This window comes from Sceloporus occidentalis, unplaced genomic scaffold (assembly GCF_023333645.1).
Source record: "Sceloporus occidentalis isolate IW3139 unplaced genomic scaffold, rSceOcc1.0.p SCAF_2, whole genome shotgun sequence".
Classification (NCBI taxonomy): Eukaryota; Metazoa; Chordata; class Lepidosauria; order Squamata; family Phrynosomatidae; genus Sceloporus; species Sceloporus occidentalis.
Window position 1 is genome coordinate 224,073,577 of NW_028316982.1, and position 72,089 is coordinate 224,145,665.

Below are 72,089 nucleotides of genomic sequence, written 5' to 3' on the forward strand. Positions count from 1 at the left end.
GAGGTTAAGAACAATAAAAAGGGCTTTTTTGGATATGTCCGCAGCAAGAGGAAGAAGAAGGAAACGGTAGGGCCACTGCATGGAGAAGATGGCAAAATGCTAACAGGAGATAGAGAAAAGGCAGAATTACTCAACACCTTCTTTGCCTCAGTCTTCTCAGAAAAGGCAAAGGGTGCTCAACCTGAGGATAATGGAGCAGAGGACAGAATAGGGGAATTTCAGCACAGAATAAGTTAAGAGATAGTAGAGGAACACCTTGTTAATCTAAATGAATTTAAGTCTCCGGGACCAGATGAACACCATCCAAGGGTATTAAAAGAACTGGCAAAAGTAATATCGGAGCCATTGGCAATCATATTTGAAAACTCCTGGAGAACAGGAGAGATCCCAGCAGACTGGAGGAGGGCAAACGTTGTCCCCATCTTCAAAAAGGGGAAAAAAGAGGATCCCAACAATTATCGTCCAGTTAGTCTGACATCAGTTCTAGGAAACATTCTGGAGCAGATCATTAAACAGAGAGTTTGTGAACATCTAGAAGGCAATGCCATAATCACAAAAAGTCAACATGGGTTTCAGAGAAACAAGTCATGCCAGACAAATCTAATCTCTTTCTTTGACAAAATTACCAGCTTGGTAGATGAAGGGAATGCTGTGGATATAGTATATCTTGATTTGAGTAAGGCCTTTGACAAGGTTTCCCATGACATTCTTGCAAACAAGCTTGTAAAATGTGGGCTAGACAAAGGAACTGTTAAATGGATCTGTAATTGGTTGACCGGCCGAAGCCAAAGGGTGCTCAACAATGGCTCCTTTTCATCCTGGAGAGAAGTGACCAGTGGGGTCCCACAGGGCTCTGTCCTGGGCCCAGTGCTATTCAACATCTTTATCAATGACCTGGATGACAGAATTGGGAGCATACTTATCAAATTTGCAGATGACACCAAATTAGGGGGAATAGCTAATACCCCAGAGGACAGGATCAAGATTCAAAATGACCTGAATAGACTAGAAAGCTGGGCCAAAGCTAACAAAATGAAATTCAACACAGAGAAATGTAAGGTATTGCACTTAGGGCGGAAAAATAAAATGCACAGATATAGGATGGGTGACACCTGGCTGAATGAAACTACGTGTGAAAGGGATCTAGGAGTCCAAGTAGACCACAAGTTGAACATGAGTGAACAGTGTGATGCGGCAGCTAAAAAGGCCAATGCTATTTTACGCTGCATCAATAGAAGTATAGTGTCTAGATCAAGAGAAGTAATAGTGCCACTGTATTCTGCTTTGGTCAGGCCCCACCTAGAATATTGTGTCCAGTTCTGGGCCCCACAATTCAAAAAGGACATTGAGAAACTGGAGCGTGTCCAAAGGAGGGCGACAAAAATGGTGAAGGGTCTGGAGACCATGCCCTATGAGGAACGACTTAGGGAGCTGGGGATGTTTAGCCTGGAGAAAAGAAGATTAAGAGGTGATATGATAGCCCTGTTTAAATATTTGAAAGGATGTCATATTGAGGAGGGAGGAAGCTTGTTTTCTGCTGCTCCAGAGAACAGGACCCGGAACAATGGATGCAAGCTACAGGAAAAGAGATTCCACCTGAACATTAGGAGGAACTTCCTGACAGTAAGGGCTGTTCGGCAGTGGAATGCACTTCCTTGGAAGGTGATAGAGTCTCCTTCCTTGGAGGTCTTTAAACAGAGGCTGGATGGCCATCTGTCAGGGATGCTTTGATTTGGATTTCCTGCATGGCAGGGGGTTGGACTGGATGGCCCTAGTGGTCTCTTCCAACTCTACAATTCTATGATTCTATGATTCTATGATTCTAAGTTGAAATTGACATGATGGCAAATAACAAGAAAATCTTTAAGTTCCCACAATGCCTTGGGCTGACATTAGGTTGATAGCATTGTGGGGGATATAAAAGGAATTCCTGAACTGAAAGCTCCCCACCCACAATATAATCCAAAACAAAACACAAGGGTAGACCCTTGGCTGTTAGCAGATGCTCAAAGTGCTGTCCGATTGGCTATGAAGAAAGGGAAGGTAAAGTTGGGGAAGTGGACAGTATTTCATGTGTTATAACAAGCCATAGAAATTTGCAAATGTAAACTACAACAGAGCATGGTCTTTAAACAGAGGTTGGATGGGCATCTTTCAGGAATGCTGTAATTATTTATTCCTGAATGACAGATGTTGGACTAGATCACCGTAGTGTGCCTTCTAACACTAAGATTCTACCATTCAAGGAGATGCACAAGAGTGTTGCATATGTAGTGAATGTTGATATATTTTGTATATTGAAATCAATGGCGGACAAACATATGCTTCCAAAAGCTACAGAAAGGTTGTAGTGTTAAACAATTATTTCATTTTTACCAATTGGATGTCAGTTTCCCATAAATCTGAGATCTCAATAAAATTGCAAATTCTTGCTCAGGCAAGCTATATGAGTCAATGGGAAATATACCATTTATACAAAGGCTGGCTTTTCCAAATCTATGCTTCATGACACCATGTGTCACAATGTATTTATTTTCTTATTGGCTGTTTTCATGTGTGATGTACTTGATTACTATAGTTCAGTGACCTAGCCAACATGTAAAGGAAAGAGAAGTGCTGAATAGGGCATAGCTTGTCTGTTGGAGGATGGCATCCCAATGGGAGAAAACCAGTTTTTTGCCCCAAAATTGTCCCTAATTCCTTCATGTGCTACACAGTGTAATATTACTATTGGCCATCTCTAGAACATTTCCCATGAGAAGTGACTCAGCAGTCACTTCTGAACATGCTTACCCAGAAGTAACAATTCACTGTTGAAACATTGTCATACAAATTTCCAGCACATGTATGTCTACTGACAATTAAAAAAATGCTGGATTACCCAAGGGTAAGCATGGGCTTTACATTCTGAGTGTCCAAAACATAGTTTTCTTTACATACTGTAAGCACCTGTCTCCTTATGTCCTCAGATGGAACAGTGACAAGTGACACAGTGGTTTCCGTAATTAAACTACCAAAACCACTATACTATTCCCTATACATTTTATGGTATCAGACACATTAATTTTCAAGAGACAAGTTGTGTATTGTAGCAAAAATAACTAACATAATATGAAGTCACTTTATGTGCAAAAGTAGGGATTGAACAGAGCTTCTTTTGGACAAAGAAGAAAAAAAAACATATTTGGGAAAGTTTTGATTAAACCAGCTGAAACTTTTTTAAAAATGCTTCATAGGAAAGACTTCAGAGAGGACTAATATTTTACTTTATTTGAAGTAAATGGGATTGTGTGGGGAGTTTTTCATGTAATCATAGCTTCATTTGGACTACCGCTTTTAGATAAATTATTTTTAGCCATTCTCAGCTGCAGTCCAAATAAAGGTTTGCTTTCATTTGTGAATAAATTAAAAAGAGAGTGATTCATTTTCAGCTAATAAAAAGCCAACAAGTGACTTACATTTTAAACTCTAAAATTGTCATGAATAATTGAACTGATTTCTTAATCAAAATATATATCCAGTTTGCCCTGATTGTTCAGTTGTATTTTTTTAAAGGAGAGCCAAGAAAAGGCTAGTATCAATTTGGTTTAGCACATACAATGGTTAGATGGATATAAGTCTTCACATACAATTTAATCCATTACGTCAATAGCTGAGAACATCCGATAGATCAGTCTTTGACTAGAATTCCAATTAGCCCAAACACATACAAGAAGAGCTTGATAGGGTCAAGATCTAGTACCACCTTGAGGCATTTTGTTATCTGGTGGCAAGTTGCATCTGAGCATTTATGGGCAGCTTACCATATACAATGTGAAACCTAGAGCTGACCTTCATATTTACAGTACATTAGACAAAAATAAGATACAGTAAACCTTTCACATCTGCAAAGGTTTGGTTCCAGGACCCCACATGAATGCGAGAAAGTATGGATGCTCAAGCCCCATATTATTCAACAGGCAGTGACACACACACACACACTGTAGTAAAGGAAGCTATACAATGAAGCAATTCTGTTACTGCATAGTAAGGGCCTACATTGTAGACATTCAAAACTTGTGATCCATAATTGTCTTAACACAATATTATTTTTCTGTATGCTTTGAACTTCAAAATAGGGAAAAGCCATTGGCATGTATCTGGTAAAGCTGTGATGCATTGTGGGGAGTTGTGTTTTGCTTGGAGGATCCTACATTGGGACCCTACACAAGGTATGCCTGCATTACAGACCAATGAAAACATTCATTGTACACTTTCTGTTTAAGCTTCTCTTAACAATTTTTACTCAGCCGGCTTTGGACCACTTACTGTTTGCTTTATTTATCCAGTTTGCCCTATTAAAAATCAAAGGCATTCTTCAAGTACTGCTGTCAAACATGAGTCAGCAAGTGGCATATGCCATATTCAGAGAAATGGAACAGCGGCAGAATACTTATGATGTACAACTGTGTCTAGCAGCTATTCAGCTGTTTTGCTCAATACCTAGCTAGTAGCAGTCTGATTTAGAGATCATTACACTTAATTAGCTAATGTTAGAAACATGCTTAGAAGACAGTATACTAGAAAAGTGATATATTTAATATGCCATTATAAAAGCATTTAATGCCTCATAATGATTTCCTCAGGGCTTAGAAAGGGGTAGCCCGTTTTCTAGTTTTCCCAAGAAATTGTCCAAAGGAAATAACAATTTAATTGTGTTACGAGAGTTCCCTTGGTCTACAGTAAGAAACAAGCATATTTCTAGATACTTACTGTTAAAGAGAGGAATGTCTTTATTGGAAATAAAGCTGATGGTAACAAGCATATCATTATTGGCTTTTAGATTTTAAACAAAGAGTTTGCATTCTTTCTCCATGATGAAGTGTGATCAGATGATCATATCTTGACCATCTTATTTGGCTTGAGTGGGATTATCTGGTATGACTCTCGTTATTCCCAGAATCTTCTAATAGGAGTGACATTGACATTTGACAGTACTGCCAAAATCCGACCATATCTCTCTGCCTCTACTGCCAAGATTTTGGTCCATGCCCTAGTGGTCTCACGACTTGATTACTGTAACATCCTCCTGCCTGGGCTTCCTCTGTCTCACCTCCGCCCTTTAATTTCTGTCCAGCATTCAGCTGCACACATTATCACATCCGCCCACCGCTCTGACCACATCTCTACTTTGTTGGCATCCCTTCCCTTTCCCTGTTGGTTCCCCCTCCCTTTCCGTATTCAGTACAAGCTCCTGCTGTTGATGTTTAAAGCCCTCCATGGGCTGTCCCCCTTATTTATCAGACCTTCTTTCTCCTCACCTTCCCACTAGGGCCCTCCGTTCTGGTAGTCAAGGTCTGCTGTCCCAGCCCAGGATTTCCTCTGCCCCATCTCGGATTCACCCCTTTTCACTCTCTGCCCCTCACTCCTGGAACCTTCTTCCCCTGCGAGCAAGGGCCATCACTTCATTAACCACCTTCAAAACGGAGTTGAAGACCATCCTGTTCAGAGAAGTGTTCCCAGACATTGCATGATTGTCACTTGCTATCTGATGTTCTTTTTGTTGCCTGTTTTATTGAACCATTTCCTGTATTGCTATGTGTTTTATTTGTATTATCCTATCATTTCTTAGATTGTACGCCATAGGCAGGTTTACTCTCTTATATTTGTTGTTTTTATGTATAGCGCTGCGTAAATCTACAGCGCTATATAAATAATAATAATAATAATAATAATAACAACATGGTACTGGATGAACAAAGGGAAGTCAGTCTATTACACACATACTCCAGTTGTTGAATATGTTGGAAAATCAGCCAATACTTACTTTGCTAAAGCCTGCTGTAGTTTAGCAGAGGCTCTCCTCCTCTCTCTATGTTCTCTTTCTGGGACAGATGTTGAGTCATTTCTCTCTTTCCCTGGGCAGACCTATTTCACTGTTCTTTTGTGGCTGATCAGCTTTGCATTACTCCTCTCTTTTCAAGCTAATCTGTTAGCTGTTCTGTTTACAGGTGGAAAGAATATCTCAATATATATATATATATATATATATATATATATATATATAATGTTAAAAACATGTTTTTTGAGTGTCCAGAAACTCTGATGAGATGAATCCTGGACTGGTGAAAATCTTTACAATTTGGGAATAATTCTGTGTAAATTTTGCATGTGACAGTTTTGTGCAGAAAACAGCATTTTCTGCATGTGGAATGATATTTCTGTGCAGAGCTATTATTTCACACCTTAACAACAGCACTTAAACTATTGTCTTCTGTGGAGAAAAGGCTGTAATTGAGGACTTATTCTGCGAAAAATGTAGAGAAAACAGCATTTCTGCATAGAAAACATCTTTTGTGTGAAGCAAATAACATTTCTGCATAGAAACATCATTTTCTATGAAGAAAATACTATTTTCTGAGCAAAATAACCATGTGTGAAATTTGAGCAGAATTAGTTCTAAAATTATAGAGGAATATAAATTATGATGTTGGTGTTAATCATATAATAATAATTAGTTTTTCCAATGTAAAGTTAGAAAAGATGGATAAGATGGTAACTACCAAAGAGAAAGGGGCAAAGGGAAGGGATAAATTGAGTAAAGGGGTAAACTGCTTTTTTAAAAAGTTTGTTTGCTTATTCTTTGTTCTACGTAATTTGGTCTTGGTTGTTTATTTTTGTGAAGTTTGCCTTTTTGTTGTTGTATGTATTCTTTTTGTTTCATTAATAACAATTATTTAAAAACAAATTGCAAATAATCTTTCAAAACTCTCTTGCAGCAAGAAGAAAATTTACAAAATTAGGCATGTATTGCTTCAAGAAGAAATTTAAGGGCAAAACAGGCAATGAGTATGGGAGCCCCTTGCCACTGCTCTTTGCTCGCTGAGTTGGGGCCACAGCAACCACACACCATGCCCCCAACCTGGCCTTTTCCCAGCACAAAAAAGAATGGCAGAAAGCCACTCCTTTTTGAGCCAGGGAAAGGGCACCTTTGCCACTGTGGCAGTGTTTTTTCAGCGTTTCTTCGACAAAGATATGAGGAGAATGCCAATGGCAGAAGTTGTGTGTAGCTAACTTTCTTGCACATATGCTGATTGTAAGGCTTCTTGAGTGCCTGAACAGGGCAAAGGTGAGCATCCAAACTGGGTCAGTTTAGCAATTTGATCAGGCAGGTTCATGATTTTTTTGGCAGAACATACACATGAAAAATACACTTGGTTAAAAGGCCTGGCCCAGATTTGATCATGATCAGCACACAGGATTAAAAAAACAGGAAACAGATATTATTATTATTATTATTATTATTATTATTATTATCTTTATTTGAGATATATATCTCAAAACATAATATGTGATTCAAAGCTTAGTTATTTCAGAATAGTGACATATGTTTAAACATTTCCTTCCTTCCTTCCTTCCTTCTTTGGGTTTTTCTGGTATCTGAAAATCCAATTGGTCTCCAGAAATTTTATATTATATGAAGTTATCTGCAAAGTGCAAAAAATCATTATTTTATATATAAAATTACCTATTTTTAAATTTAACAATGAACATACTTCTTAAAGAAGTATTTATATTTTGTTACATGATCATTGAGCCCATATTTTTCTTTTAAGTTCATATGTTTTCAAATCATTTCTTATCTTTTCAATTACTCCAATCCAATAATAGCATTGTTTCTCCACTTTATCTTCAAGAATTCTATCAGAGGATTCCATTCTTTTTTTAATTTGGTCAGAGGTTTCTTTTTTATGAGATATGTCAGTTTATCAGTTTCTATAATGTCATATAGTTTTATCAACCAATCATTTACATTTGGTATAATTTTTTCTTTCCATTTTTGGGCATATATCATTCTTCCAGCTATGACCATACTGAATATTTCCCCATATTTCTGTTCCAGTTGTTCATCTATCACTATATTTAATAACTATTCATCTGCATACTTTTGCAATAAAATGGTGAAATGAAAAACTGTTCCTGCCCTAGATTTCTGTGTTCATTCATTATTAGCCAAATGTGTGCCTTTCAGGGATAATTAAGGTGATACCTCCGAATGATAGAACGTATCCATCTCCCCTCAGGGGAAGATACACAAGTTTTCATTTAGAAATTAATGTTTGCTATGAATGGTTTCTTTATTATTAGCATCTTATTAACACTTGCAACAGTGAGTAAAGAAAATTCATGCTATATTAAGACACATAACTCGAATTTGGTATCAGCACAAATCTTAGGCTGAATAAACCATAACAGATAAACATTTCTCTGAAGATGCTAGCCACAGATGCTGGCGAAATGTCAGGAAGAAACTTTTCTGGAACATGGCCACATAACCCGAAAAACCCACAAAAAAACTATGAATGCCGGCCATGAAAGCCTTCGACTTTACATAACAGATACATTCCGTAAGACCATCATTAATCTAATGGATTGCTAATATGTTTGAATATGTACTATCTGAAGAACCTCACACGGACAATGCTAAAGAATATGTAAATGCCTGAATCTGAAATAACTGGGGAATGATTCAAACAGTTAATTATCTTTCTTTTTCCAAGAAGCTAGGGCCATGCATTTGACTCATGTCAGAAAACCTCTACATGACTTGACTACACTTTCCATTAAAGAAATTGGCTGGAAAAAGAAACTGTCTTGAATTCTGGTGGTAGTCCCTATGAGGGTAAACCTCTTGAATCAATTGCTCAATAAGGAGTTAATCTCATTGATTCAATGGGCCTTCTCTGATAGTGATTAAAGAGGATTCAGAGCATTGTTTCCACCTGAAATTGTGTAAAACCTCATTCTTAGATACATCTTTATTAGTATGCCCTAAAGTGCTTACCTATTTGTTTGTTTATGAGATTTTTTTACTGCTCTCTAAACAAAGATCCCAGTGCAATTCACCAAAACAACAACAACAAACAAACAAAAACCCATGGAAGCATAAAATGCATTAAGCACAAAATACCCCCTCCCCAGATATGAATTAATATAAAATAGTGCTTGTCTAATGCCTAATGAAGCAGATGTCTGGTGGGCTTCTTTGGGAAGGGAAGACCACAAGGCCAAATGTAACAAGTGGTCCATGGGCTTAGTGAAAGCAATCTCTTCAGACCATGAACCAACAGAGGTAAAATCTGGAGTTCATACAGTCACCTCCCTAGCTACTATCCATCTAACATCTGATGGTGTGAGGACATAATGAAGAAGAATGACAAATGACCTTAATGTTCAGGGCAGTTGAAACACAGATAGATAGATGTTATTTGTTACTAACTTGTAATTTGTTAATGCCAAGCTTTGTTCAGAACAGGTTTGTCTCCCTAAGGCCAGGAACCATTGTATATAAGCAAAAGTGATGATAGGAAGCCTCCCAGTAGCATGGCTAGCAATTTTCACTATGCACATTGAGTCAATATTACAGTTTCAACTCCCTGTAATGGATAACAATTGTTACATTCAATAAATTCCTTAAAAACGTTAGAACAAAATGAATGCTTCTGCTCTCACAATAATTCAATCAAACTTCCATTGCACTAATGGTTCTTAAACTGGCTCTTGTGGTTTTGATTTAAAGAACACTTACTGGCTTTTTGTATTTTGATCCAAATTCAGTGCTAAACTCTTGTTGCCCTTCATAGAATGGATGTTTTTATTCATTCATGCTACATTTCCTTAGGCCTCAAATACACTCTCTAGAACATGTTAAAATGTGTAGACATTTTATATTTGGAAAGACTAAATATATTTTCCTCACAATTTATTCCACTTGAAACGCCATTCAGCATGCTATAAATATGACTTGATTCTTCCTTGATTTTAATAGAAACACACACATATTTGCATACATACATTAAAAATATGTAGAACTAAGTAATAACTGAATTACTTCAAATCAGCACAGTTACTTGAATACGGCCCTCCTGTCATATGATCAAATGATGGTGATAATGTCACTCTCTCTCTCTTTTTTTTAAATGTTATGAATCCAGGTGGGGAAGCCACAAGGCTTCTCACCTTTGAACATTCATCTGTTTGTATAGAACCATATTTTATGCATATGCAATCTACAATTTGCTGTATTGGAGAGAGTTTACACATACGCACACACACACTCACTCGCTATATACATTAAGTAGGGGCCATACAATCAGATGAAATATGTGAGGATCAGAAGCAAGGGTCAGCCAGTTGATTCCATTCCTCCCAGATATTCATTACTGGGGTCCTCAGGACCAGTCCAAGATATTTGTCCTAAGATGATGTCTCCTCTCTCCTCCCATGAACAATGCAAAAGCCAATTAAACAGGGCTCTGAATTGTACTTCAACTGTGTGTGACCCATAACACTCTCCATTCTCTGATTCTCCTAATTTGAAATCTGAGTCAGCCTTTTCACTGTTTCACTATGACTTTGGAGACCGGGTTTCAATTTCCACCTCAGCCATGAAACCAACTGGGTGACCTTGGGCAAGTCACATGCTCTCATCCTCAAGGGAAGGCAATGGCAAACCTCCTCTGAACAAATCTTGCCAAGAAAACCTGATGAAAGCTTTGCCTTAGGTTTCCATAAGTCAGCAATGACTTGAATGTAAACAACAACAACAAAGTAGAGACAGCTCTGTGCTTCTAAAAAGAAAATTCTTGCAGATCAGATTAGCTTGTGACTTCTAGGTTCTTGTTTCCATTGTAGACTCTATTTTGGTTTACTTGGTTGAATCATTTGGGACTAATACTTCTTGTGGTATACTTGCTGTCTACATGTGGCACAGTGTTATTCCTGATTGTGAAAGGCAATTGAATGTATACTAGGGTGGACACTGCAGTCAATATCTTTTGAACAGACATTTGTTAAAGATGGTGATAAAATCCATTCCAGTTCTTCATTCTATGAATATTTGATTAATACTCCTACAGCCCTTTTATTCAAAAACAGTAATGCTATGCCATTACAGCAAAGATGGCAAGGGGCTAAATAGGGTTTCATTTTCAACTAATCAACCCATTGAAATGAATGGGATATTAACTGCCACTTACATAAACCTCCTCTAATTGAAATTAAAATTGGATTTGGCTGTGGCACTTGCACATCTAGCAGATTCAACATGAGAATGTTTATGCGCAATAAAAGAAGCTATAAAGGGTAATGTCAAGATATTTCTCCACACAGAAACATCCATGAATGCTGTGATAATGGTTGAGTTCTATTGAACTTTGTAAGGCTTTGGGTTCAAGATCAAACATTGATTTACATTTCAAATCTAATCTTAAATTCACACATAACATTTTCTGTAGACATTTTGCTTTCCATGTGAGAGGAAAATGTCATATGTGATGTCTGTATAAGCATTTATTTTGCGGTCAGTGCATATAGCGGAAAGCTGGTGTGGACATCTTGATATTATCATATGTGATCTGGTCCTTATTTAGAGAATTAACTCCTAAATTCAACCCTCCAAAATGCATCTCACAAGCAACTGAAAAACCTTGTTAGAACTATTTTCTTGACAGTTTCTGTACAATTACTGTGTGATAACACCATATGATGAATTATACTCTGCATTTTGTTTTTATGTAAATTACACATTATGTGCCTCCAGTATCTAAAGTAGTAAAAAGATATAACATGTCAGACAGTATTGGAAAACTCAGCTGGAAGGTGCTATGAAATGACAGGATATATAAGGGGAAGAAAGGGCATATTACCGTTGACTGATACAGAGTAATTAAAATTAGATTTGGTTGCAAAAATTAAGGTAGCTATAATGACTTAGGATTTGTTCAGGCAAAACAACAGATCACTGTTCCTTGCCTGAAACATTTAATTTCTTTGTTTGGCAGAATGAGAAACTGCCTGTCTTCCAAGCATTTTGTATATTGCAGTTTAATACAAGTCACTGGCATATTGTAAGACATGCGTAATCAGCACACTCCTATTCCTAATGAGCTTGCATTGATTTTCAAAAAATTACAGAGACATCCAAGAAACCTCTGTGTTCTAGTTTGTGGGGATGTGTTGCTAAAATGCACATACTTGGGCTTGCTGCAATATGTCAAACATGACTGAACTAGTTTCTTTGCATGTTGCTTTTTAAACTAGAGAGCATGCAGCAGACAATCTGAAACTTCTATTGTATGGATACTTGCAAAGGAATGTTGCTATTATAAATCTACCCTGATGCAGCTTTGAAGGAAGTTAACAATGTATTCTAGTCAGCATCATATCATGTATTTCATCTATGACTTTTAGAGGGTACAAATCAGAAGAAGGGGATCATTGGAATATGAACGACTCAGTAAAGACTGAAGCAAGTATTCTGTGTCAGTTGTATTGGCTACTTATGTGATTCTGGACTTAACTGGGTTTTTAATTTTAAAATCCCACAAAATGTGGGGATCTGGCCTGTTTAAGGGACCACCTGTATCTGTATGAACCTGCTCAGATCATGAAATCAGCCTTTCTAGCATTTGCTTTCTGCCTTGCCATTAAAAAATATGTTGATGGATACAAGGCACAGAGCCTTTATGTAGTGGCCTCTGAAATGTGGAATTCACTCACATGATTCCATCTTTGGTTTTCTTCAAACTGACATTTAAACATTGGCGGGATACATACCGCCATTTAGTACGTCTTCTATACGTACTAGGGTTAGGAAGGGGCGGTGCTTCCGCACCCCCCTAACCCTAGTACGTATAGAATACGTACAAGATGGCGGCGCCCCTTCCACATGGGCGCCGCCATCTTTACGTACTGGACGCACAGCGTCCAGACGTGTCGCGCCGCTTGTGACGTAGCGAGCGCGCCCCTGGCGCCTCGCTACGTCGCAAACGCGACGAAAAAAGAAGCTCCATTTTGGAGCTTCTTTTTCGGTCCGCGCGGGAGTCGGGCCGTGTGAAGGCTCCGGCTCCCCCGCGGACCTACTGGCGGCGGCGGCAGAGCGCCGCAAAGTGGCGGTATGTACCCCGCCATTGTATTTTTAAAATGATGTTCAGCTTTTTTATTGGCCATTTTCTTGCACAATATTTTATGTCCTACTGTGATGAAGTGGCATTAGAAGGTGCCTATTTTAGGGGTGAAGTGCAGGTTGATAGCTGGTTGCCAGGCAAGAAACAGCAGTGGAGGAGCAAAATCCAGTCCAGTTGTGTTTCATGGAAGGCACATCTTGGTAAGTGGGAAAATTTTTTAAAAAGCATACTTTATAGTGGCAGTTGGTCTAATCTGGTCTAGTTGGTGGTTTTACTAAGAGAGAAGGGGAAAGAGTTGAGATAACTGAAGGCCTGACACAGAGATGTGTGACTAGAGGCAGGGAGTTGGACAAATAGTGGCAAAAGTGTTTGATATGAATGTAACCATACTGAGTTTAAGGTTAATGGAACATGATATACTTGTTTCTCAATAAAAAGTCACCGTTTGTTTTATAATGGTTGACTCTGACTGATATATTAGATATATTAGAATACTCTGAAAATTACAATGACAAAAAAAAATGGGATTAGTTTTTATAGACCTAGAAAAAGAATTCAATTCGGTAAATTGGCAAACACTATTCAAAATACTTGATAAATTAAATTTAGGAACAAATTATACTAATAAGATAAAAGAAATTTAGAAAATTCAAATAGCTAGAGTAATTATAAATAGGGACAAAACAGAAAGAATACAGATAAACAGAGGGATGAGACAAGGATGCCCTTATTGCCCTTGTTATTCTTATTGGTGATTGAAAGATTGATAGTTAAAATAAACAGAAACAAAGAAATTCAGGACCTGAAAAAGAAAAGCTATTCTTATAAGACATTAGCCTTTGCTGATGATTTGATGGTTATTCTAAACAATCCATGTGAGAGCGGAGAAGAATTAGTAAAAACCCATCAAAGATTTTGGAGAGGCAACAGGATGCAAAATTAATAAAGACAAATCAGCTATTATTAAGAAAAATATGGAACAAAATGAAGGACAAGATTTCAGGAAAAAAATGGGCATCAAAGTCCAAAATGTGAAGTACTTAGGAATAAATATATCAAAGAACTGAATAGAATTATATGACAAAAATACAAAACAATGTGGAATGAAATAAAAAAAGATTTGATAAATTGGAACAAACTAAACTTATGATTATTAGGCAGAACATCCACTATTGAAATGACAATCTTACCCAAATTTTTATTTCTTTTTCAAATGCTACCAAACATCTCAACAGCTAAACTCTTTAAAGAATGGAATAAAGAGATTTCTAAATTCATATGAAGTGTGGAAAAACTGAGAGTAAGAGTAAAAGTATTACAAGGGCTAAAAGTGAAAGGTGGCTTGGGAGTTCCTAATTTAAGACTATACTTTGAAGCCAGCACTCTCACATGGATGAAAGATTTGATAATCCTGAAAAATCAAGGACTATTAGAATTAGAGGAAGACGATTTAAAATTTGGTTGGCACACCTATCTACAATACAGGAAAATCAAAGCAAACAAATTTTTTAATAATCATTGCCTAAGAAAACCCTTACTTTAGGTTTGGAATAAATACAAAGGAAGGATTGGATTTCGCCCCAGGAAGCCTTTTACAGAAGAGAGATGTTGGGAAACAAAAATTGGCTCACATACAAAGCAATAATTAGAAGACAAGGAGAAAACTTGTGTATAAAACCTAGGGAAAAACTCCAGGAACAGGGACACTGGTTCTCATATAGGCAAATAAAAGAACACTATAATCTAGATGCTAAATTGTATGGTTTTGAGGGAAAAGAATCAGAATTAGACAAAATAATGGGGGGGGGGAGGAGAGACAAAATGATCAGATCCATCTAGATAACAACAACAGCAAGGGCAAGTACTACATAAGAATAGAAGTATGAGATGGGACTCTGTGTGTGTCTTATTTGATTTATCCTGGGCATAGTTACTCAGAGAAAACACTCTCTGCATTCAATGGTTACTTGTACAGTAGTCAGGTGAGACAGAACAGGGCTCCTGTGCCTTTAATGTTTGTGCAGAAGAGGAAAGTTAATCAGGTGGTGTTTGCATGATCAATGAGACCTGCTGAAATTCTCTTTTCTTCACAAATCTACAGAAACGTTGTCCTATATTTCACCTGGCATCCCTAGTCACTTTTTAGTACTTAAGGCTTAAACTCTTTAAAGGCAGTTCAGGAAGAGAAAAAGATTGTGGAGTTATTAGAATTTTGCCTTGCTAAAGCAAAATTCTAATCATGGTTCTACAACAAGATGGAGAGAGAATTTATATTTACTATCTATTTGGGCTTCTTCTTCTTCTTCTTCTTCTTCTTATTATTATTATTATAGTTTATTTCTATAGCGCTGTAAATGTACATAGTGCTGCACATACAGATAATCAAATCAATAACAATATAAAACCTGCCAGTGGCATACAATCTACAAAATACATATAAACAGTAGGTAGTAATATAAAAGAGAATTAGTTTTAAAAAAACAGGCAACAATTAAAACATCGACATCCACTATCTAATTAAATATCAGATAAATATTCACACAGTGCCTGGGAACGCTTCCCTGAACAGGGTGGTCTTCAACTCAGATTTAAAAGTCGTCAATGAAGTGATGATCTGTGTTCATGGGGGAAGAAGATTCCAGGAGTGAGGGACAGCAAGTGAGAAGGGATGAATCTGGGACGGGGCAGTGGAGATCCTAGGCTGGGACAGCAGACCTTGACAACTAGAACAGAGGGTACAAGTGGGAATGTAAGGAAAAAGACGTTCAGATAAATAAAGAGGAGCCAGCCCATGCAGGGCTTTAAAGGTTATCAACAGAAGCTTATACTGGATACGGAAGGGAAAGGTGAATCAGTGAAGGGATGATAATAAAGGAGAAACATGGTCAAAGTGGCAAGCGGATGTAATGATGCATGCTGCTGAATGCTGGATGGAAATTAAAGGGCGAAGATGAGAATGAGGAAGCCCTGCTAGAAGGAGGTTACAGTAATCTAGTCAGGAGACCACCAGAGCGTGGACTAGAGTATTAGCAGTAGAGGCTGAGAGAAATGGACGGATTTTGGCAATGTTGTAAAGAAAGTATCTACAGGCTTTGGCTGTGGCCTGGATGTGGGGGGTAAAAGACAGAGAGGAATCAAAAGTGAAACCTAGGCTGCAGGCTTCCTGGACTGGCTAAATAGAGTTGTTGTTGACAGAAACAGAAAAGGAGTATTAAAGGGAGGACTTAGGTGGAAAGACATGAAGCTCTGTCTTGGACATGTTGAGCTTCAAATGCCGATGACTCATCCACTGAGAGACAGCTGTGAGACATGATGCAACTTGCTGTTCAAGCCCTGGAGAAAGATCAGGGGTGGAAAGATACATCTGAGTATCATTGGTGTACAGATGATAAGAAACACCAAAAGAACTGATAAGTTTTTGTAGGGACAATGTGCAAAGAGGGAACAGTAGGGGACTCAAAACAGAGTCCTGGGCAACTCCAACAGATAGAGGAAGAGAGGATGAACTCTGACCACCCGTGACCACTGCAAAAGATCTATCTGACAAATAAGATTTAAACCAGTCAAGAACAGAGTTTGAGAGCCCAAGGTCAGAAAGTATATCAAGTAAAAGGCAGTGATCCATGGTGTCAAAGGCTGCAGATAAATCAAGGAGAATGAGCACAGAGTAAAGGCCATTTGCCTTGATCCGTAAAAGATCGTTTAGGTTCTTGGGGAAGGCCGTCTCTGTAGAATGCCATTGGCAGAAACTGGTCTGAAAGGGATATAAAGCGAGAATAAACAACCCATTCCAAAACCTTAGAAAGAAAAGGGAGAAGAGAAATTGGACAATAGCTGGACAGAGAAGAGGGGTCAAGAGAAGATTTTTTCAGGATTCGGGAAACGAGAGCATGTTTAAAGTCCAAAGGAAAGGAGCCTGTAGAAAGAGAGAGATTAAAGATAGAGAGAAGCAAAGGGAGGAAGGAGGGGACTATAGAGATTAGGAGATGATAGGGAATTGGATCAAGAGAACAGGTTGCAGGTTTGGAAGAGTTCAGCAGCATAGAGTTCATTCAAAGAAACAAGAGGAAACACAGATAATTTTTTAGTTGAAGACACCAGAAGATTAGTGATACAAGACAAGTAAGGAAGAACTATCTCAGATCAGATAGTAGTGATCTTAGTGATGAAGTAGTTGGTGAGGTTGGTAGAGGAAAATAATGAAGAGACAGGAGAGAAGAAGGTTTTAGCAAGGTGTTGAAGCAGATCAATGGCACAGATCAATGGTTTATAGTAATTCTGTTTTATCACAGACAGAGTGCGTGAGAAGGATAAAAGAACAAATTTAAAATGAATAAAATCAGCCCACACCCGGGACTTTTTCCAAAGATGTTTGGGTCCTCGAGAGCAGGACCAGAGGAACCTAACAATGGGAGTAAGGGCTGAGTCCTCTTCATAGAGGAAGACACGTATATAGAAACAGGGGCAAAGCTGTCAAGAGTTGAAGAAAGAGTAGAGTTAAATAAAGACATCGCTGAGTCAGCAGAATCCCCAAGAGACAGAGAAGAGAGAGATGAATCCAAAGACTGACTGAGATGGTCACAGTTAACAGACTGAAGTTCATGAAAACAGTGTTGAGTGGTAAGACGAGGAGATGGGATATAAGTAAGAGTAAGAGAAATTAAATGATGATCAGACAATGGAAAATCCAATGCCAAGCACTCAGAAATGACACACTTAGCAGCAAGAACTAAGTCAAGGCAGTGACCAAGCAAATTGAAGAGTTGGAATGAGGTTGAAGACCAAAAGAAGCTAAAAGAGAGCTGAAGCGAGAGGTTAGGGGATTCTTGTTTTAAAGTCACCTAGGATCAAAGTGGGTACTGCATCCGATAGAAAAAATGTCAGCCAAAATTCAAAGTCAGAAAGTAACTGGGTAGCAGGGCCAGGGGGGTGATAGATGACTGCCAACCACAGCTGTAGAGGAAAAAAGAATCTAATAGAGTGAGATTCAAACGAAGAGAAACAATAGCTGGGGCGGGGGGGGGGGGGGGGGAGAAAGAACTTGAAACTGGCAGGAATTAGATAAGATACCGACCCCTCCTCCTCAACCCTCAGGGCAGCTTGTGTGGGTGAAAGGAAGACCACCAAAGGAAAGTGAAGCAGAGGTAGCAATGTCATGGGCCGGAAGCCAGGTTTTGGTAAGAGCAAGAAGATGAAATGATCTAGAAAGAAAAAAGATTGTGAATTATTGTCACTTTCAGAGCAATAGAGCGACAGTTCCAGACTGAACAAAAGAATAGGAGCTGAGAGATAGAGAGGGGTCAAATAGGGATCAGATTAGGAGAAATGTGTGGAGCCATGGGAAGGAAAGGTTTGAGTATCCAGTAATCAACAGGAGAAATTGTAACAATGACAAGAACAGGGGGGGAAATAGAAGCCAACAGTACTTGATAACATTGCCTGACCACCACAAGACACAAGGGATCTAGTAGATCAGGAAGGGTGACTTTGGAAGCCTCTGCCCAATGTCCCAGCTGCTGAGGATGGTGAAATGAGGGGTGGCTAAGAGGCCTCTGCTTGGTGTTCCAGGTGTTGCTCTAGCTACATCCCTCTCACTGCCATTCTGCTGGTGCTGCTGCTTCCTGAAGTGAGGGGAAAGAAGGAAAGGTCAATGTCCTGGAGGGCTTTCTCTCAGATGGCAGGCTGCCTGATGTTTACAGGCTTTTATATTTATTTTATTTTATTGTCAAAATAAAAAGATGGTTCCAGTTAACACTGATTTCCTTCTTCAAATCTGCAAATGTGAACAAATAAACAGCACAAACAACTCCACCGTCTGTGCTACAGAAATACAATTGGCTATACAATATAATATATATGCAATGCAAAAATGACCTATATATAGTAGTGTATGAATAGCATGTGTACTATGTTATCTTGTAGGTTTTTGCTAACATATGCATTGGCTATAATAATAAACAACTCCTGTTATTCAGACCAGTTATGTGCCTTCTTAATTCTGAACTGGTATGCATAGACAAATGTGTGTGTACGTGTGTGTAAAGAGAGAGAGAGAGAGAGAGAGAGAGAAAGAGGTGAGTGTAGTATAATGTCGATAACACATAAGATGTTGCACATAGTATGATGAAATAACATTCATAATATAAGTCATAGTGTAATGTAATAATTGAACATCCAGAAATAATTACTGTATTACTAATTAAAACTATATTGATGATTTTAAATGATACAATTTGAGTTAGATTCCACTACTGCAATGGGAATAAATCACATAATGTGTTCACAATTATTCTGCCTTGAAAAACAATATTAAAGCCAACATTTCCTGCACTAAAGCTCTACCTTATACTTTATTTCCCTGGTGTGTCATATCAAGGAGTTTGGGATGCCATTTTCAACACCTGTCATTTGCACAGAGTCCTTGAAGATTTCAAGTGCCAAGAAGTAGCAGAGAATGATTAATGAACTGTTCAGTGCATGAGAATAATGGTCTGCTATGGGGTGGCCACGTATCTTGACCCTAATAAAGCTAACACTACATATAGTCAAGATTCCAGAGATTTATGCTTTATATGCCTTGTGACTTTTAAAGGTTCATTCACTCTATTGTATAAGGATGTTTTGGGGATCAAAACTTTTGCTTCCCTGTGGAGGCATGGGAGCAGAAAACATAATCTGTTTTAAGATGAGATGGCTTTAGAGAAGCTCATCACCAAGCAATCTCCCCCCCCCCCCCCGTCTGTATTACAGGTGGTAGGGAAGGGTTAAGATGGCTCACTTCAGTGCACCAGCCCATTTTCGAGATGCTCAGTTTGATTTATGAAGCCCCAAAGAGCTATATTCCACCATCCTCAAAGACTGTCTGAACTCTCCCTGTCCCATCATTATCTGTAAACTCAACCAAGAAGACCTTATTAACAGTGCCATCTGCTCACTTTGTTCAAACAGCAAGGGTACATTGAGATGTTCTTGATGGCTACCCATAGCTAAGGGAAAAGCTCTCAAACATTGCCTGAAAAACTGGAAATTAACCAGGAACGCACTATTGGGGTATTTTTCAGAGGAACGGACATGCCACATAGCATACATGCATTTTAACTATTTCCTGCTTCTATTTGCTCTCCTACACAGAGACCAAACTGGCCACTTCACTCAGACCAGGGGCCCATTTACACTATACATTTATAGCATTATTATTTCATTTTAACTGTCATGGCAGTTTAAGAAGGGACATAAAGAATTCTCGGCCAGAACTCTCTAATGCTTCATCAAACTACAAACCCTAGGATCCCATAGGATGGAACCATGGTAGTTAAAGTGGGATAATAGCTCTATAATTGTCTAGTCGGGATAGGCTCCTGTGTACATTTGCAGTAGAATAAGAGAGCTGGCCCTACTATTTGAGATAGTGGGGCAGTTGCCTACACAACAGATTCTGGCTGTCATGAAAACAAAACAAAAAGTTACTTAATGTGTCATAATAGCAGTTTTAGTTGTAGTGAGGGGGAGATGTGATATTTTCTGTGGCAAAATAACTGGGCTGCTTATGTTATAATGTATCTTGGGTTTGCTGCTCTGCCTTAAAAAAAGTTTTGGGAAAAACTCTGTAGAGCAAGATGGCTTGTATGAATGCAGGGTTAGTAGAGTGTGCTGCACCATTTCAAGCTAGAGGTGATGAGGCAAGTTTTTCCATATAAAAATCCCTTGGTGTTTTTTGAGTCCTCTTTTGGGGTCCAGGGTACCGAGAACAATGCCACAGAAATGGAGCAGAAGAACTTACGGATTGAGTTTATAAACAGGATGGCTCTTTCCCATTGAAAGAGAGAACAGATTTCTCTCAGTCTGGATGCTAGAATGGAGAAAAATATGACTCATTGGTTGCTATAGTGACTAGGCCTTGCTCAGGCTATGAGACTATGGACCAGTAATACCCCAGGATAGGTAGGCAATTGTGGTGGGTGTGAGTCTCAACGTTTGTAAGTGTGATGGCTCTCTCATAAGATTCTAGGAGAGTGATGGGCAACTGTGGTAGATGTAGTGGGCTGTGCCATAAATAATAGCACCTAAAAGTGCTCAGAGGTCTTCTGCTAAGCCTTTTGAATGATTCTCAGCTCATTTTTGGAGGTTTTACACCTTAAAATATATAAATGGGGAGGGAGATCTGTAAGGTAGGCATCCTGTCCTAGGTCACTGGTATGTGGCCTAAGAAAATGGAATGCTGTTTTGGGCAGTAAAAGTAAAGTAAACTTTTTCCTTACATCAGCTAGTCAAAATATGTTTAAATTTTTAAGGGAGGAGAGAAGAAGGAAAAGTAACTAATATTCTGTTTTTTTTTCTTTTGAAAAAGTAATCCAACCATTTACACTAGAGGAGAGGACCTCTCTTGTCCATCTCCTTTCCCATTTAAAGCTTACTTTCTGCTCATCTTTGATGTTTTTATTTTTGTTCTGTGTCCTTAGGCCTTAATTTACCTTTTCACTCTCATTTTAAGAGAAAAGAGGATTCAGTTCTTCTTTAATAGACTTTTTTTATGAGACACCTTCAGTTCTCTTTCTTTTACACCCAGAAGCAAGTTAAAACACACACACACACACACACACACAACTCTGATGTTTCTGTGTTGATACTTATCTACCTTTTCTGAAAAACAGAAAGAAGGGAACATTTTCTTCAGTTTCATTACTTTTTGCTCCCAAAGATGTGGTATGGTCCACAGGAATGAAAAATAGTCTCTACCTTCTTAGCAGTTGCCTACCACGATTTAGATTTCCAAGGTACTTCTCTCTTTTTCTCCTCCTTTTATTTCTTTTGTTGTTTTGTCACCTGGTAACCCTAGTGTTCACAATATTGTTTTACAGTTTGTGTGTGTATGCCATTCAACCTCATCAGTTTAATATTCCATTTGAACTTTTACTAGATCTTATATGTCGAATTCTGGGTCAGTTTTTGTCACTGCCATTTACCTTTCAGGAACCTGACCTTTGGGAAAAGTTACTACAAGTCTTTAATCAACCAATAGTTGAGGATGTAGTAAGCTTTAACAAAAAGGCTAGTGTAAAATAAGGGTGAATTAGGGCTGACTAATTTTGCATAGGGCAAATCTAGCAGGTAAAGACAATATCTGATGCTTTAATCCAAGTTTTTCTTCATTGCATACCTGGGAATCAAACACTGATAGAAATGGGGACTGCAGTGAGGAAATCAGAAGAAGATTAAGAATGGGGAGGATGGCTATGAAAGAAACAGAAAAAGATTCTAAAATGCAAAGATATACACCTGAGTGCGGAGGATCCTATGGACAGCCAAAAGGACAAACAAATGGGTCCTAGAGCAGATCAAGCCAGAAACTTCCCTGGAAGCCAAGATGACCAAACTGAAGCTGTTGTACTTTGGACACATCATGAGAAGGAAGGACTCATTGGGAAAGACAATAATGCTGGGAAAGATGGAGGGAAGTAGGAAAATAGGAAAGCACATGCCATATAGATGGACTCTATTAAGGAGGTCATGGGTATGGGGTTTCAGTAATTAAGCAGCGCAATGGAGGACAGGGGGTCATTGAGATGTCTCTTCCATAAGGTTGCCATGACTTGAGATTGACTCGAGGGCAGTTAGCAACAACAATTTCTACATTGCACTTGCCTTTTAATTGTTTTGTTATCCTTTTCTTTGGAATTAATTTGTTTTGTTGTATCTTGTGCCTTCATCTCAAAGACCATATTCTCCTTTATCTGTTGTAATTTAAATACATCTTCCTTATTGCAACTGTGAATTGCTTGCAAGTGAAAATATTTTTAGCATGTCTGGAAGGTTCTAGCACTTGCTGTGTTACTTTTTAAAATATATTTTAACCCATGTAGGTATTTCAGAATATATTGACACTGTATTTCTGGAATTTCTCAGTTTTATCTCATTACCACCTCAGTTTACCTCATAAACATGTTTTGAAAGGGTTGAGATAACTATCTATTACTGTGACTTTGTTGCAAGTCTCAAATTAAGCTATACATACTTACTGTATGAGGAGCACCAGTTTCAAATCAGTTGGATGAACAGAATGATTTAGAATATTTGAATCACAGTTTCCAGCTCTTTTTTTAAAAAAAATCAACAAGTGTTGTTAAAATACTGTATCGTTCTCAGAAGACTTTTTCCAGCACATGTATAGGGCGTAGTGGGGGAATAATAGAATTATAAAGTGGGAGGGACCATACCGAGTTGGAAGTGGACATAGTGAATAACTCCTTAGAAACTTCTTATATATTTGAGGTCCTTAGAAACTTCTTATATATTTGAGGACACAAAAGGGACCTGTATGTGTGAAAAAATTCTGTGTATCAGTTAGAGACAACCTGTAAGGAGGGGTTTCCTTCATTTAGTTCCCCTTTTTCTTTTCTTTTTCTTTTTCCTTGAGAAAAAGTAAGAATTTACTGCCACTTTTCCATCATGGCAACTATCCTAATTTGCCATGAAACTATCTCTGTTTTATATTGTCAAGATTCATTGTGAGCAGAGATGACCTCTCTCATGTACACTGTGGGAAAATAAAGGCAAAATCCGTTTGAAAGAAAAAGAAAGACTTTAGAAAGGTGCCAGGTTGAACAAACTTAAATTCAGCAGTCAGAGATGGGCAAGTTGTTGACGTAATCATCTTAGTAGAATTTTTTGTCTATGAAGAGCCTACAGTGGAAGAGAATGGAACAATTTTGTGAACAAATGTGTCATAGTGGATTTCAGAAATATCCACTGGGATAAATGCCTTAAATGCCTATATCAATATTATTAGATGACAGTGTGTTGATATAATGACAGCAAAGCAGAAACTTCTTCACTGCTACAGTGCTACAGTGGTCTATAACCTGTATTTGCTCAGGTTCAACCAAACTGTTTTGTTTCGTTTTAAAGTGTTCTTACTTTTTCCTGGTAACAGTGATAACCAGTTAAATTTAACTATGCAATAATGTGACTGAGCATGTTAGTGAATGGTGACATCTGAGTCACTGAAAGCAGTAATATAAAGTTATGAGTCCAATCACCTAAAGAGGGTTAGCACCTTGGATAGCCCTTTTAATGTTCTGAACAATATTTGGGGCAGATTCACTGTCCACGGACATGGGAGCTACTAACAGCCCCCGTTACTGGAAGCAAACTAAATTAATTCTGGAGACTGTTCTGTGTTTCAATACCAAGCACCAGTTATCTGATTTGAGTTCAGTGATAATGGTTTTCATCATTATTAGGAAGAATGGTGCGATTTTTAAGGTAAACAAAAGGTAGTGTTGAAGGAACAGCTGATCTGAGCTGCAAATGTCCATGAAAAATTAAAAATATACTTGTACATCACTTCCTCCTAATCCATTCCTTCATTTCTAATATAACTCCTTTTTGTTGTAGTTATCTGCCCTGAACATGGCTTTGTGACATGATGAGCTATGTATTTGAATAAAAATAAATGTATGCAACATATACAAGACATGTAAACCTGTATACTATCACAGCCAATGTAGAATTTGAAAGATAGAGCATCAGGCAATGGAGAAGGTGACTGGGTGCCTCAGGCTGAATCTGCTGCAGCAATGTCTGCTCTGAAAATAACAGTTTGTTAACTGAGTACCTTGAGCCTGCCACCAGTGATAAGGCCAGAGAACTTTGCCTCTGTCAAGTTGTATAGGCATTAGAAACTAATTTAAAAACTGTAGGTTCCCTGATGATTTCCACAGTTGCAACATATTTTGAGTAATCCATAACTGGATCAACACCATTTCATGTTCAGGCTTCTGAAAGCAGTTTGTTTTCAGTGACATTCAAAATATCCTCACCTATGAAAACAGCCTAGTTTTCTAGTATACAAAATGAACTGGGGTGCGGGTGGGGGGGGGTTAAAGTTCTTAAATTTTAGTGTTAGGAACATATGACTGCTGATACATATTTTCCCATACAATTGAACATTATTAATTGCTGACCAACTGTGAAATGACAAAACTACAGGTAAGATTTGGGTGGAATATGGGCTACTTTATTTAAACTGTTACCTATTTAAGTTTAAACCACTGAGATGTGCAAAAGGGGGGCCAACATAGTGTAGGAGCAGCTGGGGCAGGTGGCCTATCCCAAACCTCCTCCCCTGCTTCTCCTGGGTTTCACATCTGAGTCCCAAGGAGAACCCAAAAGCTGGGTTGCTCCATGTCAAGCCCATAACTAGAGGGCAAACCCAAGACTCCAACCCCCAAGTTGCTTGAGTTAAATGGAAAGCTAAACCCCCAGGCCAGCTCCAAGGAAAGTCTTCTTTCACACCCTGTGACTCTCATTAAAGGCAATTCCAAAGATAGGGGCTTTCCCAGCAGATAATGATCACCTATTAGCAGACATTAATCCTCCTTTGCATTAGCCTCCCAGCCTGAGGCCAGCCATCAGCACAGAACAATACACATGCAAATCACTCCTGCATTCCCAGACTCACACAATACACACACACACACACACACACACACACACACACCTTTTTCCAGGCAAAGCATTCTCTGAAGATGCCAGCCACAGATACTGGCCAAACATCAGGAAGAAAATTTTCTAGAACATGGCCACATAGCCCGAAAAACCCACAAAAAACCAATTCCAAAGACCTCTGCTTCACCAAAGGGGTGCCATCAAACTCCTACTTTCTCCCTACACAACCTTCTATGGATAAGGTGAAAGTATTTTCCTGTAGAACCCAGATGTTTGAAAAATGATTTGGGAATGTGACAAAAAGTGATTCAACGTTTTGCTTATTGCATTTCAAATTTCTCTGTTAACCTGCCTTAGGGCTGTATCAGTATGCCACGGGTCTCCCTCCACAGACCATACCTGTTGTGGCAAAATAGCCAACCACAGTATGGACATCCCAGACCATGAAGCCTGTATGACCTCCATGTCATGAATAGACTGTATGATTATGACCTTGCCCTTCAACAAATCTAAGCCATTATCCCCCAGATGAATGACTAGGAAGTGTGGTGGAGGCCCATGGAGTTCCCTGAACAACATTGGCAACAGGCCATGTTGCCAAATGCCCCTCTCACCCAGCCACTTGATCCCAGCCAAATCGCCCAATCCCGTGTGGGATCCAAAATGGCCATTACAAACCTGGTGCAATGCCCAATAGACAAAGCTATGGCCACAGATCAGGACATACTGCATCATTGGCCATAAGCTAGAATCTGGGGGGGGGGGGGGGGTGGACCAACTAATTCATCCACTGAACATGTGACAGCCATACAAAGGTCTGATATACCCAAGACCTCCAGCACCCAATCTTATGGAAAAGAGGAGAACCCATACTCATTGCAGATGCAATGGTGGCTATCCCAACTCTAAATTAATGGATTCCAAATTTAACACCATTTGTCCCAATAAGGTTAAAGTCCTGGAGGTGATTGTCCACGACTGGTATTTAGTCGTGTGACAGATCAGCATGGAAAAATAATGGGCCAGAAAAGGCCTCTCTGACCTGGGCATAGTCTTGCAAAGCTCAGACTGGGCACAGCACATGGTTACTAAAAATGTGAAGCTGCACCAGGGATAACACCCACTTCTGGTCTGTTTTGGAGTAATGTAGCTTAAGATTTACTTGTTTACTTGTTAACAAGTTGGACGGAGACTAGAGCGACGATGGAGGAAGACTCAGAGTGAATCCGATCGAACATGGGCCAAAACCCACTGGAAAACCTATGCCATGGCAGTGGTGGCAGCTAAAAAAACTATACTTTTCTGCCACCATTAAGTCTGCACAGTGTCATCCAACAGAGCTATTCCGAGTTGTCAGGGGCCTTATATATTCTGCTCCCCAAGAAGAAAACAAAGACCACTCGACAGCTCGCTGTGAGGAATTCGCAAGACACTTTGCAGACAAAGTCACTCGGATTCACTCTGACTTGGGATACTGTAGTTCAGGCCGGTCCAGTGGATGTAACCATAGTGCCTGCTTGTCCCATATTTCTGATAAGTTTCAATTTGTGCAGCCTGAGGATGCGGATAGGATCCTTGGAGAAGTGAGAGCCACCACATGCATACTGGACCCTTGCCCTTCCTGGCTCGTGAAATCAGCTAGAAGGGGACTGGCTGAGTGGGTAAAGGGAGTGGTGAATGCTTCACTGCAGCAAGGCAAATTTCCATCCTGCCTAAAGGAAGCTGTGGTGAAGCCATTACTGAAAAAGTCCTCTGTGGATCCTGCCATTCTTGCCAACTATCGGCCAGTCTCTAATATTCCATTCTTGGTACTGGAGCGAGTGGTGGCCTCCCAGCTCCAGGGATTTCTAGATGAAATGGATTATCTAGATCCATTTCAATCTGGCTTCAGGCATGGTTATGGCACAGAGACAGCTTTGGTCGCCTTGGTGGGTGACCTTCACAAGGAACTGGACAGGGGGAGTGTGTCCCTATTAGTTCTGTTAGATCTCTCAGCGGCTTTCGATACCATCAACCATGGTATCCTTCTGAGCCACCTCTCTGGGAACACTGCTATGCAGTGGCACTGCACTGGGGCACTGCTATGCAGTGGCTCCAGTCTTTCTTAGAGGGGTGGACCCAGAAGAGGGACTCCTGTTCGACTCCTTGGCTGCTGGCCTGTGGAGTCCCTCAAGGTTCTGTTTTGTCCCTCATGTTGTTTAACATCTACATGAAACCTCTGGGAGAGGTCATCCGGAGTTTTCGGGTGCGGTGTCATCAGTATGCAGATTACACCCAACTCTATCTCTCCTTTCCATCTGATTCCAAGGAAGCTGTCCCTGTGCTGAACCAGTGTCTGATGTCAGTAATGGACTGGATGAGGGCAAACAAATTGAAGCTTAATCCAGACAAGACAGAGGTGCTCCTGGTCAGTCGTAAGACAGATCAGGGAATTGGGGCTATGACTGAGCTGGATGGGGTTACACTCCCTTTGAAATCCCAGGCTCACAGCTTGAGTGTGCTCTTGGACTCCAGTCTGAACCTGGATGCCCAGGTCTCAGCAGTGGCCAGGAGTGCATTTGCACAATTAAAACTTGTGCGCCAGCTGCACTAGGTCCTTGAGACATCAGATCTGGCTACAGTGACACATGCTTTGGTTACATCCCGTTTGGACTACTGTAACATGCTCTAGTGGGGCTACCTTTGGAAACTGTTCGGAAACTTCAGCGAGTCCAAAATGCTGCAGCCAGAAGGCTGACCAGAGCCAGTTACAGGGAGCGTATAACTCCTGTATTGAAACAGCTTCACTGGCTACCAGTTTGTTTCCAAGCACAATTCAAAGTGCTGGTTATGACCTATAAAGCCCTACACGGCTTAGGTCCAGACTATTTGAAAGACCGTATCTCCCCATATGAACCACCTAGAGCCCTAAGATCTTCAGGAGAAGGCTTCCTCTCGGTCCCACCACCATCCCAGGCTCGCCTAGAGAGGACCCGAGAGAGAGACCCTTCTCAGTGGCTGCTCCTTCCCTGTGGAGCTCCCTTCCATGGGAGACTAGGCTGGCCCCCTCACTGCTGGCCTTTCGTAGGCAGGCAAAGACATTTTTATTTAAAGAGGCCTTTTGAGATCTGGTAGGCTTGGTTTATTGGGAGATGAGAGGGTTGGACTTGAACTTTTTAATTTTAACTCTGTATGTTTTAAAAAATTTATATTTGTAATTTTTATATTTTTATGATTTTAATTGTACAATTTTAACTGTTATGTTTATATATGTTCGCTGACCTGGGTCCCCATTTTGGGAGAAAGGCGGGATAAAATAACTAACTAAATAAATAAATAAATAGTAAAGTCCCTAAACTGCTTTAAAGAGCTAATTTCAGATAGAAAGAAGGCACAACGCCCTGTTTCAAACCACAATGGTACCACAAAGTTAGGCCAGTTTAAGTAACTTTAAGTAAATTCCAGTATCTTTGACATTTAGGATTGCTAATATTCATTATATACTCCTGTATGACAGTCATTCCATTCCTTTTTAAAATCAAGTACACACATGTTAAGAGTATTTGGGTGTTGGGGTGGGGAGATTAAGGACTATTTTCCCATGGGGCTAAGAAAATAGGATTTGTTTATGGACTATATGTCAACATTTTCACCCTTCTCTTCTACATTTCCTCTCCACTAGTAGCTGGGATTATTTGTGTCAATCATGCCATGTTTGGCCAGTACTGTACTATTAGGAATGAGTATGATAAATTCATTTTTGCAAATGTACTCAAGTGTGACTGTGAGACAAAATAAAAGAATGAGAAAAATGCTATGGCAGAGATTGAAAAAGGGTTGATCAAAGCACAAGAAGCTTTTTATGTGAGTTTCCTCCTTTAGTTGTCATAGTATCATCTCACATTTCCTTTTTCAGTGTTTTGTGCTTTATATTTATATTGTTTTTCATTTATTTATTTAATTTGTATCCTGCCTTTCTCTGAGCAAAATATTCCAGATTGCTTACATATCTTATTCTCTTTTCAGCACTCTGATTAATTAGTTAACAATATTATCAACTACAGCGAGTCCTTGGTATCCACTGGACTTTGTTTCCAGGACCCTCTATGGATACCAAAATCTATGGATGCTCAAGGCCATTAAGGATAATGACATAATAAAATGGTGTTCCTTGTATAAAATGACAAAATCAGAGATTTACCTTTTTTTGAATTTATATTTTTTTTTCTGAATATTTTCAAGCTGTGGAAGTTTAAATTCATGGGTACAGAGGGCTGACTGTACCTTTTTGATATTTTGCATTTACCTGATCAAATGGAGAGCAGCTAAAGTCTCTTTTGTCTATAATATTTTTACCTTGGCCTGTTCTTCTCACTTCTTTCCCTGTCTCTTACTGGGGATGGAGCGAAGAGACAGAGAACTTTATCATGAAAAGCTAAAAAGCAGAAATTTAACAGGATAAAAACACCTTTGACTAATACTTCAGCGGGATGAAAATGCTGTAACCAGAATGCTGACCAGAGCCAGTTATGAAAGCATACAACTCTCTTATTGAAACAGCTTCACTGGCTACTCGTTCATTTCTAGGTACATTTGGTCATGACCTACAAAGCCTTACACAGCTTAGGTCCAGATTATCTAAGGGCCGAAACAGACAGGCCTAAATTAAGCTGCTTCAGGTCACTTTGGAGGTATGCTGTTTAAATGATGCATGTGTCCTAAGAGGCTGGAAGCTGTGCCAAAGCCATGCTCCAGTCCTAAGGACTAGAGCACAACTTTGGCTCAGCTTCTGGTCTCTTAAGATGTGTGTGTCATTTAAACAGCATACCTCCAAAGTGACCTGAAGCAGCTTTATTTTGGCCTGTCTGCTCAGGCCCTAAGAGACCATTTCTCCCCAAATAACAACAACAACAACAACAACAACAACAACTTGTATTCTGCTTTTCACAAAGGAATCAAAACAGATTCCAACAGTTTAAATAAAACACCAAACAATTAAAAATTACATTTTTAAACCCCCCAAATCCCAACCCTCCCCCCAATCATAAAAACAATGATCAACCCATAAAAAAAAATTAGCATCAAAAATTTTTAAACTATCCAGTATGTTAGGAAGGATCAAATTAGGGGAATTTTAATTAGCTCAAATATTACGAGAGGCGTGTCCTAACAATGCACACACGGGATCTTGTTCCTTAGTGTATACAGAGGTCGCCTAGTCCACCCCCAAGAGACAGAGACTTTGAATGCCAATGAGGTGCAATTAAACTATGAACATTTATTGAAGTCACACAACAAAAGGGATCACACACACACACACACACACACACACACACACGCACACATATTCAATACTATAGCAAGGGAGGGGTGAGTTCGGGGAGTAAAGGAAGGAAGAGAGAGGCACCGTTGGGAATATTTACCTTAGACGTCTTCTCCAAGGAACCACATGAGATGTAGGATGGATAGTGGATCATGGCCACAGGAAGGGGAAAGGAAAGAGCGGCCGCGGTGGCTTAAGAGCTGAGTTCAGGCAGGCAAAGCTAACTTAGAGGCCCGGTGACAGTGAGCTTGGCTTCGCTCAAGTGATCTCAGCAGAGCAAGATGCTCTAGGAACTCAGGCTCGGAGCTGGAAGCTTGACAAGCCCAGCTTGGAAATAAGGCTTGGAACTTACTGCTCGTCAAGCCCACTGGAAGGCTGGAAACTGGGACCTTATATACTGCTAAACATATCCTCAGGCGATGGCAGCCTGGTGGACAAAGGCTCTGATTGCTAAGCTGAAACTTACACAATGGATACACAAAGCATAGGTCTGCCACTTATTCAGGAGGGGAGAAATATCTAGATGGCTGAACCATTAAGTTAATCACTGGCTCATTAAGGAGGGAGCCATAGCTATTGTCTTCCATGAATGGGTCTCTGCAAATCTGATCTAGCAACTCCCAAAACTTCCTCTGGAAAATTTCAAATCTTGAGACCATGCCTTTGCAAGGCTTGCTGGCTACGTGGTCTGCTCGCCTTTAGGTTAATGGCGGCTTGCTGTGGGGTCAGTCAGGGGTCATGGCTTCAGATCGCATGGCACCCAAAATTTTATATAAATCCATGCTCAGTAACAAATAGAAATACATTGAAATTTCAGGCAGATTAGCTCAAGTAATGAATCTTCCTCTAGAGAAGGGGGGACGGGGGTGACTGTATCACTTTTAGTGTCGGGATTAATAGAGGTGTCAATAGGGGAGGGAGGCAAGTCTAATGGATCTAATGGATCTAGCGTAGGACTTTCTGTTCCGGGGAGCACCTGTGCAGTAAACAGAATGAGAACAGATGGAAGGGACCGGGAACGAGTGGAGAACAAATGGGGGAGGGTGCTTTTTACTGCACCCAGAAGTCCCTCACTCATTCCATTCCCTTCACTTCCATTCCCAATCCATCCCAGCGGACGCGATTTTTGAGAACTGTGAACGAGTGAGGGACTTTTGTGTGAAATAATATGTGTCCCCCACTCGTTCCGTTCCCTTCCTGACCCCTTCCGTTCCATTCTCATTCCATTCTGGGGAGCCTGTGCAGCAAGGTCCCTAGTCTGGGAAGGCCTTCTGGTAGAGATCCATCTTAATAGCATTTTTAAAGGCTTCCAAGGTGGTAATATGGCGGATCTCGTCTGGCAGGTCGTTCCAGAGCCTGGGAGCAGCTGATGAGAAGTTAGAGTCCAGTTAGAGTCCTTAGATTATCAGTAGAAGACTTTCTCTTGGTCCCACTACCATACCAGGCTCACTCAGTGAGGACACGAGAGAGAGTTTTCTCAGTGGCTGCTCCCACCCTCCAAAATGCCCTTCCATGGAAGGCTAGGCTGGCCCCCTCCCTGCTGGCATTTTGCTGGCAGGTAAAAACATTTTTGTGCAGCCAGTCTTTTTAAAATCATGCAAGGGTGGCTTTATTTGCTGGAGTTATGATTTTTAAAAACGTTTGTGTGTTTTAAATTTTAACTTTGTAGTGTTTTAATTAGGTTATTTTGTCTTTTTAAAATTTGTTCCAATGTGTTTTTTTATTGTGAGCAGCCTTGGGTCCCTTTTTGGGAAAAGTCGGCATAGAAATTAAATGAGTGAGTGAGTGAGTGAGTAAGTGAGTGAGTGAGTGAGTGAATGAATGAATAAGTGTCCATTCTGCTGCAGTCTTGTATACCATTCCTTACTATAGTGCACATTTTAACTCACAGGCAAAAAAACATCTATGGGCTCTCAGTAGATTACCACACTACACTCTTATAGTGCTGCTATTCCACTTTTATTGCTCTGGCTGCCTCCTGTGGCATTTTGAGGATAGTAGTTAAGTGAGGCCTAAGAGCTATCTGTCTGGGAATTCTAAATGCTCCTCCCTCAACTGCAAATATCAGAATGCAACAGGAGGCAGCCAGAGCAGTTAAACTGGAATAGTGGCACTATTAGAGGGCAGTGCGGTAATCTCCTCAGTCTCACTGCTATTTCATTACTGACTTTATGTGATAGGTCCCTTCTGCTGTAGTTCCACTTCTCAGGCAGTTACGTGGTTTGAGTTGGCATGATTCTTCCCTATCCTCTTCACAATGATTGTGGTTACCAACAGTTTCCTGCATATTCACACAATACCACCTTTGGCAAGTGATTGGTGACCTTGATTGTTTGTGCAGGGCTGTTGTGTGAATGTGCACACAGCACCCTGTGCTTTGGCAGGGGAGAGGAAGAATGATATCAGCTGCCAACCACTTCCCAGACCTAGCTAATGTGTACGCATTGACACAGCAGCCTGTTTTGGGAGGCAGTTGACAGCCACAATCATTCATTCCCACCCTTTGTCCAGGAAGGCAGCATTTATCTAGACCCATTTCAAACTGGCTTCAGGGCAGGTTATGGAGTTGAGACTGCCATGGTCACCTTGGTCGATGATCTCCGTCTGAGCATTGACGGGGGAAGTGTGACCCTGCTGGTGCTTTTGGATATCTTAGCGGCTTTTGATACCATAGACCATGTATCCTTCTGGAACGCCTGAGAGATTTGGGTATCGGGGGCACTGCGTTGCAGTGGTTCAGGTGCTATCTCTTGGGCAGATTCCAGATGGTGATGCTGGGAGACAGTTGCTCTCATAAACGGGAGTTGACATTGGGTGTCCCTCAAGGTGCCATCCTGTCTCCCATGCTGTTTAATATTTACATGAAGCCGCTGGGAGAGATCATCCAGAGACACAGGGTGCGGTGTTATCAGTACACTGATGGCACCCAACTCCATCTCTCCGTGTCCCTGACTGCTGCAGTGACCAAGGATGGCATCTCTCCTCTAAATGCCTGTCTTGAGTCAGTAAGGGACTGGATGAAGGAAAACAAGCTCAAGCTGAATCCAGAGAAAACAGAGGTACTTGCGATAGGAACCCCTGGACTGGGTGGGGAGGTTTGTCAACCAGTCCTGGACTGGGTCACACTTCCCCTAAAGGATGAGGTTCGGAGTTTGGGAGTGCTCCTGGACTCGTCTCTACAGTTGACATGGTGGCCAGGAGTGCTTGGTACCAACTTCAGTTGATACGCCAGCTGCGCCCCTATCTGGCTCAGAGAGACCTTGAAGCAGTAGTGCATGCACTGGTAACCTCTCGCTTAGATTTCTGCAATGCGCACTACATGGGGCTACCTTTGTACCAAGTTCGGAAGCTTCAGTTAATCCAAAATGCTGCAGCCAGATTGGTCACAGGAACATCAAGATTGGACCATATTACACCAATATTAAAATCTTTACACTGGCTGCCGATTAGCTTCCGGGCGCAATACAAAGTGTTGGTCATTACCTTTAAAGCCCTACATGGCTCGGGCCCGAGTTACTTAAGGGAACGCCTCTCCCTACACAATCCGCCCTGCACTCTTAGAACCTCAGGGAAGAAACTGCTGGAATACACAAAAGCTAGACTGGTCACTACTTCCCAAAAAGCATTTACAGCCACGGCCCCAAAATTATGGAACAACTTACCAGAAGAGATCCGTTTTATTACCACACTAGAAGCCTTTAAGAAGGCATTAAAGACGGATCTCTTCCGGCGGGCATATCCACCCGACCTGCTATAGTTGAATAATCCCACTCTGATTTGATAATATGGAAAACAGACAATGATTCAGATGCTTTAATTCCCTTATCACAACACTGCTGGTTGATTAATATTGTATTGTACAGTATAATATTGTTATATAATGTTGTTTTTAATCTGTTGTGCACTTTGCAATTTGTATTCTCGATATTGATGTGATCCTGCCTCGATCCGTAGGGAGAGGCAGGAAATAGAAATAAAAATTTATTATTATTATTATTTGGCAGAGTGAAAAACAAATCATGTGGCCATTGATCACCAGAGTGCTATCATGGGGGAAAGTGTGATAAGAATTCTTATCCCCCCACAATGATTGCATAGTGGAAGAGATAAGAGTTGATGGCCTCCTATGAAGAGTGTCACATTGATGGTTCCTTTGGCATTTCCCACCAAGACTTGGAAAGCTGAGGGAAGGAACTGGGGTTATATAAGGCTCTAACACCCCTCACTCTCCAGCCTTTTGGAATTGCCAAATCTGCCTGCTTCCATTCTTAAAATAGCATGATTGTGGTGGGATGGGAGACTGGTGTGAAAAAGTCCAAAGTTTCAGGATGTGATGCCATTCTGTCAGTTAACTCAATGTGTTTTCTCTTGGTAATATAAATTATATTTATTGTATAAATATATTTATTGTCATTCCCCTTTCTTTCTTTTATGTTTTAACAGCCCCTGAAGAAAATATTGATTAATGAACATTCTACAAAATGTTGCAAAAATGATTGTACATTGTAGTATAGTATAGATTTTATAGCAACTCTCATAGTTGAAAAGAGACATATTTTGATTTAGTTTCACTTTTCTTATACAACAATCTAGTGTAGGGAGTAAACTAGACTTCTTTTCAGTGATGACACTGTTACATATAAGGGCATCTTTGAATCCCAACGAATATCACATTTACTAGTAATATTACAGTCAAACCCTGTTCATCTGGGTGTGGTTTAAGTTCACTACAAGAAAGGTTCTTAAAAAGCTCTGTCAATTGACAAGTTTAAAGGCTCCCTGTGTAGATGAAAGCTGCTGGGAGCCACAGGCATGCTTTTATCTCTGGTTATCTTACTTTTAAAAACCTCTCTGCTTTCTGTGGTTTCAATATAGCCAGACAGCTATTCATCGGCAAGCTAAAGGTTAACCTATGTGTTGAATTTTATCAGGAATGCTAGACCTAGCCATAGGGGATTGTGAATTGCTTGACCATGGGGAACCCAAACAACAGGAAATGTTATGTTATGGATAGAAGGAATTCTTCCTCAGCAATACAGAGCTTGACACCCACTTTCCCATTTGATCTGTTTGTACATCATTTTAGAACCACTGGGTGACAATCTGAATGTTCATATGATCTGTTTCCCAGTTTCCATAGGGGCATCGCCAAATGACTCTGGGAATGTATTTTCCTAATGGAATCTTTGAAACACAGGCAGAAAAAACACTTCCTGCAATACTGGCCTTAATGGACCAAAAAAAATTAATTGTAAGTAATAGACATATATATTTATTCTTCAGTGTAAAATGGGATTACAGTTTAGAGTTAGTTTTATGATCCTTCAGATCTGTGTTGCTATTAACCACCACCACCACCACCACCACCCCCACACACACACACAAAGCTTCTAAAAATGACTGGTCAAAATTCATAAGATTGCAATGCAATTGTCTTGATCCCATCATTACAAATTTCTTCTGAACACTGAGAAAGGTTTTATTCTCATCACAGCTTGGTTTTAAGAAACTAGAGAACATCACCTAGTGTCAAAAGTATGGCATGGGAATGGATTTCTTAAGACTCTGAGAAAAGGTCAGAGCAAGTGAAGTGGAACAAAAATATAGAAGAGCAAGCAGAGAAAGCTTAAAGCTATACATTTTTAATGTGCTTCCATGCACAGAACAGTATGGTGAATATCTAGAACAGCTACAGGCTCAAAAGGCTTACTGTTAGACTTCAAATATAAGACTGTATGGGAGCACAGAGATCACATTGGTGAAATCATGGTGCTATAATAAATTAGGTTTTGTCAAAAGTGTTTCATGGGTACATACATGCAAATTGTTTCTGCATAGCAGTTTATCACTAGGAAACCAAAGGGGTTGCTATGATGCTTGCTCAGGTAGTAAATGCTTCAAAAGGTACTCGTTTTCCTTTAAATCAAAAATGTCAAGAGCTTTATTCTATGCTTTAAATCAATTATATAACAAGCATTATGTATATTAGCTTCAGGTGCCACATTTCCAATATGGCCATTTTCCACTATAGTGAAAGGAAATCATTATTTGGGATGACCTAGAATGCTCTTATGAAACAGGTCAATCTATTGTGGCAAAAGTCAGAACAGTTAATGATGTTCTGTTCAATAACAATCATTTGCATCTGTAATAGGACTTTAAGTACTTGCACTTTTTTGTATGTGTTTGTGTGTGTGTTCAGAGCAGAATTTCCCTTCTCCTCATTGACTGAAGGAAAGCTTCAAGGGAAACTCATGGCTTTATTGTCAGTGGGACAGTGAACCCATAATACCTATCCCAGGTGCTGAATCAAATTATCTCCCCCACCCCAAAGTTCAGCACTATGGAGAGCTCATCTAACATACAAACTTAAAACCAGGACAGATTCATTATCACACTGTGACCCTGAGCAAATGGACCAGGATAGCATGGGCTTGGCCATGCTATCCTGGTCTGGTTTCCAGGCTGGTGTGAGGATGGGTGGGTGTTTACATGCCACAGACTTGCTACCACCATGCACTCTTTACCTAACTCTGCTGTTGCTGCTAGTGAGAAGACCCCCATCATTGCACCTGATGTTGAAACGGGACACCAGGTCCCTTGTTTACAAATCAGATATGGTGATGGGGGTTTTCCCGTTTGTGGCAATGGTGGAAGTAAGGCAAGGCACATGGAGGTGTCTGAACTGCCAGGGTTTTCTGTAGAGTTTCTGTAGTCCAGTTTGCAGGATTCTGGCCTGATCCCAGCCTGGTACTAAAGGACATACATCATCCAAGCAGGATGGCATGAGGCCTTTTGACCTGTGTGGATAGCCCCTAAGATCTTCAGGAAACATTATGGTGTCATGACCCTACCGATTACCCTACTACCACCATTACTCTACCTCCTAGCTGAATATATGATTTGAGAAGGCTAGTTTTAATAGGACTACTGAGTTTTCTAAGAGGACACAACAATCACTGACATGCGTTCTTGTCTACCTCTGTCCAATTTGGAAAAATGACAGAGCAGTAAAATTTTGGAAAACATGAGGGAGAGGGGGGAAAACTAGAAAAACATTTCATTCATAATTGGGGCAAGAATTAAAATATAAATATGGCAAAAGTAATCAATGCAAAACTTATATAAAGAGTGATTAAAATCACTATACTTTGGATATATGCCAGCCTCTCAGCTTGGCATCTACAAGTGAAATAACCAATGATGTAGGCTCAGGCCAGTTGGCTCAGACTCACATCAGACTCAGATCACTTCATTGATTTGGCATGGACTTGAAGCCAAAGAATGTAGTGTGAGGACAAATTCTCGCTCCAAAAATTCCCAAAGAGACTTACAATCTTCATCAATTCATCTTCCTAGGCATCTGCTGAAGAATGTACACCAGAATGTGTACATTCCACATTCTGGAACTATTATTGTCTACGTTGATGTACTTAAGCACTGAAGGGGATATGACAATTGGCACGGTGGCTTTAATTTTAACTTTTTCATGCTTTATATTGGTTGGATTTGACATATTTGCATTTTTATAATATTATATTAAATAACTTTACAGAATGTGTATATTCCTTTTCTTCTGCACTGCCATATTTGAGTCAGGGTGTTCCTTTGTTTTTTGCTTCATTTTGCCAATTTGGAGGCCTTGGGTCAATCTTATAAAGAATAAGCAGATATGCTGTTGTCTACCAATGGTAAGAAATCAAACTTTTTAAATAAATTCTCCCAATAGTCAAAATGGTTTCCATTTCCATTGCCTCCAAATTGCTAGCAAATTGGAGTAAGGGTTCATGTTAAGCATGCTGCAGATTCAAAGTTACTCTGTATGATATTCACATGAAAGTGCAAAATATGTTCCAAAGGACAACAGTTCCCTGTACTAGTACATCTGAATATTGAAGTGAAACTGCAATTGAGCATATAGATAAAGCAAGAAATCTGATTATCTAGATTGGGGATTGCATTAGGAATATTTTGGGAGGGGATCTCTTTATGTTCTTGCTTCAGTGATGGTTACATGGTCTAAAAATGTAGCAAGATGCATTCAGGAAGCTCATAATATATTTTGAAAAGTGGGCAACTTTAGAAAACAGTCCATTTTGCATATTGGTAATGTATAACACTCCAGCAAGCCCAAGTGATTTTTTTAAAAAAATGAAAGGCATTAGAAATTTTATGTTATTCATGTTAAGAGAAATCTAGAGAGACATTTGCTAAATGGCAGCCAGCTACACTCCAGAAAACAATTATGCCTGGCAATGCAATTGTTCACATGCTCACAATGTTTTTGGGGTCTTTAATCTACCCTGGCATCCAGTTTAAACTATATCTTGGACAAAAGCCAGGATTTACACCAGGTTATTGAATATTAGTTATAGAATTGTGGAGGACATAACAGTAGGCACAAGATCCAAAGGTGTATGAATTTAATTTGTTCAACAGATTGTTAAAACTGGTATTTCATGAAAACAGTTGATAAATAAATTAGCTTTTGCTATATCTATTTTACTTTATTAGGACTTCTAAAATATTTGAAAAGTGTATTAAAAGAAGTATTCTTTTGTTTTTTCCCAAATTATTATTATTATTTTGCTGGATTACATCAGTATTTAATGAATAATTTGACATTTGCTTCCTGATATTTGAATTCCATTAACAACTGTTGTATGCCATTTTGTTCCATGTGTTAACCCCTTATGCTATACAGCTTGTTAGACAGATTTGGCCAATGAGGTATTCATAATGTTAAACAATCTGGATACAATTGTTATTAGTGATGATATGGGTAGGTTTTTATCATTCCCTCTTACAAATGTCTATAATTGATACACTCAGTTGCCTAAATCTAATATTAGTTCCAACTAAAGTATTAAAACTGGAATGAATTGGACATGTTATATGGGATACCACACTACTAAAACTCTGAATATAGGCAACCACTAGCGCAACAGGCTTGACTGACACAGTTACCTAATTGGATGCATGCCAATGCCCATTGCTTTTTCATCCAGCAGTATAATCTAGTATTAATGCAATGTCAACTGAGCTGAACTTTCTACATGAGGAAAAGCAGAGATATTTTCAAACTGTTAAAAAGAAACTGATACGTCTAGGGAATCCTCTAATATAGGTTTATTATTAATATTAACCAGAATAAATAACTAAACCTCAAATTTGCTAATGTTATTTTGATTGCATTTAGTTTGCATTGTATTTGCAAAACTTCTCAGTGTGATATCTGTTATCAGATCATATGAAAAGTGATGTCCAGGAAAGCAGCCAGATGTTGCTAGGAATCCCAAAAACAAACAAAGGAGCACCTTATAGAGCTTGTGGAGTTAAAGCAGCCTCAAAAGCAAACTTACAAATAAAGGCAGAGTCCAGTCAAGCCAAGGGGTCAAATCAAGAGCATAATCAAACAGTCAAAGAAGGTCAAGCATTCCAGAGAAGCAAGATGTCCAGGCTGTCCGAGAATCAAAGGTCCAAACCGAGAAGACAAACTGAAGGTCTGGAAGCACCATGCTTTCACCAGCAAACTTAGATAATTTCTGAGAAAAGCTTTGGCATTGTTCCCAGACTTTTATCATCAGTCCTCATTAGTGCACATGGTCTTGATAAGATGGTATTTTTCATAAAGCCTCCTTGAGTACCGGAGGCATGCCCTTTCTGTTCTTCTCTGACTGAAGAGAATTCAGGATGGGATACGGAGCTGAGACTGCCATGGTCGCCTTAGCTGATGATCCTCATCTGGACATTGACCGGGGAAGTGTGACCCTGCTGGTGCTCTTGGACCTCTCAGCAGCCTTCGATAGCATAGACCATGGTATCCTTCTGGAACGCATGACAGAGTTGGGAATTGGAGGCACTGTTTTGCAATGGTTCCATTCCTATCTCTTGGGCAGATTCCAGATGGTGGCACTGGGAGACAATTGCTCTTCTAAAAGAGAGCTAAAATTTAGCATCCCCCAGGGCGTCATCCTGTCTCCCACGCTGTTTAACATTTATATGAAGCCGCTGGGTGAAATCATCCAGAGACATGGGGCAGGGTGTTATCAATATGCTGATGACACCCAAATATATTTCTCTATGTCTCCGACTGATGCAGTGACTAAGGATGGCATCCCTCCTCTGATTGCCTGTCTTAGCACAGTAATGGACTGGATGAGGGAAAACTGACTCAAATTTAATCCAGGTACGATGGATGTACTTCCTATAGGAAACCCGAACCCAGGACTGGAGTTATGTCAGCCAGTTCTGGGTGGGAACACACTTTCCCTGAAGGACTCTGTTCACAGCTTGGGGTACTCCTTGACTCGTCGCTTCAGCTGACAGTTCAGGTGGATGCAACAGTCAGGAGCACCTGTTATTGGCTTCAGCTGATACGCCAGCTGTGACCTTTCCTGGAGCTGGGAGACCTTGAAACAGTAGTACACACACTGGTAACCTCTTGATTAGACTTCTGCAATGCACTCTAAATGGGGCTACCCCTGTGCCAAGTTCAGAAACTTCAGCTGGTACAAAACATGGCAGCCAGATTAATCACAGGTACTTCTCGGAATGATCACATAACACTGGTTCTGAAGTCTCTTCACTGGCTGTCAATTAGTTTCTGGGCATGGTACAAGGAGTTGGTGATTACCTTTAAAGTCCTACATGGCCTGGGTCCAGAAAACTTAAGAGAACACTTTCTTCTCTACTGTCCATCACATACATTAAGGTCCTCTGGAAAGAATTTACTTGAGCCAAAAAAATCCAGGCTTACTTCAATTACCCAGAGGGCCTTCTCCACCACTGCTCCGAAGTTATGGAATGACCTGCCAGAGGAGATCTGCCATATTTTCACTCTTACAGCCTTTAAGAAGGCCCTTAAGACAGATCTCTTTCGGCAAGCCTTCCCAACCTAGTTTCCTCTTCCCAAATATGAATATGACTCGATCATGATCAATGTCTCTCTATCCGCCCAATTTTTCCCAATTTTATCCTATTGTATTTTAGTGTTTTTTTTATTGTGATTATCCTATATTGTAGTTTTATAACTCGGAAGGGATTGATTTTAAATTTTATCATATTTTGAATGTATTTTTACTGTTGTAACCCGCCCGGATTCCTTGTGATTGGATGGACTATCAATTATTATTATTATTATTATTATTATTATTATTATTATCATTATCATTATCATTATTATTATTAGGGTAGGTATGTGATCCTCCTCCATGTCCACAGTACTACAAGGCCCTGCTGTAGGGACATTTGGCTCCCGGTTGTCTTCTAAAGCCATAGCCTCTGCTGGAGATCTCAGAGCCAAGCTAGGGCCAGGTTGAGGGTCAGGGTCAGAGTCCTGCTCTGAGCTAGGTTGGGAATGACAAGTGATAAAACACATCTCTGGAGTGTCCTTCTAATTAGACAGGTACAATATTGTACTGTTAGAAACATTAAAATTAGTTTTTTTGCTGTCACTTTTTTCTCCTGATCCTTTGATTTGCTCATTATTTTTATCCTGTGTAAAAGTTTTAAAAATTTTGTGAGATGATTAAAAAAAGAAAGTCCTCCCTTAACTTCCCTGAAGTGTAGGGAGTCACTTGAATTCTATGGACACTTCAACTCTATAATCCAATTCCAGCCTGCAAGTAAAGGCTAACTTCATTTCAAAATCATATTTGGCAGACAACATTCTGTCATTCTTTTTATTTTCTAGACTGCTTTGTCTTATTTGTGATGAACTGGTAGGTAGGTATACCATTATGTAATTCAAGTAAAATACTACAGTAATGATTTAGTAATGATATACTTGGATAGAAGAATAAGACTTACAATTGTTCCTGGAAAGCATGTCGCATCAGTGTGATTTACTTCTAAATAAATGCAAAGAGGGTCAGACTGCAAAACGGAGATGTATTATTCATTTTTTAAATAATATAATTTAATGATATATTAACACAAACATATATGAAAAAGCACAACACACAACCCCCAACATTCTCCTATATAATATATCCTCCTCTCAAAAAGAAAACACTAAACAAAACAGTAAATAAATCAAAAGATAACAAATATTTATTTACCATTTGCCAAGACAGTGTATCCCTTAATCCTTTCCCCCATTCTCTTCATGTATTCAGATTACTAATTTTAACATCTTATAAATAAAACAGGAAGAAGAAAAAACACCATTTTCTTTATAGCATCATCTCCTTCCTAACCTAAATCAAATCAAACCAATCACACTTCAATGACTGTTGATGCCACCTCCCCCTCTCTTAGTTGCAAATAAGCTCTAAGCGGGTTCCATTCTTGCAAGAATGGGTTTCACTTTCATTAGTTGTGTTATTTTATCAATCTCTTCAATTTCTACTAATTTATATATCTACACATCCTCAGTTAGAAACTTTGGGGTGTTCTAATATTTAGCATAGGTCATTCTTGCCACTGTCACTGTATGCCGAGCCAGTCTACCCATCTCTTTTTCTATCAATTTGTCAAATTCCCCCCCCCCTAAAAAAAAAAAAAAATTCCAGCAAGAATGCTTCAGGTATAAAGTTAATTTTTATATTCAAAATTTTCTGCATTCTTGATGTTACCAATAGCCAAAACATATGAAAGACATCTTTCTCACATTTCCAGCATTTGCTGCTGGCTTCTTTATACATTTTTGATATTGTCTCTGGTGACATGTACCATCAGTACATCATTTTGTAGACATTTGTCTTACATTATAACATATCAAACTTTGGACATCCTTGGTCCACATCTTCTTCCAGTTCCATAAATGTATGTTATGCCCCACATTCCTGCACCAACTCACCATGTATTCTTTGATTTGCTCATCTTCTGTATTGTATCTCAACAATAGTTTACATATTTTTTTTGCAATCAGATGTTTCTCTTCCTTCTCCAAATAACTCTCAAATTGATTCTTTGTCAGTTCAAAATTCATATTCTTCATACCTAATCTATATCTTTCTGATATCTGTAGATAGGAGAAGCATAGGGCATAGCATATTATTCATTTTTGCAGTTGTTAGTTGGTTATATACCCATCTATCCTTTTAGATCATATAGAATGTGAAAAGAGACAGATGCTTTGGCAGTTGCAGCTGGTGATTCTTCTTCAGATGATTTAATTCCAGCTCATTGAGCTGGGTTTCCCAATTAGCTGGAGGAAAATGTGAACTAACCATGGAAAGAGGTTGAGTTTAGCAGAACAAATTATGTTCAGTCACACTAGGCACAGAATCAAATGGAAAATTCCTTCTGCTTGCTTCAGTTTAAATATTGATTTAATGAATTTTAAAAGAATCTCATAAATCTTTTTCTCATCTCCTCAACTAGTTTAATCAAGTATCCAAAAACCCTTTCTTATTGTCCTTTGGCCTTTGAGCTGCTCAAATTAAAGACCAAGAGTTGTTTTCACCTTTAAAAAAAGGACTGCAAAATCAAGAGAAAGCAGTATGGCCACAGGTTGTATCCACAAGCTAGAATCCAGTTGGTAACTGAAACCAGGGATGGTTTAGTGACACCATCACTATTCACTTTTTTGAATGGAGTGTAGCAGCAGCATGTTTCTGGGGAGTCTTTGACTCCTTGCAGATACACCCCTCACCTTCTCATCACTGCAGCATGTGCAGCAAGCTTGCATCCCCACATCCTCCTCCTTCTCAACCCTGTAGTAGTTATGCCACCCAACAGAATCTTAACTTCAGTCTACATTCCTTAATTTGTATGTCAGAAAAGAACCTACAAATGCAAATGTTTGCTATCTGTACTGTTTATTCCACTTTACAGGTTGAGCCCTCCTTATGCTAATTCCAAAATCTGAAATATTTCAAAAACCAAAACCCGTTTGCATTGGTTAAGCAAATGGGGTCTTTGTTGACATAGGCTGTTGCTGTTGTTATTCAAGGAGAACCAAGGGCCTCCACCCCAGGTTTTGGTGGTTCACCTGGGTGGCAAAGATCTTGGACTGTTGAAGGGTAAGGTGCTTATTCTACAGGTCCTGCATGATGTCTGCCTTATTAAGCAGACTTGGCCAAGTGTACATGTTGTTTGGTTTGCCATACTCCCTCAGTGTGAGTGGAAATGTAGTGGTGACCCTGTAGGTATTGACACAGCTGAAAGGCAGGCTAACGAAGATTTGAAAGGTTCTTGAGACTGGGCTAGGCCACTATCTGTCCCACCCCCAGATTATATTCCAGAGGCCAGAGCTCTACAGGGCAGATGGCGTTCAGCTTTTCGAAATAGGTAATGCAATATTCTTAATGGATTTGCAGCATGGTATTAAAGAGGTGCTCAGTGCCAAGGTGGGAGATAGGGGCTAAGTGAATGCTTGCCCATATCTCTGGCATAAATATTTGGATTATATATTGGCGAGCATCTTGGACAGCATTTGGGTGGAAAGTACATTTCTGGGACCACCTTTTTAGGCCTTGCAACCTGGGAGGTGGCAGAAAGAAATTGCCCTTAGGCCTGGCTTGAAAGATAAACCTCATCTTTAATCTTTGCGGACTGGGACAGGGGCTTTCTGGTTAGACTTACTGACGTGGGCCAGCCAGTGAATAATCCAGGTTTTGGTTGTCATTCAGGGCTCAAGTGTTATCATCCAAATAAGCTGCGCAGATGGTCTAGGGAAAGACACTGGGTGCAGCTTCTCCCACACTCGGTCGTTGTTAGAAGTCAGTTGCAGTTCCATTAAGAATTTAGTAAACAGGACAATAAATGGCCATGTTTTATCCCATTTTAGTGTTTGGTCTCATTTTTCTGGGGTTGGGTAGCAATGCATCACCTTGACACAATTGTATACCTCATATTTTTTAATTTGGAGGTTCCTATGACCTTCCAAGATAAACTGGGGCATTGTGCAGAGTTTTTTCTTCTTCTTCCATTGAACACCGTGTACATCACTTAATTTAATTTACTATTTCTTTTTTTTAAAAGTCACATTTTGTGTTACATTTTTTCAGGGACTCAATAGAAAGGGGTTCAGATTAAAGAAGTAGATGTGGAAGTGAAACTGGCAAATTTAATCTATCTAGGACTTTGTATGTTTAATATGTAAATGTCTGGATTTCAATCCACATACATTCAACCTTATATTTATTTCTGAGTTAAGGTTGCTAACTCTTTTTTCTTCTATGTTCGTCATCTTGAAGGCAAATATAACTTAATTATCTCTATTCTGGCAGAAGGCTGTCTGGGCTCTTCCAAGTCTACAACACAATGAACCTAGCAGAGCAGCTGAAAATAGCCCATTACATATAGAAAGCATTTCAACATCTCATTCATATAAAACACATGTACTATCCAATGAAACTGCCACAACCTAATTTCAACATGATTGTGGCAGATCTAGGTCTAAAATACATCGATATGTTCCGGTCCTGTTTAGTATGACCCTTAGATATGGAATCTTTCTATAGCACAAATTTAGCTCAATCAATGTAGATCGCTTACAGCAAAGATTGGTTATTCTTAATCTTTGTTAAGCTTGGCTGTTGACGGCCATCATGATTCAAATGGCTGGCTTAGTAGATAAATTGCTTATAAGCCCCTTATAACGTGTCTAATTAATCTGAATGTCATAGGGAAAAGGGGCACAAATTCCTGGAAGCAGAATGTTACAAACATGTTTTTCTATTCAATGTCAAACCATCTGATAATGCCATCTCTGCTAATCCTTAGTCCTCTCATCTATAGTGCTTTACCTTGTATTTGCCTTTGATTTATGAGACAGGTGACCCCAGCCTAACCCTGTCAGCTTTAGTTCAGAGGGACTCTCACAAAAGATAGGCCTCTGATCTGACAAATTGATTGGCTGCAAGGAATAGTTTAACTGGGAAAGGATCTTCCTAACAAGTGATAAAGCCCTTTTTCTTCAGAGCTTACAGCAATGGGTATGTGGTAAGAATTAATAAACTCAGATACTGAAGGTGAAAGCACTTTGTATTATACCAAAAAGCCAAGTATAACAATAAAAACCTTCCCCTTTCTCCTCTAATGATAGGCCTGGATATAGCAACAACTATATTTTATTTAAAAGCTGCTAAATGAGGTTAATTGAAAATGATTCTCCTAATTAGATAACAAATATTAGAGCTTCCAAACAGACTCCTTTGAATTAAGATGATTTGCAACTAGGATTACCAATTAAAATTCAGAGAAAAGACATTAATTAAATTAAGGGTCAGGTTGATTTTTTTTAAAAAAAAGCACACCTTAACAAAATACTTCTGTTGCTAATGTAGATAACTCCCTATTAGGCCTTAGAGATTTCTGTAATTTGAATGCCAGGCATTGTCCCTGATAATCAATAAGCCATTAAAATGTTTTCCCCCTTAATTTTAAAGCTTGAAAATGTGAACATAAGCAATTACAGATTTAAACATTAGCAGCTCCCATTCATACTTAGATGTTAACAGACAGGCACATAGGCCAATAGTCAGGTAGTCTGTAAAACCCCCAAGGTATTGAAATATACAGATATGTGTGATTTCAGAGGAAAGATGTCTTGTTCTAATTTTTCAAATTACATCTTAGTATAGTACCTTACTACTATACAAGGACCTTGGCCAGAAAGTTGCTTAATAATGCACAATAAATATTTAAGAGAAATTTGTAATGAACATCTTCTCCTTTCTCTTACACACACTGTACAAGAGGGCCAAAGCATTTGCTTCCAATTTACTATCCCATCCAGAGGTGGTGAACTGGGACAGCTATTCAGTACCAGTTTGATGCTCCTGATTTTGGAGAGGGCAGAAGGGTGATGTTAGAACTGCAGCAGGATGAGCCAAGCACTGTTCCAACCTAGAGATGTTATTTGGATGCCAAAGAAAGAAATTCAAAGGGATGCTATTTCAATCTAATAAAAGGATAGTAATAAATGATAGGATTGTCATAGTGTTACTGACCCATTCTTTTGTATGGGTCTTGTCAACATTGGTGATTTACCCTGAGTTCTCCCTGGGCTTGCTGCTTACATGATGCAAGGTCAAAACCCCAAATTGTGTCTGGACTACCTTCATGACCCCTGCACCAATTGGAGGCTTCTTTCCCCTAACCCACATTTAAATAACTCACCATTTTGGGGGGGGGGGGTGGAGGTGGGTAGAAACAACAGTGGCTGTCTTTTCACTCATGGTCCCTGTGCATTGCCTGTTGCTGCTGCTGGAGGCATGAAATCAGACAGAAGCACCCAGTATTGGCAGTGTGGTTGTGCACTTTATTCTGACCTCAGCAGTGGTGCCAGAGGACAAAAAGGGATTACATGGGGATGTAGCTGCCCATCATCACTGGGGAACAAAGTCCCAAACTGACTTGGTAAAGAGTGAATTTGGGGGAAATCCAGAGCCAGAATACTCCAGAGAAAGCCCAGAGAATTCTAGCAAGTTTAGATGAGCCCTTTTTGTTTCCTTTCAGTGGAACGTCAGAATTACTTTACCGTGCCTAAAGCAGGTTAAGTGAGCTATACAAACATATTGTTTACACAGTCCAGTTGAACTCACCTATGCACATATTTCTTTTTATAACTGAAAAAAATGTTAAAAGGTAAAGGATATCTTGTACCTATCAAGAACTTGATGGTCCACTACTATCCCAGCCTGTCTGGTGCAGACATAGGAGATTATTACACTAGGCAAGTTCCACAACAAATCCAGAGCTATGCCATTATTGGCAAAGAATGGGTCAGTAGCACTATGAAAATCTATTTTTCTGTGCAGTTTCGCTAGTACCATATATCAGTGATACAATAACAGATAGGTAACAGTTCTGTGTTCTGTGACCAGAAAGCCTGTTGTGGGGGTGTGCTGTGTATGTGTAATTTTCATGCATGAGCAGGAAGAGATCTCCCGGTTCTTAGAAGTTGCTCCCTAGCTGTGGAATTCTCTTCCATAGAAAGTTAGGTTATGTCAGGAAAAAGCCACATGGGATATATAGTCACAAGAAATATAATATGTATATGAATGTATTTGAAAGTAACATGACACAGCAAAAGTTATTGAATTGTCACACAGGTGTTGTAAGTAATGTAATTAGAAGGTCCTGAAAGCCAAGGACATATGAGGCAATGACAAAGTGAAAAGGTGCAAATTGATATCACCTGAGAGTCATTGAGTGGACAGTAATGTATGATGCAATGTGAGGTCTAGATTGAGCCAAGTATGGTATGTCAATCATAATGTATGTACACGCCCAGGAGGTGGCAACTGTATAATGAATAGAGAGACAAATGTCTATATAAACAATAATGTATGGCAATACTTTTTGTGGGTATTGAGGAGTATAGTAGTGTGGGTATTGAGGAGTATAGTAGTGAGAGTTTTGTGAGTAGTGAATTGTTTTGTGCATAGTGTATATAGTAGAATAAAAGTAGATCTTTTTAAGAAGACTACTGTGTTGACTGGTGTCTTGAGAGCTGAACAAGAACCAGCAGACTCCAGAGAAGATTGGAAGACATCTTCAGCCAATTCTCAGAGCTACTGGTCAAACTGGTTGTTCTTCCGCTGACCAAGGGGGTGAGAGTGAAAGCCAGGAGAAGAGCTGCAACTCCCATCATCCCTAACAAGGGTTATGGGCCCAGCGCCAGTTACTGGAACACCCAGCATCCACAGAAGCTGAACTTTCCTGGAAGAGAAAGAAAGTTTTGTGGACGACCGATCAGAGCAAGCTGTGTACGCTGCACTGGTAAGCTCGTGAGTGAAGTGTTTTGTGTTTTGGAAAAGCCCGAGACGAGGCAGCTGTGCAAACTCAGGAAGGACTTTGCCAAATTGAGTCACTGCACAAGATAAGATGGAAGTGTTGAAGTTTAGCAAGTTAAACTCCCACAATTACTCCACCTGGAAAGTTTATGCACAGTCACTACTGATTAAAGAAGGTTTATGGGCCACAGTCGAGACGGGGCTAACAGCCGATGCAAATGCAGCCGCCAAAGAAAGAGATAGCAAGGCAAAAGCATGCTTGTATTTGATGCTCGAGGAGGACATGATAAACGATGTGAGAGATAAGGGCTCCGCAAAAGAAGTTTGGGAGACTCTTGAAAGGCTACATACTCCAACTACAGCTTTTGCCAAAATGCTTTGGTCTAAAAGAATCTATAGACAAAAGATGACTAAGGGACAGTGTGTGGTTGAACATTTAAAGAAAATGCAAAACCTGTTTGTGGAGGCAGAATTAAGAGGTGTCCAAATAAACAAAGAACAGCAATGTTACATCCTAATAGAGTCTTTAGACAGTTCATGGGACTCCATCACTAACAGTCTTCAGAATCTGCCTGAGGCTGAACTAAGCAGAGACTTAATAGTAGCAAGAATTTTGGAGGAAAATCAGAGAAGATTGTCTGAAAAAGAAGACTCACAGAAATCAGCACCAAGACTGCACCAGGCTCCTGAGTTAAGAGAACACCAAGCAGCAGCTCCCGTGAGAGAAAAACGACGTTGTTACCACTGTGGAAAGGCAGGACATTTGCAAAGAAACTGTCAACAATTGGCTGCTGACCAGTACAGACAGAGAGATAACAGACCGCAGACGCGGAACTTTCAGCAACAGAGACAGAACAAGCCGACATTTTTCAGGGGCAGTTACAACAAGAAGGAACGTGCAACAATGATAAAAGAGAAACATAGAAAAGATTCTAAATGGTTAATAGATTCTGGTGCAACTAGTAATATGTGTAATGACATTGAGTTGATTGAAAATAGGAAATCTGCCAATATTAATGCAGTAATTCTAGCTAATGGCAATGAAGTAAGTTCAGTAAAAGAAATGGGATCTGTTTACATTCCGGGGTTAAAACAAGAATTTAATAATGTGCTACATGTGAGAGAGTTGGAAAACAATTTATTATCAGTCAGTAGATTAACAGACCAGGACTACACTGTAATTTTTGAAAAGAATTTTTGCAAGATAAAGTTAAATGGTGAGCTTTGCGGAATAGGGCTAAAGAAAGATAAGCTTTATTTTCTAGAGGAAAATGTTGATCATTACAAAGTAGAGAATGTAAACAATGTTGATAATGTTCCGTTACACAAGGATTGTATACATGAGTTACATAGAAAATTTGGTCATGCAAGCTTTAAATGCTTAAAGAACCTAATCAGTATGTGCCCTGATCTGAGAGTGGCAGACTGTAAAAATCATTTGGATTGTACCATTTGTAGTCAAGTGAAAATTAAGTCATATCCTGTAGCAAAAAAGACAAAAAGAATTGCACGAAGACCTTTTGAATTTGTACATGCTGACGTTGCCCACGCAAACTGTTTATCTATAGGAGGTTGCAAGTATTATTTGGTAATTGTGGACAGATACACTAGATTTACATTTGTCAGAATACTGAAAAATAAGTCAGACGCTGGGCAAAGCTTAAAATCTTGGATAAGAATGGTTGAAAGAAAATTTGATTTCAGAGTAGACACAATTATAACTGATAAAGGCGGGGAATTTTTATCTAATGAATTGTTTTATTGGTTTCAAAAGGTTGGCATAACACACCACACAACAAATCCTGCATGTCCTAGTGAGGATGGGCTTGCAGAGAGAAAGATTCAAGAAATCAAAAAGTTAACTGCTTGTATGATGGCTGACGCGGGTGTAAGTGATAATTTTTGGGGTGAAGCTGTTTTGACAGCTGTACACATAACCAATAGACTCTATCATTCAGTAATAGATGATATTCCTTATAGAGTTCTATATGGTAGAATTCCTAATTTTAAATACCTAAGAATCTTTGGTCAATATGCATATGTGTACACACCTGCATGCTTTAGAAACAAAGGTGAACCCAAGAGTAGAAGAATGATGTTTTTGGGGTATTCTGGAAACAGCTACAAATTCTATTTAGGAGGAAAAGAAGTGAGACATTCGAGATCTGCCAATTTTGAAAGATATGCTGGTTGGGAAAAACTCCATGCAAATAAGGAAGTGTTTGTGAAGTTAGGCAACTCAAGTGAGGCAGAGACTCAGACCCAAAGCCAAGCATCTCCAGGAAATGGAGGGGTTATAGTAAAACCAGAAGAACCATCCACGAGTAGCAGTGATAGCTCCTCAGATAGTGAAATGTCCAGACCAAAAACCACACGCATGACAGAGGACAAGAGATTCAGTAAGAAAGCCACAACTTCCAGTGTAGACAGAGATGAGGAAGAGAGAGGCAGAACAACAGAGTTAGTACCTAGACGTAGTCAAAGAACTAGAAAATCTCCTGACAGATTTGTGGTGACCAATGCAAAAGCTTGTTTGGTTTTTGAAGAACCAGAAAGTTTTGCTGAAATAGAAAATTTTCCTAAAGAGGAACAGGAGAAGTGGTGTGAAGCAATGGAGTGTGAATTTGATTGCTTAGAAAGGAAAGATGTTTTTGAAATAGTAGGAAGACCCAAGGATAAAAAAGTCATTGGTTGCAAGTGGGTTTATAAAAGGAAAGACATGCCTGATGGTAGTGTGAAATATAAGGCAAGGTTGGTAGCAAAAGGCTTTTCACAGGAACAGTTTGAAAATTATGACAAAACTTTTTCTCCAACCGCAAAAGCAGAGAGTTTAAGAATGGTATTAGCAGTTGCAGGAAAGAGAGATCTGATTGTAGAGCATTTTGATTTAGAGACGGCTTATTTAAATGCCAATTTAGAAGAAGAAATTTTCATGGAGCAACCTCAAGGTTTTGAAGTAGGTGGTAGTCAGAATGTATACAGGTTGAAGAAAGCATTGTACGGTCTCAAGCAAAGTGCAAGAGCTTGGAATATATGCATCAATGATGAATTGGAGAAGTTAGGTTACAAGAGAAGTGTTGCAGATGCTTGTGTATACACAAAAGGAGATGTAATTTTGTTGATCTATGTGGATGATTTGTGTGTTGCAGCCAAATCAAAGAAAGAAATTGAGTTGGTGAAAAATGAATTGTCAAAGAAATTTGTGTTGAAAGATTTAGGTATGTTGAAGTCTTACTTAGGGATAAATGTAGAATGGACTGAAGAAGGGCATTGTTTGCTGAGTCAAAGCAAGAAAATTGAAAGGTTAATTGAGAAATGTGGTTTACATAGTGCAAAGGTTGTGAAAACTCCGATGACTACAAGTTTTGTGTCAGAGGAAGTTACAAGAGCTTTTGAGGATAAAAGATTGTTTAGAAGTGTTGTTGGATCTTTACAGTTTATTTCTAGCCATACCAGACCAGACATCTCGTACGCGGTTCATGTTTTGGCCAGAAGAGTAAACGACCCGAGAATTGAGGATTGGACAGCAGTGAAACATTTGATTAGGTATCTGAAAGGAACCATAGACAAGAGGTTGATAATTAGAAAAAGCAATGCTGATTTGGATTGTTATGTAGATAGTTCATTTGCTTCGGAATCAGGGGACAAAAAGTCAGTGACTGGAATGATTATAAGATACAGCGAAAGTCCCATTGTGTGGAGAAGTAGAAAACAGACAAACGTAGCATTGAGCACTAGTGAGGCTGAGTTCGCAGCTTTGAATGAAGTCACAAATGAGGTACAGTGGATAGAACAATTATTGATTGATTTGAATGAAAGCTTTAAAATTCCTGTAGAAATTCATGAAGATTCGCAGTCCTGTATAGCAATGGCAGAAACAGAAAGTCTGAAAAACAGAACAAAGTACGTAGGTGTAAGATACCAGAACGTAAGAGAAATGGTCCAGAAAGGAGAAATAGAGTTAAAGTACATAGAGACACAACACAACATAGCAGACATTTTTACAAAGGCTTTGACAGTTGAAAAACACGAGAGATTGTCTCAGTTGATTGGAATGACAATATAATTCACATACAATATTCTATTTCGGAGGGGATTGTCAGGAAAAAGCCACATGGGATATATAGTCACAAGAAATATAATATGTATATGAATGTATTTGAAAGTAACATGACACAGCAAAAGTTATTGAATTGTCACACAGGTGTTGTAAGTAATGTAATTAGAAGGTCCTGAAAGCCAAGGACATATGAGGCAATGACAAAGTGAAAAGGTGCAAATTGATATCACCTGAGAGTCATTGAGTGGACAGTAATGTATGATGCAATGTGAGGTCTAGATTGAGCCAAGTATGGTATGTCAATCATAATGTATGTACACGCCCAGGAGGTGGCAACTGTATAATGAATAGAGAGACAAATGTCTATATAAACAATAATGTATGGCAATACTTTTTGTGGGTATTGAGGAGTATAGTAGTGTGGGTATTGAGGAGTATAGTAGTGAGAGTTTTGTGAGTAGTGAATTGTTTTGTGCATAGTGTATATAGTAGAATAAAAGTAGATCTTTTTAAGAAGACTACTGTGTTGACTGGTGTCTTGAGAGCTGAACAAGAACCAGCAGACTCCAGAGAAGATTGGAAGACATCTTCAGCCAATTCTCAGAGCTACTGGTCAAACTGGTTGTTCTTCCGCTGACCAAGGGGGTGAGAGTGAAAGCCAGGAGAAGAGCTGCAACTCCCATCATCCCTAACAGGTTAGACTCTCTCTCTTCTCTCCTTTCACTGACAGGGAAAGACCTTTCTATTATGACAAAAAACTTAATGATCATTAAGGGGTGCATGTATTCTGTTTTAAATGATTTTGCATTTTTTAAAAAATAAAATCTAATGAATTGTTAATCCAATTCACTTGTTTAACTGTGTTTTTATTTTTTATTTTTTATTTTTATTTTCAGGTTTTGGGGCTTTATCATATTTTAGATTTTTGTAAGCTGCCTTGGGTTCCATGCTGGAAGGAAGGTAGGAAACAACATAAACAAACAAAGAGATACATGTAGGGATGTAAAGAATATTCTCCAAAATTAGAAAATTAGTAGAAATATGCCTAATTCAACAATTTTGATAACATTTTAGAGAGAAGAAATTCTGAGCACTTCTCGATCAATGAGTAAGAATTTTTATTTTTAATAATTTTGAAATGAAGTGAAGAGACAAGACTGAGCTGACAAATTCGACCTTAAGATTTGGGTATTTTGCGTAAGAAAAGCTACCATTCATACTGGCTTTTACCAGGGGCTATTTCCTTTGTTAGGGTGATTCCCCTCCATCTTTTCTCACTCACAGCTTTGCTTTGAAACACAAAACAGAACTAAAGGAGGGAGCCTTCTCCTCTTTATATTATTCTCTGCCATTAAAATTCTCAAAAAAGAGAAGAAGGAGGTGGGGCTGACAAAGGGAAGTTTGGCAGATGTTTAAAGAACATTCCTCTTCTGAAAAAACCAGAAGGCACACACACACACACACACACACAAAAGAAAAAAATATCAACAAATAAACAAGAAATGCTAGAGTTGGGGACCCTCAAGGACCATCCAGTCCACTTCTGCTATGAAGTAATACATAGGAATACATGGGATCCTAGAGGACATGTAGTCTGACCCCTGTTCAACATCAGGATGGCACTGGAAGATGGGACAAACCGAGGGGTTTCTTGGCATAAAGAGGAGTTTTGCCATGGGATGCCCCTGAAGCTGAGACAGTGTGACCCTCACAGATGAGAAGGGGAGGGGTGGGGTGCCAAGTGGCAATACTCTTCTGCCAAGCAGGAATCTTCAAGAAGGAGCAGAGTGGGGTGCGATGGAGGAATACCTAGGAGTTGGAGTTGAAGCTGAGAGCAAGTGACTTGCCCAAGGTCAGCCAGTGAATTTCTATGGTGAACTGGGAGGCTAGAGTTCTAATCCTAGCTCAGCCATGTAAATCCACAGGGTGACAGTGGGTAAGTCACACTCTCTCACTCATGGATGTTCTGCACTCTCCTTACCTATTATTACCATTATCGTTATCACTGCATGATAGGTTTGTGCCTTACCATCACCATGGGAGAGGTGCAGAGAGAGAGTTGGCCATGTACTGCCTCTGAGGCTGACAGAGTGTGACCCTCACAAACGAGAAGAAGGGGCAGGTTGGTGTGCAATAGCAGGAATTCTGCCATGGATAAAACTTACCATGAAGGAATACCTAGGAGTTGCAGTTGAAGCTGAGAGCAAGTGACTTGCCCAAGGTCAGCCAGTGAATTTCTATGATGAACTGAGAGAATGAAGATCTACTGAACTTTTCCCCTTCCCCACTGCCATTCCCTTCTCCTTTTGTCAGGCATTGCACCTTGTCTTTTCTCACAGTTTTCTTTCAAAAACTGACAGTTTATAGTTTTGGACCACCAATTTTGAATACTTATAGGGTTATTAGGTTAGGACTATCACAGGCTCTTGGATTTTGACACCAGAACCTGAAACCTATGGACAGCTGCTTGTAATGTGACCATTAAGCATAATACATTAAGTGCCAACCACAGTTGCACAAAGTATGCAGTTCAAATTTTTAAAAAGACAAAGTAATAAATGAGGATTATATAGATGTACACAATACTTTTCAAGGCTATTGTCTCACCCTGAGATCCCTCTCCCCTGAAACATAGGGCCAGACACTAAGATCTGACAACCCTTCAGAGGAAGCATTCTGGAGGATTTGAAAGCTTTTACACACTTCTGGAATTTTAGTTTGTTGTGATAAATGCTTTGCTCACCTGTCATTTAGCATTCAATGTTTTAGCACATATGGGTAAAAGATAACAGAATTATAAACTTGATAGAATCATTGGGTCTCCAGGATTCCTTTCAGACACTTGGCAAGATGTTGATGTATTACAAGACATCTTGTGTTTCTTTTCCATAGCTGCATCTGCACTGCAGTTTGACACCACTTTAACCGCTGTGGTTCAGTGCTATGGGATTCTAGGAATTGTCGTTTGTTGTGACAGCACAGCTCTCTGACTGAAAAGGCTAAATACCTCACAAAATTAAAATTCCTACCCATAGCATGGAGCCATGGCAGTTAAAGTGTGTCAAACTGCAGCCCATAGAATGGGGATATCTAGGTACAAAGTGTGTTACATTTGTTAAGTATTGAGAGAGATTTGCATTAGACAACTTCATATTGGAAAAGTGATGAAAAACAGTAGACTTTTTAATGAGTTTAGTTACCACCAGTTTCAGAATGGTAACCTGTATTCACACTAATTACAAGTACCATATGAGAAGCAGAGGTACTGTAGTTCCAGAAATTGCTGGGCAAAACTGAATAGCTGGGACCATTAGGAAGGTCACACTGAGCAAGTGTTTTGCATGGAGAAAAGAAATAAGATGAAGGGCTCAGTCATGAGTACCCCAAGGCACCACAAACATGAGAAAGCTGGGTCTGTGCAGACCATGACACACATTCCGGCTCTGCCTCCAGGGCACGTGATGCCACGTGCCACACTGCACGGCATGCAGCATCACAGTGCTCTGGCACTGCGTACATATGATGCAGCCCTGAAGAAGCACTACCAAGCCACAGCAATGTGGCTATCATGCCCTTTGCAGGGCACAAAAAAGGAGCTGCTTTTTACGGCTCCTTTTTGCACCTTGCAAAGGCCAGATTGGGGGTGTGACATGCAGTTGCTGTGTTGCAGATCTGGCTGTGACAGGGGCAGCTCTAGTCTGCCCCTTCGGGGCTGTATATACATCCCCTAACTTACATATTTACAGTTCTTATCACCAAGCAGCCATATAATGCTAGTAGAAGAAATAGCCTTGCTTTTGTTGTATACTAACTGGAATGGAGAGAAGGAAAAGTAAAGGAAGGAGCTGAGCCCTAAATGAGATAAAGGCAACTGTGGTGGCTGTGAGGGCAAGCTAGGCCAGGCTGGTTGGTATTTCTGCGTTATGTGGTTCTCTCCTTTTTCTGTAGTGTAGTCCATGCAAAAGGAATAGCATATTGTAGTGTCATTGTCCTCTTCCAATACAAAACCTTGCTGGTGGCATCATGTACAAGCTCTATGCAGTCCTCTCCTGTCCTCCTTCTCTCATCCCCAAATGATACGGTGACTGCTCACTATGAAGCCTTCTGCCACTGCCACCACAGGTGATTCCCTGGTATGCTTGCCTTAGGAAAGTGTGTGGGAGGGTGCCAACCTGTCTGAGTGTGGTGAGTAGGAAGAAGAGCCATGGCAGTGGCAACTCAATGAGGCTTCTCAATAAAGGTGTCAGCAGTACCAGTAGCAGGGTTACTGATATCCCTATGCTCATGTAAAATAAGGAAAATTAGGGAAAGTTTAAGCATTCATAAACCTGGGACCATGTCCTATATAATTTTGTGGGTTTTTTCTCAGGATATTTCTGTGACTTTTTTCCAAAGCATACATGTATCTAGTGATTTGAGAAACCCATGTTTTTCTTCTCTTTCATTGAGAACTTGAGGAGAATTTTTTTAAAAAATATTCGTTCCACAAATCCCCCTTTCAAAAGGTGATTTCTTCTCTCCCTTTCAGCAGCTAGCGAAATATTTTTCAAAGATTTCTCGAATGACAATAAAAGACAAGTCAAATAATTACGCTAATTACTTTGCATTTCAAACTCAATTACCATGTCAAAAGGAAGTTTGGCAGATGTTTAAAGAACATTCCTATGCTTAAAAAAACCTGAAGGCACACATAGTAAAGGGGGAAAAAAGCCCAGTCTCACTTATACTCCTCCTCCTCGTCACACTGTTCAACGCTATTTTCGTGATCTTCAATCTGTTGACTCTAACCATCTTGGTCAGACCCTGGATTCATCTCTCTCTTCCCTAAACCTTGGGGACTCTGCTGACTCAGCAATGTCTATTTAACTCCACTCTTTCCTCGACTCTTGACCATTTTGCCCCTCTCTCTGTACGTACTTCTTCCTCTAAGACTAGACCTCAGCCCTGGCTTACCCCCATCATTAAGTTTCTCCGGTCCTGCTCTAGAGCTGCTGAACGTCTTTGGAGAAAGTCCAAAGAGTGGGCTGATTTTATCCATTTCAAATTTGTTCTTTCTTCTTTCTCACGCGCCCTCTCTATGGCAAAACAGAATTATTACAAATCATTGATCTCTGCCAAGGAGAGGCGCCCACAGCGTTTGTTCTCCACCTTCAACACTTTGCTTAAACCTCCCTCTCCTCCTGTCTCTTCATCATTCTCTCCTAATGACTTTGCTAATTATTTCATCTCTAAGATTACCACTATTCGCTCTGAGATAGTCCCCCCTGATTCTTCTTCTGCTCATAAACTTCTATCGCCCTCGCCTAACAAATTTTCTGTGTTTCCTCCTGCTTCTTTGGATGAGCTATCTACACTTCTGAACTCTTCCAAACCTGCAACCTGTCCTCTTGACCCAATTCCTACTCGTCTTCTAATTTCTGTAGCTCCCTCTTTTCTGCCCTCGCTTCTCCATATCTTCAATCTCTCTCTCTCTACAGGCTCCTTCCCGTCGGACTTCAAACATGCTCTCATTTCCCCAATTCTGAAAAAACCTTCTCTTGACCCCTCCTCTTTGTCTAGCTATCGTCCGATTTCACTTCTTCCCTTTCTTTATAAGGTTTTGGAACGGGTTGTTTAGTCTCGCTGTCTTGAGTTTCTTGAAGCCAACTCCATCCTCGATCCCTTTCAGTCTGGTTTCCGCCCAAGGCATTCCACAGAGACCGCTCTCACTAAGATCTCGAATGACCTTTTACAGGCCAAGGCTAATGGCCTTTACTCTGTTCTCATCCTTCTCGATCTGTCCGCAGCCTTTGACACCGTTGATCACTGTCTCCTAGTTGACATACTTTCTGACCTTGGGTTCTCAGACTCTGTTCTTGACTGGTTTAGATCTTACTTGTCTGGCAGATCTTTTGCAGTAGTTGCAGGTGGTCAGACTTCTTCACCTGTTCCCTTATCTGTTGGAGTTCCCCAGGGCTCTGTTCTGGGTCCCCTTCTGTTTTCTCTCTACACACTGTCCTTAGGAAAACTCATTAGCTCATTTGGTTTTTCCTACCATCTGTATGCCAATGACACTCAGTTGTATATTTCCACCCCTGACCTTTCTCCAAGGCTTGAACAGCAAGTTTCGTCTTGTCTCACAGCTGTCTCGCAGTGGATGCGCCATCGGCGTTTGAAACTCAACATGTCCAAGACGGAGCTTCTTGTCTTTCCTCCTAAGCCCACCCTTCAACACTCCTTTTCTGTCTCTGTGGACAACATTTCTATTCAACCAGTCCAGCAAGCCCGCAGTCTTGGTTTTATCTTTGATTCTTCTCTGTCGTGTATCCCTCAGATCCAGACCACAGCCAAGGCTTGTAGATTCTTTTTGTACAATATTGCCAAAATCCTACCATATCTCTCCACCTCTACTGCCAAGATCCTGGTCCATGTCCTAGTGATCTCACGACTTGATTACTGTAACGTTCTCCTGGCTGGGCTTCCTCTTTCTCACCTCCGTCCTTTAATATCTGTCCAGCATTCAGCTGCACGCATTATCACTTCCACCCACCACTCTGACCACATCTCTCCTGTGTTGGCATCCCTTCACTGGCTCCCCCTCCCTTTCCGCATTCAGTATAAGCTCCTGCTGTCGACATTTAAAGCCCTCCATGGACTGGCCCCTCCTTACTTATCAGACCTTCTTTCTCCTCACCTTCCCACCAGGGCCCTCCGTTCTGGTAGTCAAGGTCTGCTGTCACAGCCCAGGATTTCCTCTGCCCCATCCCGGATTCGCCCCTTTTCACTTGCTGCCCCTCACTCCTAGAACCTTCTTCCCCCGCGAGCAAGAGCCATCACTTCTTTAACCAGCTTCAAAATGGAGCTGAAGACCATCCTGTTCAGAGAAGCGTTCCCAGGCATTTCATAATTGTCACTTGCTATTTGATGTTCTTTTGTTGTCTGTTTTATTGAATCACTTCCTGTATTGCTATGTATTTTATATGTATTATCCTACTAGAGAGGCCCCCTCCCCACCATCTTTCCCTTCTCCTTTTGTGTCATGTCTTCTTAGATTGTAAGCCCAAGGGCAGGGAACTGTCCAATTAAAAAGACTGTATGTACAGCGCTGTGTAAATTTACAGTGCTTTATAAATAAAGCTTAATAAATAATAATAAAGAGATGGTCCTGATTATCCAGTGTAGAGTTTAGAGGGGCACTGTTGACATAGGATGATATATATCACCCTGAACAAAGTCTTTTGGTCACATTACCTTTCTGGGTAAGGTGATATAGGGAGTATTGGATAGTCAGCCTCAAAGGCTCTGAAACTAAATTAAACTAATTAACAAGATCTTCTTTATTTGAGTTTCAGATCTCATATAGGAATGGAAACTACGGATACATGAATCACCCTTAGCCCATATCATGGCTGTTGTGGCTTCATATATACTTTCATCTGCACCACCTGCAGGTTTTCTGTGGAGTATTTTTGATTATGTTATATATTTAAGATGGTACAACCATGAAGACATTTTAATGCATTACTCATGTGTGCTCTTTTGTACAGAAAAAAGTACTCTAAAAGTTGTATATTCTTTCTCACGCCTGCACTGTAGTGGTGAGGAAAATATAGTGGATTTAAATGTAGAATTACAAACATCTAAATGAGAAAACCATCACTTTATCAGAATCCTAATCTGATATCGGTTGTCTTGACAATAACCAATGGAATAATTTACTGGTGGGCACAAGAACAATCAGATTATAAAGCCATAAGCACATTGTAGTTCAGACTTTTTGCAACTGAAATGTCAAACAATCAGCAGAAGGTGGACAGAAATAGTACATATGTATTTTACACAGTGGCTCTATTCTGAGTATGTGTTTTTCTGCATTTTTTTTCAGCAATACAACAATACCTCATTGTACAGATTACAGACTGGGCCATATATTCATGTGTACTCGATCACACACACACACACAGAGTACTTTCTTAAGGAAAACATCTCTTTATATCTTCTCTCTCTGTGTGTGTCTGCTCTGAAATAAAATCCATTAGTTCAGTGGTGATTATTGTCCGAAACATCTATGTACAAACATAGAAAATGAAAGGAGAATAAAGATTAATTAGCAAAAAAGCATTAGGAATTGGCTTTGAATACATTTCATTTTGTGCAGAGATAATGCATACTGTTTCCTTGCACCTTTGGTATTATACTTTGTAAGGGGTAGTACTGCCAGTGCTATGATTTAGGAATTATATTGGGTTCAATAGTATTGCCCAGTCTGCAACAGAGGTGGGCTAAAATATTACTGAAACAAAGTTCTGTCCTAGATTTAGGAGATTATCACATGAGAGGCAAGCATCCTTCTCCCATTGTTAAAGAATATGTGATCAGGGTGAAGATGATCACACCCCTGCACACTCATCCTGTTCTTCTTCCACCCATAAAAGTAATGGACCCATCATTTGGTATTAAGGGAAACTCCCGTTAATACCAAATGACAGGTCCATTACTGTTTATGGACAAGAGAAGAACAGGATAAATGTGCAGGGTGTGTGATAATGTTCCCCCTGATCAATACGGTTTAATGACGGGAGAAGGACGCTTGCCTCCTCTGTGCGATAATCTCCTTATTGTGTGCATATGCTTCATACATGACAGGAACAGGTCTCAGTGGAAAGAAGGGAGCAAGAAAGAAGTTCAACCACATCTAGATGGAGCATATTATCCCTAAATGTTCATGATAGCTGTCATAAGGGAGTGCTTACTAATCCAGCATTATCTTTTATCAGCTTCACATAGTACTGCACATATGACTTTATCTGGATCACTTGACTACAATTACCCAAACTCTGATCATGCCTTGTTTAAGTTATTGTTGTATGTGGGACAGGTTTTTTAAATGGCTTTAAAATGAATGTGATACAGAATAGAAGATCATTAAATGGGGGTGAACACTTAGACTATTACAGGGGTGGGCAACTGCAGAGAAGGCAGGGAGCATTTTCTCTCTTTGCCTCCTGACAGACCATGTCATTATGTTTTAGATTACCAGAAATGACATGAGATCAAATCCAGCCATCATTCTGGCTGATTTTCAGCTCCCCCCTCCCCCAGGACTTTGGGTTTTTTTGTGGGGTGGAGAAAGCCAGATGCAGTTGGTTTTAGGTTCTTTTGCTTAGTTTTAAGGTGAAAAAATTACCCAAAAATCAGAATGCAAAACTCCTTCTTTTTGGTTTTGGTTTTTTTTGGAGGATTTCAAGAATCATATTTTGGTATTATTTAGGCCGCATGTACTTTGCTCACTCTTGTTTTACCACATGTCTGTGTAATGTCTCTGAAAAAATGTCTGTGAAAGGAAAGCTAGATGGATACCAGCCCACTCTCTGGTTCAGTTCAGTGCTTGTTTGGGCTTTCAAAACCCTAAATGGCTTGAGACTGCCTTCTTATGTACATATGCAAAGACATAATTTTTTTGGTTGTGGCATCCTGTTATGGAATGTTCTCCCCAGAGAGACTTCCTTGGAACATCCATTGTGGTCTACATATTGCCAGGTGAAAGCCATTTTGAGAAACATTTCCAAGGCTTCCCAGATCTAAATCCAATTTTAGATCCACAGTGTACCTTTAGGGAGGCTGTTGTGTTCTAACATATTTTTTTGTATATTCTGCTTCTGAAATTCTGATGTTAACTTTTTCTACTTTATTATTTTCTGATTGTATGCTACTATCTATCAAAGTGTTATTTTTATAAGCCACCCAACGTATATTAAACAACCAATATTAGACAGCATATACAAATACTGTAAATAAATACATAACCAATTGATGAACCAAACATATCAGCCCAGGCCATTCTGGACTATCAGTGAATGAACTGTATAACAAAAGGTATGATCAGGCCCCAAACACAATATGCTGCTGTTGTCATTTTGATAACTACATTCTGCAAGAAATCATATTGCAAGCTGCCCCTTTCTAAACTCAATGATATGGGCTGTATATTTTCATTCTTCTATGCCAAAGGACAAAGTTATCAAGATATCCTGTACATTTACCAGCATGTCAATTATAGATATTCCTCATTCAAGAAAATGCAATAAGCATTTCTGTGTAAACGAAATGCTTCAGTTTTTAAGACCTAGCCTGACAAGTATTCCCTTGGGCAATCAACGCTCTGTTGAACACAAAAACTGGTAAACTGTCATTGGAACAAGATGGAACAGTAGGAAATGCAGCTAAATACATGATGTCACACACACACCTTTGGTTCCCCCCCCCCCCCTTTCCATCAGTCACACTCTGCCTTTCTGCCAGAAGCGATAATAGAAGTACTATTCATCTAGCAGCTTTAAAGTTGCCTGTTTGTGATGCAAATTAAATACTGTAGATTGATACATCAGAGACAAATGTATTTGAAATGAGGAAAATTCAGAACTGAAAATTAAACACATTCTGTGAAGAATAGTTCTTGCCTGTAGAAGTACATCATATTTACAGATCAGTAGATAGATAGATGATAGATAGATAAGATAGAATATAGATTTATGTATCTGTGTGTATGTGTCCACACACTTGTTTGATTAAAAAGTGCTCTATTTCAAGACATTATATTCAGGTGATTGTCCAAGATTCATTCTGAATAGACAGAGGCATTAGCATTCCTCTGAATAAAGTTTCTGCATGAAATTATATCTACCTAGAGTTTCTTGGAATTGACTGTCTTGTTCACGTAAGTTCCTAAGATTGTAAAGAACAATACTGACTATTAGGGAAAGCAATGTGAATATTCCTCTTAAGACTCTCTTAAACTTTGGATTTCAGTGAAATTCATATGACAAAAGAATAAACATGTACTTTTATAATATTTTTAATATTTGTTAGATAATAGAATCAATTTATATATTTACACATTCCTTGTGGAAGATCATCAAATAACACACATCTCTGATCTAAGCCCATTATTTTTCATATAATAACCTAACCAGATTCAACAAACTGATCCCCCAAAGTCACCTTTCTAGCAGATTTAAAATTGTTGTTGATACCCATTCTATATAAGTATCACCATAATAAACTGAATTTCAGAAACTAAATCTAAATTAATTATTACAGTCCTTTTTTATGATCAAGCTTAAGATGAAAGGCTGGAATCAATGTTGGCATCAGATTTCATTATTTTAGGAACCAAAACATTGGGATGGCTGTTCCTTGTTCAGTGGAGCAGTACATGATGGTGCAAAACTGTCCCGTGGAGCCTCAGAAGTTTTCTACACTGAAACAGAATGATAAATAATAAATAATAAAACTTTTATTTGTATACCACCTTTCTACTATAGTAGCAATCAAAGCGGCTGGAGGTACAGGTTTTCTCCTTCTTCTTCTTCATATTTGAAACAGAGGCAGCCAAATTTTCTGTTTGCTGTGAGCTGAATTGAATTCTTGTCATGAAAATGTGAGAGGGAGCATGAAAAGACATTTATGCTATGACCGTGTTGAATAGGATCTTGGACCAACTTTATAGCCCTGTCAGGATTGCCAGCGTTTCAAAACAGTAATAAGCTCAAGAAATGCCTATGTACAGTTTACCTCAAATTTCATGACAGGAAGGTATCTTGTGAGAGATCTGGCCTCCAATGAGTAATCTAATTGAGTAACCTCATGGAAATCCCAAAATCTGACATATTCATAACAGCAGGGTAGTCTAAAGATAAGGACTTGCACCAGTATAAGTGAACTGCTTAACTCCTTGAGGAGTTGGAAAAGCAGAAACCAACAGTGTTTAAGCAAACAGACCCTCCTACTACCAGTCCCTTTGTTTTTGGTATGCAATTTTCTGCATACCAAATTCTGGGGGAAGAGAGGAAAGTTCTGTCTGTTGTGATTGTAACTGGTGCCCACTCTTTCTGCTCACACTGTGTATATGGAATTTGTGGGATCCTGTATGAGACACATATGGGACACTTTTGGGGCCCTAAATATGGAACTATACAAATATACAAAATAGGCTCCTTGGCAATCTTTAAATCCTTGTTATTGGTGGTATTTTTAACTTCTTCCATTTTTAATCCAACATCAAAGTTCACATTATTTTATCTTTAGGAGATCATGGTATAATCTTACAACACCTTGTTGACAAATATTCAACCATGGGGGCTTTTTACACAGCCTTTATTGACTTTAAGTCTGCCTTTGATATGATTCCCCATGGCATTCCCCATTAGCTCAGTTCAGGAGGGAGCTAAAAACCTTCCTGTTCTGGCTAGCGTTCCCTGAATCAAGCTCCAGCTAGTCTTACCCCCCACCCTTCGACAGCGATGGTAGCTGGTTGATGGGGTTTTAATATTGGTTTTAATATTGTTGTTTGATATATGTATATGTATTTTTATTGTACTGAAATCTGTTGTTCACCGCCCTGATCATTGGAAGGGCGGTATACAAATAAATTTATTATTATTATTATTATTATTATTATTATTATTATTATTATTTAGACTATGGCAGAAATTAGAAACAACCAATATTGACAAACGTCTGCAGTTTTTGATCAGCAGTCTTTATACAAAAACATGTCTGAAAGTTAGATGTAAAAGGCTAGGCCACCTTAATAAGGCCATTCCATCATCTTTGGGTGTCAGACAAGGCTGTGTGTTAGCTTCCTCTTTGTTTAACATCTATATTAAATCTTTGGTTAACAGTTTGTCTGGCTTAAAATTCCATCCTCCCAATCTAGCAGGTAGACCTCTGTCAACTCTCCTCTATGCAGATGATGTAGTACTTCTCTCTTTAACCTCCATTGGTATGTGGTGATTACTAAAAGCTTTGGGTAACTACTGCAACACCGAAGAGTTAGTAATCAATTATAACAAATCTAAGGTCTTAGTGTTTACTAGAAAACAGATCATGCATAATTGGCAAATAAATGATCAACCAAGTGAACAAGTAAAATTCTATAAGTACTTAGGAGTGATATTCCAGTCCTCAGGCTCTTGGAAAGCCCAATCTATAAATGCCATAGGATATACTCAGAGAAGTATAAGAAGCCACTTGTATCTTTCTTTTTCACCAAAGGAGGCCAACATGTCCCTTCAGCCATCCAGGTCTTTAATATAAAGGCACTGGCCCAGATGTTATATGGGTTGCAGTGGTGTGCTTATACTAATTTTGATTCTATGGAATCTATGCAGACAAAATTTTTGAGATCCATTCTTGCTCTTTTAAGGTGTGTGCCTAATGCAATTTTACACCTAGAGATAGGCCAAATGTCAATTGAATCTCAGGCATGGAATCTTAAGTTTAATTTGTGGCTTAGAATGCTTTTTACCACAGTAGGACTAGCAACTTTGGTATTATCTGATGGGTTTCTTTCTAGATGGAACACGACTCTGAATGAGAAACTAGCTAAACTGGATTTTTCACAAAACACCATTCTGGCAATGGGTCATGTGAAAGAAAACAGGAAATACATCAACATATTACAGATAATGAGTTGCAACAACATGTAAAAGCAGCCACCGTATGCCCTGATTTCAGAGATAATGGCAATGCTTTTTTGCTAGCTAACCATTTCAGTCTTCTAACCCTTCCAAAATAGATGATAGCATTTACTTTAGCAAAATTTAATGTTCTACCCTCAGCTTTATTGGAGGGGAGATACAATAATATCCCCTATGATGCATGCAGATGCCCTTGTGGAACTGCCATAGTGGAGGTTATAGGTCATGTACTGTTATACTGCCCTTTTTATTATGGCTATAGTCATATTTTTATTTATTCAATTCTCAGTCATTTTCCTGGAAGAACTGATGAGCTTTATGTATTCTATTTGCTAGCATGCCCAGCAATAACAAGAAGGATGGCCAGTTTCTGTGCAATGGCAATGGTCTGTTGGCATAAAATGGTATTTTAAAATTTCATAATAGTTTGTTTTAAAATTTTATAATGGTTTTATACTTTTACAATAATTTTATACTTTTAAATTTCACTTTTTTCCTTTAATATAATTTAATAATTGAACTTTTAATTAATATTATTTACTCTTATAATTTGATGATTTATTGTCATGTTTGTCGATTAATGTTTATTTAATGTTTGATCAGTTGATCATTATACACACACACACACACACACACACACACACATTGTATATGCACATTTCCCTATGAAAATGTGCAGGGTTGATACTTAGGGTCACCTCTATGCATCCTCTCATTTTCTGAATAGTGCTCCATAAGGAATGCTGGAGGATAAACATGTCCTTTGTGAATATCCCCAACAAGTGTGTGGGAGGGGACAGCTACTTTTTTGGGGGGGGGGGGACCTGAGAATTTACAACCTTTATTTCTTTAGATGTTCTTCTAGTTCCATCAAGAAATAAAAAAGGTTGGTGGCAACTACCTTCCTCTACTGATATGGGCAGAACAAACCTGCTATATGTCTGCAGTTTGGAAAACATTATTTGTTCAAGAGAACTACTCAATTTTTTTTTTCATTCAGGTCTGACAAAGTGAATGAAAATCATAGTCCCTTTTTATGGCCAATGATGGCCATAGAGGCTATAGAGGGCCTCTAGCAGACCTGATTCTTTGGATTTACAAATCTTCATTTGGGTTTGGGACCAATTTAAAAGTGGACTGGATCTAACTCGATCCAAGAAGCAACTATCTGTTTCCTAAGTGCTAAAACAAAGTCTAAATTAAATTTTGGGGTTGGCAAACATTTCTTCTATTGTTTGTTCTTTTAGATGTCTCTGTCTACTTTTGGTTCCAGTTCTGCTCACTTTTTGCTCCAGGTGTTCCTGCCATTTCCTTTCACTTCATCACTATTGGCTCTAATTTCCTTACCTTTAAAGGATAGCATTTCCTTACTCTGCTGTATACACTTAGCTGAAAATAGGTCTAATTGTGTATAATCGACCTTTTTGTGACTAGTCATGCATCAGAAGTGCCCTACATCAGTCAATTTATTATCAGTTTTAATGCTGAATGTAGGGAGTTCCTCTCTTTTTCTGAATGGGTGTAGTTATGCGTATACACTTCTTTTATTGGAACTAATTAATGAAGCATCCTGGCAGGGAAGATACAATTATAATGTACATGGTTTTCCTAGGGCAAGTCTCATCCATTGCACTCTCAGTATGCTGACAAGTTTCCTCAGATGCAGGAAAATCAGCTGCCTAAGGTGTACTGTCCTGGAACAAGATAGTTAGGAACATCAAAATCAACTGATAGAAAAAGTAAACTATGAGGAGTTGGTATCACTTCTGCATTCTGTAATCTTAATTAATTCATAACATGTTGAGTGGAAAATCTTGCACAGAGCAGGACTTAAGAGCTTTTAATGCAGAATGATACATTTAAATAATTTGGCATCAATTTAACATCAAGCACATAGGCAATACACATTATGGACTTAATTACAAGATCAATTGTACATGCAACAGTTCATATTTAGTGGGAAACTAGCAAGGATTTTGGATGTGGCTTCACATCAGTAAAATACACCATTATTATCATGGGAATAAAAGAAGAAGTAAACAAGCTACTGACTAGAGATGAAAGAAGAATTCTAAAACATTAATAACACCAATAGCTGTCATAAGAGAAAAAATAATTGTGAAAAAAGTTATTGCTAGTGCACTTAGCCATACCAATAAAGCATGATAAGATAACAAAAGACATTTAGTCTTCTTTTCTTGGCATCTTGACAAGTAATTTCAAATGTCTTTCAAACACTGTAGAAATGAGGAAGTAAGAGGAAGTGTGTGTGTGTGTGTGTGTGTGTATGCATGCGCACACACATACTTGGCAAACCATCCATTCATTTCCATTTAACTTATTTTAGCACTTTACTTTTTTCGTGTTGTAATAGTGGTGGTTCTAACCCTACATTCTGTTCAGAGAAGCGTTCCTAGGCATTGCATGACTATTATTTGCTAATTGACATTTTTAATTTGTTGCCTGTTTTATTGAACCCTTTCCTGTATTGTTATGTATTATTTATATGTATTATACTATTATTTCCTAGATTGTATGCCATGGGCAGGTTTATTCTTAACTATTTTATTGTTTGTATGTACAGCACTGTGTAAATCTACAGCACTATATATAAATAAAGCATAACAACAACAACAACAACAACAACAACATTCAATTAGTACATAGATATAATGAAAGTACTTCTCCATTTCTTTTTCTAGAATGTCCTCTGTCCTACTAATAAAGCAGAAGGGTAGTAGAAGAGGTGCTTCCCACCTATTTCCTCCTTTTTGTGTCAAAGGTTTTTTCTTTCTCTTTCCCATTTCATACAATGAGATGTAAACTAAAGGGATGTAAAATAATGGGATTTTAAAATGGGATGTAAAATAAGTATACTAGGTCCAGTGGATGAAGGAGCTTTAGAGCCAAAGGGTGCTGCAGTAATAGATCGCATAGGTGTGAAACAGATGAGCAGGAAAGAGCAGCTTCAGGCTGCTCTGGGGACAGGGTGTGCAGATGATGCACACTCCCAGAGTGGCTGAAAGATGTTTCGCTGCTGCCTAAGGCAGCCCAAAGGCAGCCCAAAAAGGAGCACTTAAAAAGTGCTCATTGCCAGTAGCCCATTGAGGGCTGTTGCAGCAGACAGCTCCAGGACTGTGGCATTTGGTTGCTGTGGTCCCATGCTGATGGATGGGGGATACCAGGGCTGAAGTGGCCAGAGGCTGCCCCAAGCTGCCAGTCTGCTTTACGCCAAAGAGTGCTAGTGATTTGCCCTTACATTAGTGGAGCACAACTATAGGAGAACTACAACATCATAAAGCTGCTCACCAGCCTCCTAAAGCCATATAGGATTGCTATTAGGAGAATATATCACTACATACTAATGTTAGGATGGTCCATGCCACTGTATTTCTAATAACTACACATGGAGTTGTGAAAACTAGCCAGTGAAGAAGGCTGATTGGAAGAAAATCAGCTCACACATTTGTGATGTGGTGCATATACCATGGACTGCTACAAAATCAAGCCTGAACTCACCCTAGCAGCCAAGATGATTAAACTGAGGCTGTAGCACTTTGCCCATGTCATGAACAGATCGGATTCACTGAAAAAAAACAATAATTCTTGGTAAGATCCAGGGAAAGAGGGAAAGAGGAAGACAGCATACCAGATGGATAGACTCAATTAAGGAAGCCATGGCCTTAAGTCTGAAAGACCTGAGCAGGTTGTTGATGATAGACTTGGAGGACTCTCGTTCATAGGGCCATCATAAGTCAAAACTGACTTGAAGACAGTAAATAACAACAAATTGGGAGAATAATATATAATAAATAAAACTTTTATTTATATCCCACTCTTCTGTAGCAAGACAATCAGAGTGGCTCACATTAAAATGTTAATTTTTTTTAAAGTGCATTAGACCAGAGTATTTAATATGGGGGTCCTTGGATGCTCTTTTGGAGTCCACAAACCTGACACTTTTTAAAATTATTTTCATTCAATTTCCTTCCTGTTACCTTAGATTTTTCATGTCATTATTATTTTAAGATAAGAATGGAGGGCTTCTCTCCCCACAAATTTTCATTGTATTTTCCCCCCATTGCAGCCTAGTCTAAATCTGCCATTTGAAAAGAAGATTGAAAAGAGAAATGGCAAAACTGGAATATCAACAAACTGAAGTCCATCAGCAATGGGTTGAACAGAAACAATGGTATCCTGGCACCCTGCACACATTATATCACTAGCTAAACCACCAGCCTCATTGGGCTCTATTGATCAGTTCACATTTTCTTTTTGGCTCCCACACTATATCCCAATATTTATTCATATGGTTATCTAATAACCTTGGCTTCAGGCAACATTCTTGCCTTGTTTCCAACAACCATTGTTAAAATTGAACTTGTCACATTATCTCCACACCCAAAAAATGTTGTGTTCCTATGGACATTCTCACACACTATATAGGTCTTTCCCTGGGCTTCCCACTCTATCAATTTCATCCGTGGAAATAGACTCAAGTCCACAAAAGCTCACCAACCGCGATCTTTCAGTGAGTTTCAAAGGTGCTGCAAGATCCCTTTGCATACTACCTATATCTTAGATCAATATATTGCTATGTTTTCTACGGTGTATTTCAGATCATATTCCACTTTTTAAAAAACCAAGAAGAAATGCTTACTTTTTGGTGAGCCAAGAGATGTACCAAACTGAGCAGATATCTAGTTTAGACATGCTGTTAAATCTGAACACATTACAACACATTAACAAACTCGTACCACAGATGTCCATGTTGAAAATGGGAAAAACTGTTGGGAATGAGTCTATACAGCCACTGAACAGGGAAGAAGTGTGGAAGTTTGGGGTATGTTATTGGTTGTGAACTTCTGTTTTATTTAATAGTATTTGCTATGCATAATGCCTTGCAAACTGGTTTATAGCAGCTGAGACTTAATTTTGTCATAGGAATGCCAGGTGAAATAAGGTGCAGAGTTCCTGTGCCTTTAATACATGTGTAGAGGTAGGGATTTAAGATAGTGTTGCTGTTGTGCAAGCAATATACCTAAAATTCTCTCCTCTACACGACAATTAAAGGTTCAAGAACTCTGTCCTTTACTTCATTTGACAATCTGATTTTGTCATTACAAACATTTATCTGCTTGCAATGTATAAAATGCATTTATCTGAGGCATGGATCAGTGC